The sequence below is a fragment of the Quercus robur genome, chromosome 9 (assembly GCF_932294415.1).
Source record: "Quercus robur chromosome 9, dhQueRobu3.1, whole genome shotgun sequence".
Taxonomy (NCBI): domain Eukaryota; kingdom Viridiplantae; phylum Streptophyta; class Magnoliopsida; order Fagales; family Fagaceae; genus Quercus; species Quercus robur.
In genome coordinates, this window is record NC_065542.1 from 11,192,430 (window position 1) to 11,264,518 (window position 72,089).

The window sequence follows — 72,089 nt, forward strand, 5'->3', positions numbered from 1 at the left end:
AGTCTGAGATATTTTAAACAAGTAATGCTGAAGGACTTTAGTATCCGACTCAACCACATTTCGTACCTCTGGCATGAGTTGTCATAGGATTTATGACAATGGATGCTCAAAAACACATACATAACGGGACACCTGTATATAGGAAAAAGGATCTTGTGTTTCCCGTTGCTTGTAGCGAAAACAAAGGATACCCTCTCTGTAAATAGGATTTGGTGGCCATTCCCTCTATCAAATCAATGTGCCAAAAGCATCAATTTCCTACCTTTAGATGTAAGTTGATCTTAATGCCATACCAAAAGAGTAATACTAAGACTGAACAACTTTGACAACAATTAAGAATACAGGTTTTCATTGTTTCTCATATAAAGTCCACTATTGATGTCATTTTATCATATACCATTCAAAACTTGTTATCTTGACAATTGTGAAATATTTTGTAAAAATTGTTGCAACTCTAGACTCACTGATATCAAAAAATTTGCAGCCTCTAAATGGAAAGAATGGGCACCATGCTGAACAGAGAACTCTCAACAAAGTACAATACAGTTCCTGTGATCCCAAATAATTGAATTTCCTTCAAAATTATACCCAAAATGGGGTAAAAGTTATACAAGATATCTATCACCTTTATTGTCCGTGGGGGTAAAGGTTACAGGGTAAAAGTTACAGGACTTCTCAAAATAATACAAGATATCTAACACCTTTATTGTCCGAGAGCAGAGGCCAGATGGTTGCTTCATTTATGCATCTGGGCGTCTATGAATAGACTTCCAATAACAACTTGTGACAAGGAGAGGGTAATTGAGAGTGGCATAAAGAATCCACCTGTGGACCTGTGCTGCTTCAAATAAACTGTACAGAGCCTCTCCCACAGTCAAGTAAACTACAGACAAGAAAGGGAGCCAAATTCTAAACTAATACAAGGTCCGCTTCTTCTTCTTGTACTTCTTGTTGCTCTGGCAACCGTCCTTCGCGGAAAGGAAGAAGAATACGCTTAATTTCTTCAGCACTGAGTGTCTCATACTCTAAAAGTGCGTTTGCCAGTGCATGTAATGCCTTCTCATGCTGAAAAAAGAGTTTTAAGACAGAAAGTTAGCTAGCACTAGAAATTCCTAATTCTGACCTTGAACATCGGTCATATGGTTATTGAACCTAATGGGTAAAGTTAAATGCACACCCAATGGGCCTTGAACCCACAACCTCACCCTCCACCTAACACTAATAAGGTGCCAATTGAGCTAGAAGCTCATTGGCTGCTGAATTGGTATAGACTATGGAATTCTAATTTCATGGTATTTTTGCAAATTTTCTAAAATATTTAATATAGCAACAACGTGTATAGAAAAGTATATTCCAATAATGCCCCTATTCCACCTAATCATTTTCAAGTTTCATTACAATATTAAAAATATATTTTTTCATTTTCTGTTTTTTTTTTTAATTATTATAAAAATAAAAATAAAAACATATGTTCATGGAATACCCCTATTCAAAAAAACTGTATGTTTCAATAATGCCATCATTTTGCTTAATGACAGCTATAATTTCATATGCCTCTCTCTCTCTCTCTCTCTCTCTCTCTCTCTCTCTCTCTCTCTCTTCTATATTTGTTATTTTTAAGAAAATATTGAGAACCTAAAAGCCACAAAAATAATATATTCTTTTTTTTTTAAGTGAAATATCCTTTAGTTTTGCCAAGTGGAAATAAGACAAAATAAGAGTGACCAACAACCTAGGACAGCAGATTTCTCTCTTTTTTTAATTTAAAAATAAAAATAAAAAAGACTGCAAACAAATGAAATCTAATGGACAAACCTTCTTTAGCAAGGCTTTTACACGATCATATGCTTCTCTTAGGAGTTTCACTACCTGCACAACCAATTAGAGAAATTTAGATTAAGAATACACAAACATCATTGTTAAATCACAAGAACCCCAGATTCCAAAAAACATACTTCAGCATCAACACGTGATTGCATTTCTGAACTTGGCCGGTCTTTGATGTGAACTGGCCCGATTGTATCACTCATCCCACAGCTTGATACCTTGCCAAATGAAAGAAGTACACCGCATTGAGTAACTGAAAAGAATAGTTCTCATGTTTGGGACAAATATAACAATCCAAGTCACAATATTTTGATTTATTCTTATTTCCATATCCCATGGGTATGTCACTGGGAATTGACAAGATAATAAAATGTAGTATAAATACTATTAATATAGAACATGAGCCTACTTTAACAACATTTAAAACAATGATGATAGGTTCCATATAATATTGGAAATGATCCCCAGTTCTTGTCAGATATAGATTTTTCAAGGCATTTAAATTAAAATCATACCATATAGTGGGCTAGCTCTGTAGCTGTTTGAAGATCACTACTCGCTCCTGTAGTGACATGATCCTGACCAAAGATAAGCTCTTCAGCTACTCTTCCTCCCATACAAACGTCAAGACGGGCTAATAACTGCTTCTTGCTAACTGATGTCTCATCACTTGATGGAAGCTGGGTGACCATTCCTAAAGCAGATCCACGTGGCATAATTGTTGCCTTGTGTATTGGATGTGCGCCTTCTGTATTGAAGGCAACAATTGCATGGCCACTCTCGTGATATGCAGTGAGCTGAATGAAGTGTAAGGAATATCAGGAAGTATTACCATGCATTTTGGAATTCTAAATTTACAATTCCTAGGAAACTTAGTTTATTCTCCTGCAGATGCAATTCCCTACGTTTGATGCACCCCCCCCCCCCCCTTTCTTTTTTTCCGTCCCCAGAAAAAGAAACAGAAGAAAAAACTTCTGGTCCCAGCTTAGGAAATCCCAGTCAAAAGTCAGCATCTCAAGGATCCCAACCATCTATCAATTCACTTTGTGCATTATACCGCACTTTTTTCCGCACAGCAATTAGATGTCTAATATCATCTGCACAGCCTAGCTGTGATATAAGATACCAGAGATTTCTATACCTGGCCCCCCCATATTTTAAAGTTGTTGGTATGCTAATTGTGATTCACTTAATTCGTGATCACATAGAGATTTGAGGGAGAAAAAAACCAAGGATATACTCAAGAAGGCTCAACTGGATGACCTAATGCACCAATTAATCATAAACATGGCCTTAAGTCAACAAAAAAACTTCCTTGAAAAACAAATAATAGCCCCCTTTCCTTCTGCGTGACTCTCCATTTTCCTCCCAACTCTTCCTTATTATTATTTGAAAGAGAGGTCAAGTTCAAGTTACATTTGGTGTTATTCTTATTAATGTTACATCACTTGTATTTTTTGACAAATCCACTGTTGGATTACATTGTCTCCCTGTACCTTCTATAATAGTAAACTATCAAAATGGTTAGAGAGTAACTATCTAAGTTCATGGATCATATAGTAAATAACATCTATCTGACATAAAAGTCGTCATACATGTTAAGAGCAAATTGAACATGTAATCCAACACTAGGATTTTCAAGTATCAATCCAATCAAAAGCTACCAAGTGATGCAACATTAAGAAAGAGTTACACTAAGTGCAACTTGAACTTTTTATATATATATATATATATATAACCCAAAAGAGTGAACGTGTGATTCTATGGGTATAAGATCGCACTTCAACCATTGAAGCTACAGGTTCAAACCCAACCCTGGATTGCCTCAAAATGAAATGCATACCTTCTTTGACTCGTCTGATATAAACATTGTTTTCCGCTCTGTACCCATTATTATCCTGTCTTTTGCAAATTCCAGCTGAGTAGCTGTTAGTTTTTCTGCACCTTCAACAGCAGCTTTGATGGCAGCAATATTAACCAAGTTTGCAAGATCTGGTAAAGAAGAAAATCAGGGAAAGTTAATTGGCAGGACACTCATATATTTCATTAGAAAAAGCCAAAAACAGTTGTTTAACAGATATTTCACAAATTTGCAGAAAGAACTCCTATTTAACAGAATGACAAGAAACTCACCTGCCCCATTGAATCCTGGTGTACCTCGAGCAATCGCTTTGACATCTACATCATCAGACAATGGTTTATCCTGTAGATAGAGCTCCAATATCTCTTGACGACCTTTTACATCTGGATTTGGAACAACAATCTAAACAGGGGTATTTGTCAGTGTTCTCTCAAAAAGAAGTAAAAAAAAAATTGTAATGGATGAAGAAAGAAAATTTGGAATAGCACTGTAATGGATGAAATTAAGTGATGACCAGAACTTACATGCCTATCAAATCTACCAGGCCTTGTTAAAGCTGGATCAAGAATATCTGGCAAGTTTGTTGCAGCCATCAATATTATGCCCTGCAGAAAAAATGTCACACATATTCAGAAACGTATAAAGCAACTCATTAATAACACAACATGTTTATATGTACCTCATTCTGTTCAAAGCCATCCATTTCGACAAGCAATTGATGCAATGTTTTCTTTGTATGGCCTTCCCATTGTTTTCTTGTGGACCCAACAGCATCTATTTCATCGATGAAAATGATACAAGGAGCCTATGAAAGATGGAATAGGCATATGACACAATCAGAAACACACACACTGAAGCAACAAGTATATATTTGCCTCTTAATGTAGCAACTTATCAATCTAGTACCTAAAGCATGTAATATTTGACAGCTAGAACAATAACAGATGCTATAAGGAATATACTAATAACAAAATGCTATAGTGAATATAAATGTGCCATATGGCACACAAAGGTTTCTCCACCAATTTAAATTACTTTCAGGTTCCTGTTGTGATTTTAGTTCTTGGTATGTTAAATGTTCCAGTATTATTTACAGAATTCTCAGGATGTAGTTTCCAAATTTCTCTCCACATTTTCATGTTGCACAGTTGTGACCACCTTCAATACGAAAAATTGTGATTGAAAAGCTACATCTTTATCTTCCATTTATATATCATGATTTCTAGTATGTTTATAAAATCATCAACCCCAAACATGCCTGCATGCACACTCTCACATTATTGTCACCAAAGAATGCCTCAAAAACCAACACACCTTTTTCTTAGCAGCTTGGAATAAGGATCTTACACGCCGAGCACCAACACCAACAAACCTGCCATATAGAAAGTACATCAAATTAGCATCCTACCACTCAAGTAATTCCAAGATCCCCAGGCAATACAGTTCACTCCAAAGCATACCCACAGGATCCTATCCTTCAAATCACAAATTTTAATGCAAAGCACAACTAGGGAAAACAGTACATTGTAGTCAAATATACATAATGAATTATCGATACCAAGTATTATCAGTACCACATTTTCAATATCAAAAGAAAGTTGGCAAGGCAACTTAACAGCCAAAAGAGTTTAGTAATATTTAAAGAGTTATAATATACAGATTTAAGGTCATCCCGCTTGAAAGTAAAGTTCTATCATGCCACCCAGCCCAATCATGAAACCACTCAGAGACAGGGCTCCAACCATTTTTCATTTTTTAGGTCTCATGACAAAAATAGGCAGAAAAGAAGATGCACAGTCCTCATATAGTTATATAAGGGACATGTATTACACAGATGGAAGTTTAACACACGTTGCAAATATGAAGAGAAGCAAGTATCCCTTTCAAAGCAGATGAGAAATTTTCTCAGAAGGGCATGAGATTCTATAAAAAAGATAGGAAGGCAAAAAAAGAAGAAGAAATGAGGTGGACAGCAAAGCCTTGTGCATGAAAAAGTGAAATACAGCCCATAAAAGCCCTCCTTTCTCTGGATTACTCATACAAAACAGCATCATGATGCCTCCAAAAGGATAAATTCAATACTTGCCCAGCAGACAAAAAAAGTATAAAAGGAGAAAAATGGGAAATCTATTGCCACATCAAATGGTAACAGGCATTAATTTTCATAAAAACCAATAAAAATAACACCGAACATTATTTCATTATCCTCATAATTTGTGCCAATAGTTCATTAAATACAAATTGACACAGTATAATGTGTTTTATAAGAAAGTTTTTATTTAATATACGACATTTTAAGTTAGCCAAATTTATGTACAGTAAACATTGGCTTACATTTCCTCAAATTCAGATCCAGCTCTATAGAAAAAAGGTACCCCAGCTTCTCCAGCAATAGCCTTCAACAGATAAGGCAAATAGTTATCAGGAAGAATTACAAAATATCACTTAGATTAGATCAAAGGTCTTAATATCAGAAAAATATGGACATATTATTGAAATTTGTTTTTGATTGATAAGTCACACATGCACCTGGTGGGTCCTGAACCCATGACCCCACCATCCACAATGCTTTTACAAGAGGAGGTTCCATTTGAGCTAGAGCTCATTGGCATGAACATCCTATTGAATATCAAAGAAACCAATAGGCAAAAGGAAGATGTGATGGAAGCCCATACACGCACGAAAATAAGTTATAGACATTTACTTCAGTATAAATCCATGTATATAACATAGATGCAGACACCATTACAACAAGGGAAACCAAATTAGAGTACTAGATTTCACACACCATTTGGAGCACCCCACCCCCCACCTCCTCTCTTCTTTTATTTTCATGGAAACAAATTCCAACCAGTATAAACAATTAAACATTTGCTTTTTCTTGTGCGATGTCTGGAAGGCAAAAACTTAAAAAAAAATAAAAAAAACAGAGAACTTTAATTCCACCTGGAGTTTAAATGCACACCAATTTTTCATCAATCATCATTTTAGATAACGCATTTTGTAAATTACTGCCTACTTCCATTCACAGCATCCGAAATTCACTTTTTTTCTAGATAAATTAAATTCACAACTAGTATCTTCATTAAATACATATGCATTGAATCTTACAGTAAAAGCAATAATCTTAAACATCTTAACAAAATGGTAGCTTGCAAACTGTAACACAACACTCAGACAAGATTCTACTGATCATGTGGCCACTCTAACAGACTCTAAGTTCATACACAGATTGGAAAAGGGCTCATCACAAAGAAAATAACCATTTGCAGGATTATAGACACTAAAATCTTACCTTGGCAAGAAGAGTCTTTCCAGTTCCGGGTGCTCCAGTCAAAAGAATTCCCTGCGAATAAGTATGTGTTAGGCTCTGTATTATGAAATTAATCAAGCAAAGATAAACAGAAAAATGCAAGTTACAGATAGATGAAATCAGAAAGATATTACCACTCTTCATGCCAGAGAAGGTGAAGAATGACTACAGAATCAAAGGTTGTAGTTGAAGTAATTAATCTCAAACATTCCACACTCTAGCATATAAAAAATTTCAGGTTTTCTAATAAAACCATAAGCTATTCATATACTTGTGCAATACATGATTCACAAAACTAAACAGAATCAACGTGTTACACTTTATACACAGCAAGGAACACCCGAAGCCTTTTGATGAGCATTCTCAATATCTGTAACATATAGAATATAATAACAAACCTTTGGCAACTTCCCCCCAAGGCGAGTAAATTTAGATGGGTTTTTTAGGTACTCCACTACTTCCTCAAGCTCCTGCTTTGCATCATCACAACCTTTGACATCTTTAAATGTCTTAACATTCTGCAAGAAAACAAATTGGTCAGGGTGATTAAATAATATGCTTCAAATGCAAGCATACAGCAAGTAAAAGATGCAACTCCCAAGTTCCTTCGAAAATAACTCCCATAAAATATTCAAGAAACCATAATTACAAGAACTGAAGAAACACCTTTATCTAAACTATTATTGACAATTTTAGGTGATATCACATCCCTACCTTTCCTTTCAACTTTTTTTTTTTTTGAAAAGTCTTTCAACTAAATAGAGGAACTAGAACTACACATTAAATTCTCCATTTGTTTCTTAACATGATCTAGTAAAAAATTTGAAACAAAATTTTCAGTACTTGACCAAATTTTCTACATTTTCTTCTCCATATTCAATGGCTTCTGTCTCCTGTGTCACCACCCCCCCCCCCCCCCTCCCCCCCCTCCCCCACCCCCCTGTTTTCCTCTCTTTCCTTGGGAAACAGGGGTGGGGACCCAACCTCAAAGAAATACTAAAACAGCCATTCCATGTCAAAGATCACCAATATCAAGAGTACAGATACCAAATATCTACCTTCTCTGGCGTAACTTCTTTATTTAACTCCTTCGGGGAATAGGAAGAACTAGAGCCAACACCTGATGTTCCTATCCCACCCAAGCTCCCAACATATTTTTGAAGTGCAGCAGCACCCAGTATCCTGAAACGAAAATCATGTTTGGAGTGAGTACAACTCAAGTATACAAACAAGCACTAACTACTAGATACTCTGTGTGTGTGTGAAGAGAGAGAGAGAGAGACTTGAGGAACAGAAGGTTCATACCATACTAATCCAAGAGCTATAGTAAATAAGATAGTTGAGATAAGCTCTTGCGTAAAACGTGATTTGTTTGAGACTTTAGGTTCAACCTAGTAGGAAAAACAACTCTTATTAAGTTGAATTTATAATTAAAAGAAGAAAAAAAGTCAGCAAGTATATAATAAATCTCAGACTTTGGCTTTAGTCTCAAATTTGACCTTGAAGTGTCAATTGCATCAGTATCAACCTTATAGTTTCAAATCGTTTCAATCTGGTGAGTCTCATGTTAACTAAAAATAATGGAAGACCACATAAGTTGTACTTGGGACCTATTAGAGCACCACAAAAACACTCCATGTAAATTGAAGTTGGTATTTTGAAGCCGAATGAGCTCACAAATATATCGGTGAGTACAAATGTCAAGAGTTTTTTACCATTCAAATAGGTATTAAGTGCACCTTATCTGAGTTGTCATTACTTTCACTGAGTTTCCAAATTGAAACAATCTTGGAACTATCAAGTAAACATTGATGCAACTGAATTTTAGGATTTAATCTGAACCAAGGTCAAACTCTAGGGTTTTATGATATAATTACCCCCCAAAAAAGAAAAAGAAAAAGAATACACACACACACACATATCAATTTTCAATAGATAATCAAGGTTTATGCTAAAATCAGCCAATGAGGACCATGTCCTGCCAATAAGACTCAAAATTTTTGTATAAAATCTTACCATCACAACATGCAATGGTTGCTTCTCAGATATGCCAGGGTTTAGAAAGGAATCGTCCAAGTTGCCTGACGCCCGCTGCTTCAACTCTTGCAACTACATTTATAAAGTTAATCATTAGTTGAATTTCAATTATGAAAGAGACCGGTTTAAGAGTGGAATGAGGATCTAGATCTGCATTGCAAAACATGGATTAAAACACACAAAAAAAACATAGAACATTCATTTGAGTAGTCTCAAATACAAGATTTGGTATCTCAAAATTCATGTACCATAGTAATTAGCTAATATTGACACTGCAGAATAATCCAAAAATTTCCTTCATTTCTCTTGCATTAACATTATAAAAATTCTTTTTTTTTTTTATAAGTCTATTAACATTATAAAAATTCATAGAACCCATATAATTTTGTAAATGCTAAAAGGTATTTCTTCATGACTGCTCTACGGAACTCATCAACTAAAGAAAAATGTATGGTGGGTTTTTGAAAAGTACTGTGGCAGATTATTATTATTATTATTTTTTTTTTTTTTTGATAAATAAAATTTTCAGCTTTAACATACGACTCTATTGTATTACTGTTATGTTTGTGATGGGCTGGCGAATATATTTTATACAGATACAAATATTTTCAATTATTTATTAATTAACCATTGTAAGCTAAATGTGTGCATTTCATAAACATCAACTATATCCATTTGATATATGAGATCAAGCAAAATAAGTTTTTTTTTTTTTTTTTAATTGGTAAGTTACTTACGCACCCAATGGATTTTGAACCCATGACCTCATCCTCCACCTAGAACTTATAAGGAGAGGAGGTGCTAGTTGAGCCAGAGCTCATTGGCAGTAAGTTTTACATTATCATAGGCTCACACACACATAGTTGGTATTAGACCATTTTATAATTTTCATTATCTTTGTTCTTAGTGATACACTATTTGGTTATATGTTACATCAAATGCATATTACTCCACATATACATAAAATGATTGAATGCTATGTTGCAACTTCTTAATTTATTTTCCATGATGTTGAACATTTCAGTAAGATGAGTTCATTATTTTCAATGCAGAATGCAATATAGGGTGATAAATTATGTGATACCAATCTCCTAACTTCTAAATTATATTAGAAGACACACATATAACTATATAGAATATTTATGCACCCATTTCTTTGCTTGCAACATGCACAATATATTGTTTCCACACACACATGTATATATGTATCCATGCATGTGTATATGAGTGTTTGAATATCCATATGCCAAATGCATTTCTACTATGTATCTCAATGTATTCTTTGATTTCAAGACATACCACATATATGGACCCTTAGAATAATATGAGATAAGATATAAAAAAAGAAAAAATAATTAATAATTAAACTCAATTAAATTTTAAAACCATGACTGGCAAGATTCAAACAAGACAAGATACAACCAATCAAAGACAAACTATCTAGGAACAACCAAATACCAAAACATGACAATTGGAACATTAGCCCAAGGGTAGTCACACACATGCAGCATGAAAGGATATAGAGGGGGGAGGGGGAGAAAAAGAACGGGCTTGATACCAATGTAGGAAGACTAGAAGGCTTTCCAGTCTCCTCATCTGGAAGATATTCGGTGATGGCATTGGTGACGACAAGAGCTCGAAGATATTCTGCAACTCCTCTACTGTCTATTGCATGATCCCTTTGTTCAAAACGCTTAATGACTGATTCTGGACTGATAAATGAGAAGGAATAATAACTTAAAAGAAGAGAGAAAAAAAAAAAAAAAAAAGAAGCCATAATATAGAAAGAAAAAAAAAATGTATTTGTCTTGCTCCTTGGAACTATAATTACACCTCCACTGATCGTGGCAGTACTCAAACAAAGAGGAAATTTACCCTTCTTGTGTGTACACTTGGGGGGGGGGGGGGGGGGGGGGGTAAAAGTTTTTTTTTATGGTAAGCTACACATGCACCCAAAGGGTTTTTAACACATGACCTCACCCTCCACCTAGCATTTGTACGGGGAGGAGGTGTCACTTGAGCTAGAGCTCATTGGCAAAATCTAGAATAAAATAGACATCCCTGGGAAGGATCATATTGGATTACAAAATCTTTAATTTAGCTGATTTACTAATATCATGCACACATCCATGCTGTGTGTATACTCATTTTCTTCTCTCTCTCTCTATCCCCCCCCCCCCCCCCCCCCCCTAATTCTTAGAAATCAAGTGAAAAAGATAAAACATACAAGCATAAAGCTGAATCTAATACAATTAACATTTTGAACCCCACACCTATTATTTTTCCCAACAAACATGGACACACAGATGTATGTCATACTTGAACAAAATCTTTCATTCTCCAAAAACCAAACAACAACAACAAAAACTAAGCCTTAGTCCCAAAATTCTGGGGTTAGCTATGGATCCTCAACAGACTAACCAAGGTTAACCACATGTATTTTATTCCACCTTCCTATTCTATCTGAAATTGTACTCTTTGTTAACTCATAACTGACATGTCATTTCCTACAACCATTATTAATTTCATTTTCTACCACAAAGAAAGAAACCCGTCTTCTTGGCGCATTCACTCCCTAAATGATTTTTCAAGGGAAGACGACAGAACAAAGACCCCTCAAAGTATATATTGTTGCAAAGTCTAGAATAGTATCTCCTGATTCATTCCTTACTCCATATCACTGGCCACCATGAACTCTTTCAAAAACACCATCTATTTTTTCTGACATGACCACTCAAGTCTCCTCCAACAAAAATCTTTTTGAACCAATTCATCCATGTCCTCCCAAAACTTTTACTTAATAGATTCTTCCAACCCTATTTAAGGAGCATATGCACTATGTTGATTGTCTCTTCTCTTAAAAAAAAGTTTATTAATGTAATGTTGTCCCCTATCCTCCTAACCTTAACTACTTCTTTTTTTTTAATTTAAATTTTATCTATGATTTTCCTTTGTTATTAGTAATCCTAGTCTAGGAATGGATTATTTAGAGTCCTAGTCCTTCTAGGAAAGGATTTACCAATAACCTATATAAATACTTTAGTGTAGTCAATAAGATTGATGGTGGGATTTACTTATCAAAAGAAAAAAAAAAAAAATTGATAGTAGGATTGATTTCCTACCAAAGTGTAATTGCTTAGAAAAACCTAAGTGTGACTGACTGACTGTCTAGTGTTTATCTTTCTTTATTTCTTGTTCTATTCATTGTTCAAAACCAAGCAGCCATCAAACATGTTTCAAATTCCATCTTTTCATTACACCCTTAAACATCAAAAAGAACCCTTCAAGACCTCATCCATAACTCTAATTTAGCGCTGAACTCCTAAACATCCTACATCAAAATTGATATCAGAGCCCATTCAAGCTTCAGTCCTACATCAATTCTCTAGTTAATCCTTGCCCATTTTTCACTGCACACCCCAAACCACAATTCCATTCCCTTCCCAACATTTTCCAACAAGTAAACAAATGATGACCCACTAAATAATAACACAAGACTGAATGACCTTACCTGTGCTTATTGAGCTCAGCCAGCAGAGCACTTTGCTTTGCCGGGTCTTTGGGATTTGCATCAGCTTCTGCAATCAACTTCTCCAACCGCTTTTCCTGCTTCCAAAAGGGCCACCAACTTAACCAATCCCACTTCATCATCTTCTCAAAACAATTTCTCGCCTTCACCCACATCCCCATCAACAACACCACCAATGGTATTTTACTCTTTATCAAATTCCCACTCTTCCCCTCCTCACTTTCACTCAAATTCCCACCCTTTCCTTCACTTTCCTCCACTTTCTCGCTCTTTCCCTCGCTACCCACTTCCCCATTCTCCAAACCCACCTCCCCAAACTCACTCTTCATCTCAATTTCATCAACTTCCGAATGCCCAGACTCAGAAACCGAACTATTCCCATTGAAACTCGCGCTCTCGCCATCAAAATCCACGGAATTCGAATCTTTAGCATCGGAAACCGAACTCGCATCCGAAAAATCCAACCTTTCGGAATCGAAACTCGCGCTTTCGGGACGCAATGTGCAAGGAACAACAACACTAATAGTCCGGGGACAAAATCGAGATCTTTGGAAAGTAGGGGAAGTGAAGGTAGAGAGAGAAAGTGGGTTGAAAGAGAGAGAAGAAGAGCAACGCGGAAGATGAAGATGAAAACGCTTGGAAGAAGATAGAGAATGCGAGGGTTTGCAGCAAAGAAAAGCCTGCAGAGTAGTAGCCACCATTGTTGCTAATGCTAGGGTTTATCAGAATCGCTCTGCTTCAGTTTCACTCTCTCTCGAGCCCCAGAGAGAGAGAGAGAGAGAGAGAGAGATTATGAGAGCCACAGAGAGACAGAGAGAGACAGAACCTTATCTTTGGGTATGAAATTGGCGCCGGCTTTGATTGTGAGTTTGAGAATTGACTTGTTTTTTATGTTTTGTGTGGGAACTGAAATAATAAGACTAGATTTTTTAGTAGGTGTGTTTGTTTTGGGTAAAACTTTAATGTTACTTGCTGGTGTTTGTTTTGTTCTTGTTGCCCAAGAATTCTAAAAAAGAAAATCACAATTTTTGTCTCTTCTAACCGCAGCAAATCGTAGTCTAACACATATGATAATTGTGAATGGTAATTAGGAGTTTTTTATTTATTTATTTATTTTTTAAGATATGATATAATTTTATCCTGTAAATTTGTCCATGATGATTACTTTTATCATCAAACAAAGTTATCAATTGGATAAATATGATATAATTTTAGCCTATGACAATATTAATTGATTTTTTTTAATGTAGATAGGATATAATGAATTCACTTATTAAGACAAAAAAAAAAAAAAAAAAAAAAAAGACATGTTTATCTTATGACCTTGTGATATATCCCTAATCTTTTTTTTAGATGTTGGTATATTAAGGCACACTATTGCGTGTCTTATAGTCGAGTTTCAATGCTATTATACTAATCCTTCATTAATTTGGATTCTAATCCCATTTCACTACTTAAAACAAAGAAGAAGAAAAAAGCACCCTATTGTGTGCCTGAATATGTTTCCTTTGTTCCTAATCCTTTCCATAGTACTACATATCTTAAACACGACTCACTAGGGGTTAAGTTTAAATTACACATAGCAAAAAAAAAAAAGTTTTAAATTACATACGCCAAAAGTTTTATGGTTTACTAGCAATACAATTCTCCTTTATAAAGACTAATAATAAATAAAGAGAACATATAAGTACAAATCATTGCTTTTAGAGAGAGAGAGAGAGTTACAAATAATGTTATTCTTCATGGATAAGTTTTTCAAATTCACTGTTGAATTACAATGCCTCATTTTATTCTTGCTTTGTATAAATGTCTCATTTATAAATGATTATATTATATTTTCATATATATTATAAATATATGAACATATGAATTAAAAAGTGAATAATATTCTATTGATATAACGTACAATTTCAAAGAGCAAGAGATGATATAACTTTTGTGGGTAAGCTTTTTTTCCATTAACCATTGGATTACATTTATACATCCAATTTGTATAAATATCTCTGTAAGGACACAAAATCTGTAACGGCCCAGCGACGATGTTGGGCTCACACACGGAAGGTCCCTCACAATAATATTTGTAGAGAGTAGGGTTAAAAAGCCAGCGTTGGATCACAGGATGGCATTTTGGGCCGGACTTTAGATGAACCAACATGAGATAAAGCTTAGGGCTGGATATTCAGGCCCTTCGATCTTGTATTGAGGAGGGACTGGCTCCTCGGATACTGTCCGAGGAGCGGTGGTGTTGTCCCCGATTGCCCGTCGGCGGGTTTTTTAGGTGATGTCCGGCGTATATTCTTCAGACATTCTCTTTCATCAAGTTCTTTTTCAGGAGCTCCCTGGGAGTCCCCTCTTTGGTCACATAACATTCTCTTTTATACTAGCCTACGTTCGTTGTCCCTCGTCCACGTGTAGGGTCGATCTCTCCTGGGCAGATATCTGTCCCATCAGTCTAGTCCAAAAATTGCTGTAGATGATCCATAAAGCCTAAGATCCCGGCTCTATTAGGGGCAGTGTCATGTCAGGGAAGGGTATTAAAGACAACTTCCCCAAGATATTTTCTGATCTTTCTAGCGTACTCGTGTTTCACTCCTACCCCTGAGATTTTGGGCCTGCCGAGGACGAAACCGTCCTCGGCTATGTCTTCGGGCTATTTCTATGTTTCCTAGTTTCGAGCTTGGGCCCTGGCCTCCTTCAGTTTAAAACCTGTGGGCTTCCTATAAGCGTGTGGGCCGGACCCATAAATTATTGGACCCCACATTAGCCCCTCAAAATCCTGCTGTCCGACATCATGGTAGGACAGGTGGATTTTGATGATGTCAAGCCCTTATTGCCGTTCACTTTCTTCGGATCTTGATCAATTCTGGCGACTCTTCCCCTCCACAAGGAACGCACCGGTCTACGAGGCGTTTTTCCTGGATTTACGCACGTTGCCGTTATACTGCGTGATTATCTGCAGCGTGTCTTTAATGCCTTCCCATTTACGAGGCTTCCCAGATGTGACAGTTTTTGATGATGTGGGAGGACGAAGCGGCGCGCTATACTCTGGATTCCCCTGGGGATCTGAGTGCGTCGCGTACCCCCTTCTTCGTTCCCTATATAAAGAGAGAAGAGTGAGGGTGACACTCTCATATCTGAATCCCTCTCGTTCCTCTCAGAATCCACTTCCTCCATCCGGTTACTCCCTATTCCATAATACCTCTCTCATAGTAATCCACCATGAACAGATCCTTCTTTTCCCAGAAATACCATGTCCTGATAAAACTTGAGATGGCTCGGTCGGGGCAAGGATGGCGGAGGCTTAAGATTTGCCTCCCCATTCTTTTAGCCAAAATCCGAAGCAGGGACTCGTCACACCCCATTTCTGGTGTGACTGAGTCGAAAACCTCCCTTGTCATCTCCATCCGCTCTCTCATGAGCATACCTAATATGGCTCCCCTTCTCCCTCTTTTGCTCCTTTTACTTTCTTTTCATTGCTTCCCTCTTCTTCTCCTCCTTCCCGCTCATGTCCTCCATCTTCTTTTTCCCTTGCATTTTTCAGTGACAAGAGCTTGCTGAAGTGCTTCCATGTCTTCTAATTCTTCTTCCTTCTCCTTCATTATTTTTGTATAAGGATCTTCTCCTGATATGAACAGTTCTGAGGCATAGATTTCAGAGAGACTTTGAAGACGAGTTCAGAAGACACTTGATGGTTTACTTATTTGTGTCACGGATGTTGTTACTGTTTTAGCAGCTCAATTTTTTTTGTATAGGCTTGTTTAAGCCCTTCCTTGTATGTTGTAACAGTTTTTCATATTAATAAAAGTGATTGTTACTCTATTTCGTATGTCTTGTCTATATATTTTAACAAATGTGAAAGCGCTGTTCGGCATAGTAGTATAGCATTTGAATCAATAATGACTAAGGCCAAAGTAATCGTTCCTAAAAAGATGTCACGATAACTCTAACAAAAATATTATTCAACATGGCAATCCGAACAGTAAGGAATGAGACTTATCTTAAAATTGGCCGTGATGTGTATTAAATGCTTCGATAAGATGTAAGAAGTAGCTATCCGAGGACGTGCTACCCACCAGATGAATGGCCTCTTTTGGTTGACGATCATTAGGTTGTTCTGCTGTTTTCATGATACGCGAGACTTAACCCTTTCCAGTATTGAAGCCGAGAAATTTCTTCATTCGGGCAGTTGATCTCCCAATGAGCCTGAGTCCGAGGACTTTGTAAAACCTGGGTTTTGTTCTAGACTTATGCGTTTTATCCTATGTACTTGACTTTTTCCCTTTAGGCTTGAGTCCGAGACTTGGGTCTTTATCGGTACTAGGTTTTCCCTTTTTAGCTTGAGTCCGAGGACCATGCAAGCCTTAGGTTCTGTCCGAGACCGATGTCTGAATTAGTACTTGGTTTCCCTTTTAACTTGAGTCCGAGGACCATGCAAACCTTAGGTTCTGTCCAAGACCTATGTCTGTCTTAGTACTTGGTTTTCCCTTTTAGCTTGAGTCTGAGGACCATGCAAGCCTTAGGTTCTGTCCAAGACCAATGTCTGCCTTAGTACTTGGTTTTCCCTTTTAGCTTGAGTCCGAGGACCATGCAAGCCTTAGGTTCTGTCCAAGACCAATGTCTGCATTAGTACTTGGTTTCCCCTTTTAGCTTGAGTCCGAGGACCATGCAAGCCTTAGGTTCTGTCCAAGACCAATATCTGCCTTAGTACTTGGTTTCCCCTTTTAGCTTGAGTCCGAGGACCATGCAAGCCTTAGGTTCTGTCCAAGACCAATGTCTGCATTAGTACTTGGTTTCCCCTTTTAGCTTGAGTCCGAGGACCATGCAAGCCTTAGGTTCTGTCCAAGACTTCGAGTTCGGATTTTCCCTTTCATTGAGTATTTCCCGAGGTGCCAAACAGGGTGTCCGTGGGCCTTCACGCAAAGCGGGCCTGGGTCGCGAATCCAATGAGCCCGCGTATTAAGAGATATTTCTGCAACCTCTGGCCATGCAGTACTTTTCTGACGCCCCAAAGATCGAGGCGCGCCTTTACGAGGCTCCCTCAGTCTTTTGGCTGCAGTTGACGTTGGAAGTTGTGCCAAGACCACTTTGTCTGTAGCGCTCCTTGGGACGCCGCGTGAGTTGACTGCCACTATCTTGTCTTTTCAAATAAATAGGAGGGAGAAAGGGTTGCTTTATGTATACGCCCAGTCTTTTAGTTTTCTCCCACATCACGCTTCCATATCCGGAGTTCTTCCTTTTTTGCATAACATGTTGAAAGTGAGGGTTGGGAAGAAGGAAGTGTCTTCGCCGCAGAAGCGCCGTGCCTTCATGAAGCTTATAACAGTAAGGTATGGGCGCAGGAAGCACAAGTTCAGGAGAGTATTCCATCTCCACCGAGGGAGAACGGCGTCTCTCCCTCTTTTAGCCAAAATCCGAAGCAGGCTCTGTTCATGCCAGCACTTTGGTATGGCAGAAGAAGGGTTTTCCTCCATCAGCGCCTCTGCTTTGCGGCAGGTGTATATTTAGAGAAAGCCCCATCACCTCCAACTCCCTGCACCTTTTCTTCAACGGTGTCAGGTTCAAGTTGGGTCTTTTTGGCTGCCTGAGTTATGGGCATGTAAGGGTGCGGGGGAAGAATAAGGTCTCGGAGCTGTAGCCAACCTTTCCTCCGACATACCTCTTCGGCTTTCTCCAGCTTTCTTGTATTTTTCTTTTTTTTTTTTTTTTTTTTTTTTTTTTTTTTTGTGTAGTAATCTCTGACGTAGGCCGACTCCAGCTTTTCGTTTGTACACTGTACTATTTCTTCATCGTAATAAAAATGGAAATTGATTTACATGTTTTAAGCGTTGATCTAGTGGGCCACACAACTTTGTGAACGAATGTGCTCTATGTATGTGTTGCTTTGAGAATATTTGTAATAAAGCTACTTTGAAGCATAATCTAATCGAATCTCATCTGTCAGCACTATCAAGCATCATACCGATAATTTGTAATAAATCAAACTTAAGAAACTCACCGGGATATCAGTTGGACATTCTGTGATAAGCGTGTGAATGTCGTCCAAGTCTGATGGTTTAATAATAATCCATCCGAGCAGTCGACTGGGAGTTAGGGAGTTCCAATGGCGCTTTTGTGTAGTTGGTTTCCCCCTATGATTCTTTTTAAGTAGTTGGTTTCCCCAGAGGCTTGGGTCCGAGGACCATGCAAGGCCTTGGTTCTGTCCATTACTTGTAAGATATCTTTTTTGTACTTGGTTTCCCCACAGGCTTGGGTCCGAGGACCATGCAGGGCCTTGGTTCTGTCCATTACTTGTAAGATATCTTTTTTGTACTTGGTTTCCCCACAGGCTTGGGTCCGAGGACCATGCAAGGCCTTGGTTCTGTCCATTACTTGTAAGATATCTTTTTTGTACTTGGTTTCCCCACAGGCTTGGGTCCGAGGACCATGCAAGGCCTTGGTTCTGTCCATTACTTGTAAGATATCTTTTTTGTACTTGGTTTCCCCACAGGCTTGGGTCCGAGGACCATGCAAGGCCTTGGTTCTGTCCATTACTTGTAAGATATCTTTTTTGTACTTGGTTTCCCCACAGGCTTGGGTCCGAGGACCATGCAAGGCCTTGGTTCTGTCCATTACTTGTAAGATATCTTTTTTGTACTTGGTTTCCCCACAGGCTTGGGTCCGAGGACCATGCAAGGCCTTGGTTCTGTCCATTACTTGTAAGATATCTTTTTTGTACTTGGTTTCCCCACAGGCTTGGGTCCGAGGACCATGCAAGGCCTTGGTTCTGTCCATTACTTGTAAGATCTCTTTTTTGTACTTGGTTTCCCCACAGGCTTGGGTCCGAGGACCATGCAAGGCCTTGGTTCTGTCCATTACTTGTAAGATATCTTTTTTGTACTTGGTTTCCCCACAGGCTTGGGTCCGAGGACCATGCAAGGCCTTGGTTCTGTCCATTACTTGTAAGATATCTTTTTTGTACTTGGTTTCCCCACAGGCTTGGGTCCGAGGACCATGCAAGGCCTTGGTTCTGTCCATTACTTGTAAGATATCTTTTTTGTACTTGGTTTCCCCACAGGCTTGGGTCCGAGGACCATGCAAGGCCTTGGTTCTGTCCATTACTTGTAAGATCTCTTTTTTGTACTTGGTTTCCCCACAGGCTTGGGTCCGAGGACCATGCAAGGCCTTGGTTCTGTCCATTACTTGTAAGATATCTTTTTTGTACTTGGTTTCCCCACAGGCTTGGGTCCGAGGACCATGCAAGGCCTTGGTTCTGTCCATTACTTGTAAGATATCTTTTTTGTACTTGGTTTCCCCACAGGCTTGGGTCCGAGGACCATGCAAGGCCTTGGTTCTGTCCATTACTTGTAAGATCTCAGCCCCTAGACCATGGCGGGGGGGATTTGGCCTGAAGCCGGGAGCCCCTAGAGCTTTCCGCGCTGTTGACACTGCAGGGCGTAGCCCCTAGCAGAAATTCGGGTCGGAGCATCGACGGCATGTCGCCGGAGACGGAGGGAATTCCACAAACCTCAGCTGGCTAGAGAGTTGACTCAAACACCTCCTACGCCAACGCGCAAGCTTTCCCCACAGACGGCGCCAATTGTAAGGACACAAAATCTGTAACGGCCCAGCGACGATGTTGGGCTCGCACACGGAAGGTCCCTCACAATAATATTTGTAGAGAGTGGGGTTAAAAAGCCAGCGTTGGATCACAGGATGGCATTTTGGGCCGGACTTTAGATGAACCAACATGAGATAAAGCTTAGGGCTGGATATTCAGGCCCTTCGATCTTGTATTGAGGAGGGACTGGCTCCTCGGATACTGTCCGAGGAGCGGTGGTGTTGTCCCCGATTGCCCGTCGGCGGGTTTTTTAGGTGATGTCCGGCGTATATTCTTCAGACATTCTCTTTCATCAAGTTCTTTTTCAGGAGCTCCCTGGGAGTCCCCTCTTTGGTCACATAACATTCTCTTTTATACTAGCCTACGTTCGTTGTCCCTCGTCCACGTGTAGGGTCGATCTCTCCTGGGCAGATATCTGTCCCATCAGTCTAGTCCAAAAATTGCTGTAGATGATCCATAAAGCCTAAGATCCCGGCTCTGTTAAGGGCAGTGTCATGTCAGGGAAGGGTATTAAAGACAACTTCCCCAGGATATTTTCTGATCTTTCTAGCGTACTCGTGTTTCACTCCTACCCCTGAGATTTTGGGCCTGCCGAGGACGAAACCGTCCTCGGCTATGTCTTCGGGCTATTTCTATGTTTCCTAGTTTCGAGCTTGGGCCCTGGCCTCCTTCAGTTTAAAACCTGTGGGCTTCCTATAAGCGTGTGGGCCGGACCCATAAATTATTGGACCCCACAATCTCATTTATAAATGTTTATTTATTTATTTTTTTTGGTATTTTAAAATTATACACACATCATGTGCTTATGTATCTCCCTACACCCTCACTTTGTATAAATATACTTTCTCATCTATAAATGTTATAATGCTCTGTTTGTTTTAGTAATGATGTTTTCTAAAAAATAAGTCGTTTCCAAAAAATATTTTCTATAAAACTATATCATTTTCTTATTTTCTAAAAATAAGCTATACTTTTTTAGTTGACTAAAGATAGTTTTCCTTTGACTCATTTTTTCTGATGCTACTAAACTCTGGAAAATATAGAAAACTATATTTACACAATGTTTTTTTTTTTTTTTTGAAGTTTATATTTACACAATGTTTTCCATTAAAACAAACAAAACATAAATATATGAAATTTGTATGCATTCTAAGAATGGCTATAATATATAATTTAACAATATGATTTTCAAAAAATTAATTGATTGAAAAATTATTAAGGGGTGTATCATTAAGTTACATGAGTTCCAATTGCACCAAATCAAGCCAATGGAATGCTAAATTCATGATTCACCCGATTATACAGGATAGAGATATCAAATCTTAGAACCTTTATCCCTGGAAGATTGAGAGAATCAGCATCATAACCACCAAATTTTAAATATGATTGATTCACAAATGCACGTGACTGTTCTGGTGCACAGTAAGCTCATATAGCGGCAAGTCAACCACACATAAGTAGTAAACTAGCATATGACTCGGTATTGAAAACAAATTGGGAATCATCATAGATGCGAAACAAAAGAGGCTAAAACATGACTGTCTATATTAGTTTAAACACAAAAAGAATCTAGCTTTGGTGTGTATTTTGAGCTCTGCCTTGGTTTGAGAGAAAATTACAACCAAAGAAAGGGAGACAATAAAAGCAAACCAAAAGCCAAAAGATGGAACAATCAAGGCAGCTCCTTCACACCAACCTGCCTCCTCCATCTATAGCTATTGCATCTGCCCAGATCCATAACGGGGCAACATTGATGATTGAGGCATGCCACTCTGCATAGGAGACTGCATCATTCCTGGGGCAGCTTGAGGTGGCATTGTCCCAGGTGGCATGTAAGGATTATTATGCATTTGCATCGGCATGGACTGAGGCATTGGTGGAACACCCGGGCCCCACCCAGCTGAAGGTTGTTGAGGCATCCCGGGCTGCTCCTGACTTGGAGTAAAAGGAGCCCCACTGTATTGAACAGCAGAGCCCATCACTGAAGTCGGCTGTTGCCCCAGAATTGAGGGCTGGGAGTTCACCATGGGGGTGGTGTTAGGGATTGTATAGTCTCTGCTCCGATCATTGTTGACCTGTAATCAACATGCCATGCTCCAAATGTAAGGACCATTTGTTTTTTTTTTTTTTTTTTTTTTTTTTTTATACATCGATACTTGGGGGAGGGGGGAATGTGTAAGGGCCATTTCTTTCAAATTTCAATCAATGAAAGGTGTGAAAAGGACTGTCATCACTGTTCAATAACATTTTTTTCTTCTTCTTTTTAGTACTATCTCTCAGCTTTGTAAAGCAAAATACTATAGACCTACCTCAAAGTCTCAAACCCACCAAGGCCCACCCCATTTACCACCCTAAGCCCGAAACATGAGCATCACCGTTCCAGCAATACTATTCTCAACAAAAAATAAAATAAAAAGGTACTCAGTAGTCACTCCCCTTCCCCCCACCCCCAAAGAAAAAGAAGAGAAATGTCAACAGATAAGGATAATGACAGCTGAATGCCCAGGGTTGCAGATTTTTAAGGGGGAAAAAATCTCAGTACCAGTTTTAATCGTGTTCAAGCAGCAAATGTAGGTTCCTACCAGAAAAAAGCAAACAATGGGAAGTCTAATAGGACTGATTCCTAGAATTGCATTTCTATTTCACCAATAGCAGCCTTCGGGGTTATCTATCACAGTGAACCATATCTAAGGCAAGACTTTAAGAAGATAAGCAGAATGAAAATCAAATTACCATCTACAATTCAGTAATTAATCCAATCCCAAAATGCAAATAATTTCAACTTTTTCCCCTAATTGCAAAAAGTTTCAAAATCTATGACTAAGATTTCATCTAAGCCCAAGCCTAGTTGCAAGATTGCCGCAAAACCAACAATAAAACAAAGACTATGAATTGAAATAAACTGAACAATGAAATATCTATCGAACTCAAATATGTTTCATAAATCCAAAACCCTAAATCACATCTTAACAATGAAGCCACAAACAAAGATGCTGGTTTTGCACAAAATAAAAAAAGGTGAACAAGATTTTTATTTATTTATTTATTTTGGATAAGTAAAATTATATAAAAAAGAAGACCTTTTTTGTTGGTTGATGTAAGGAAGTGGCATCCTTGCCTTTAGTTCCCTTCCCATGAGACACCCCACAAATCCCATGGACAGATAGTGTGTGGATAGAACCTAAGACCTCTGGGTTTATGTCACTCCCCATACCTATTAACCCACCACCCAAGTACCCCCGTGGGGGGAAAAAAAGGCAAAAAAGATAATAGCAGTAAAAAGTTATTGAGGGCCACAGTGAAAACATTTGTGTGTAGCAAATAAAGCTTTCCTGCCTTCTCCTTAACAATAATTGAGCTTAACCAAATGGTCCAGATCATAAAAGATTGGTTGTATCCACTATCCACCTTTCTCTTTCTAGTAATCATTGTAAGCAAATAGACAACATAAGACAAACTTCTTTTCAAAGGATATAGTTTGATTACCTTAATGCTGAGATCAGTATGGCGTGAATATGAGATGTGAAGCTTGCAAAACCCTCCATCATAGATGCAGTGTCCTTCCAAGGCTTCCTTAGCAACAACAGCAGTTTGAACATCTGCAATCATGGCATGATCAGTACCAATTATAAATACTAGTCCTAAGTGTTATAATATAAAGAAGGCTGCAAATCTTTTCTCACTAGCAATGTCTGCAGAACCCATATGGCACTAATACAAAAGAGTTATACAGTCACTGCACAGTAATAAAAGCATGTCTAACACAGGTAAAATGTATCTGAAACTAGCAAAATGCTCAGGGTCAACGTTTGGGTAGATGAATATGATATTTATCTTCCTCAAGTCAACCAGTCAAGTATGTTTAATATGCCTATATGAATAGGGACAATTACATAAGAGGATGACTTGTTGCCCGTTATAAATGCTCTGAAATTGTAATGCCCAGGCTCAATAGATTAGGAGATTAGAACGCACACCCACAACAAACAGCTACCACCATTCGGTTGTCATCGAGCAGAAAATAATGATTTATTTTGATGCAACCAGGCAACAGAAAACCATGATAATATATTTTTAATTGGCATTCACTTTGGGCAATTAAATAAGTGCATAGGCATAGCAGCCTAACACGCAGGCTACAGATAACAGATAGGTTAACATCCTTTCCTATCTCTCCCCCAGTTCTCCGCCCCCCACCCCCCCAACCCCACCCCACCCCACCCCACACACACAATACCCCTCTCCTCTTCTCCTGCTTGTTAAGCATGATATTATAAATAAATAAAACATGAACAGTCAGGTTTAGAGACTACCAGGGTACTGAATCAAAGCCTGCACACCCCCATTCTTATCAAACATGGCAATCTTTTGTACAGGCCCAAAAGCAGAAAACACCTAGCATGAAGACAAACAAACTAAATATCAGTATTGAGTATGACCAAAAAAAAAAAAATAGCAGAGTTAACCAAGAATTTTAATATTTGCTGTGTGATTCTAAGTACCATGTGTAAAACGTCCAAGGTGACAGCGTATTGCATATTCTCAATAGATGCAAGAAGAACGTTACTCTCTGGTTCTAGCTTTTTCCCATCCAAACCCACAATTACCTGCAATTACGACAAAATAATTCTATTTAATCAAACCAAAAATATCATACATTCGAAGCGTCTCTATATAACTATATTCACCAAGAAAAATTAGAACTTTCTGGGGACAACACTTTCTGGAAGTGGTTATGGCAGATGAAAACACCAAGCAATATTAAAACTTTTGCCTGTCATGTGATCATGACTGCAAGGAAATATGGCCAACAAAGTCCAAGCTGGTAAAGAAGAAAATCATGGTTGACAACATGCATGAGCGAAGTGGACAAGCAGTGAAAACTACTTTACATGCATTCTGAGGGTGTGATGTAGCAAGGAATGTATGGGACTACAGAACTGCTCGACCCCAAGGCCTGCCAATGCAACAACCATCTTTTCTATTGCTGGCATGGGATGTAGCAGAACAAAGCAACAAAAATGACTCAGAACTAAATATGTCATGCATTCCAAGGTTTAGCAATAGCCACCCTTTGCTATGCTATTGTGCAGAAGAAATCTTCCCGAACATCTAAAGGAATTAACAAGGACTAAAAAGTAACATTTGATTTAGGAGACCTCTTTGGAAAAAAAAAATCAAGCAACCACTAAAGATGCCAATGGAATGTCTGAGTAACACAAACTATAAATCTATATAATTAAAGAAATTGTCAATTCCCAAAACATTACCTGCCCACTTCCATCTATGGCTGATGGAGCAACAGGAAGGTAAGGATTAGTGTAGTCCCTGAATCAACATAGAATGTAGTTATAATAATGCAAGGCAAATGATGATAAAAGGGGTGTGCAGGAAAGGATGAAGGGTGAAAAAGTGGAAACAGACTAGTAATAAGTGCATCCATATCACACGTACAACTGAAACAAGAAAGAAACATCTTATGCACAGAACAATGTAGGAGTGCAGATATTTGGAATTCTTAATGCCAAGATAAACAAGAATACCTGCTACGGTGGCTCTGGAATTTCACACTCAAATCTGTGTGTGCAGAATACGTGATCCTAAGGGTACATGGCCCCAAATGCTCAGGAAGAAGATAACTGAAACCAAGGACAAAAAATGTCAGCAAAGCACAATGCTGGACAGTTCATAACTGATAAGGTACATAAAGTGCATAGCTTTGTCAGTGGAGCACATGGTTGTGCTAGGATATACCAATCAAGGTCCTACTTAGCACATTTTCTACACAAAGAATGGTCTCATTGGCACAACACAGCAATACAATATTTTCTACATGTTCAATGGAAAAAGATATTGAAATGAGTAGGGCAAGGGAAGTTTGAAAGTCCATCTGAAGTCTGACAGATCACTTATACCACAAATGTTGTCTAACAGCCAATGATGACCAGTCCCAACGCATGTGCACCACGTAACAGCCATATGGTCCACAGAAGTTGGACTAAATACCATGTCAAACAATTAATACAACTGTCACCTAGGAATGCTTCTTCCATCTAGGGCATTCTTTGCAGAAGAGGCAGTCTCTGTATCTGAAAATTGTACCAGCGCCTGAAAAAGGATTGTGTACAACATGAGCTTGTATTCAATGGCCGGAAGAAAAGAGTGAAAAGAAAGAAAGAAGAAAAAAAATACAAACCTGGAATCCAGCTGTCTTCTCAAAGGTAGTAATCTTATGCACAAATCCAAAAGCAGAAAAAACCTGCATCACTAAATAACTTTCAGAATGACATACAAAAATAAATATTCTATGAAATAAAGAGCTAATAACAATTATAACCCCTTCAAAGAATTTATTGCAGAAAACTGGAATCACAGATAATTTCAAATTTTTCTAGATATTGGACAAGCAAAGGCCACCAATAGATTTCATCAATTACGCATGCTGTTAAACTTTTTTTTTTTTTTTTTTTATAGGTAAGAAAAATTATATTAAGAAACTACAGTATGCATGAAAAGCACAAAGTAGTAGATACATACACAGAGGAAAGAAAAAACAGGAAACAGGAAACAGGAAACTAATTACAGAAAAGAAGAGCCAGATTCATCAATTACACCTGCTGTTAAACTTAGGAACCAGATTTTCTATTTTTTTTAAATAACATAGGCAACCCGTCTAGAGAATAGCCCTTTGGATTCCCTTTGGACTCACCTCTAGCCAGTAAGACATAGGAACCAAGATTTTGATATACATAAAATAATAATCAAGAATTGCTAGAGAAAATATATATCACTATGCATCCACAATATTGCAAACAAAATGCTAACAAAAACTACAAGTTGACCTTCAGATGATTCGTTTATGTGAAATAGATATCTCCCTGAAATAAAGACCAAGAATTAAAAAAAAAAAGGGGGGGGGGGGGGGGGGGGGAATGCTAACAGCATCCTGCTGTTGGGCACATCATTTGAATCAAGCTTCGTAAAATTATAAGCTTATTCAGCTCCTGACTAGATTCTAAGGCTATAAACCCTCAAAGGAATGAAGATCAAAATCATAAGCTTGCATTCACTTTTCTACACAGACCTCAGTTTTTTTTTTTTTCAAACCTACAACTACAATTATAATGGATTTGCATAAATTTAATAACTGAATAACACAAAGTTCCATAAGAATTATACTGGATGTAGCTACGCTACTAAGCACAGAGCATGCAGAAAATAGAGGAAGAGGGATGCACAAGAGAAAAGAAAATATAAAATCCTAAACTATTAGAATGGTAGGTATAGGGAGTTGATGAGGAAGAGTAGGGAAGAAAGAGGCAGTGTTAAGGAGAGGAGAAAGGAGACAAACACACATGCGCTCTTTCTCCCGATGCACTAAGCTGCCATCGAAGATATTGCCTTGATATGGCCCTGCTGATCCATTTACATATATGTCAAACAAAAGCTTTCCAAAACATGACAAACCACAACCTAATTACAATAACTCAGTGGATGCATCCTTATAGTACAAGTTTACTGTTTACCTCTTCAACTTTCATGAAAAAGCATGCAATTTGCTTACCAGGTGTAAAACATCAATGCTAACAAGGCGTGCATCTGCACCCTCTATTGTTACCAAAAGTACATTTCCAGCAACATCTGCAGTAGTTTTGTTGTTCACTATTTCTTGCCTATTTGAATACTGTAGGTAGACAGTTTTTCCACGCACTTGAGCAGGCTCTGAGGATGAGGCATAATATGATATCATAGCAATAGCTTGATTTAAATCAGCCTGAAGAAATTAAGATATAAAAAAGTAACAATTAGTTGCGTTGTATAAACAGCAGGACAACAATGAAAAGATTGAAAAAAATAAAACTAAAATAAAATTGTGCTAAAAAATTCAATAATTGCAATGTATAAACAGCAGGACAACAATAAAAAGATTGATAAAAATAAAACTAAAATAAAATTGTGCTCACAAATTCAATAAAAGCCTGATTTCGGTTTGCTCCAACATTGCACTTTGTGTTCACAACTTTACCAAATGGCTTCCCAAGTTCAATCAGTTCCTCCTCTGTGCACTCCCATGGCAAGTTTCGCAAATGGAGCACCTTTGATGGAGGTTGGGTGTAACGAAATTGTGGCTGACTGGATACCGATGCCATTCGAACAATAACCCCACTCCTTATTAGCCACAAAAAAATGTGTAGTCCCTAAGACCACTAGAAAAATAACCCATTTCATAGTCAGGTTCCGCATTGGAGAAGCACAAACTTAAATTTCCTCATCTTTGCTACATATTATCAAAACTAAAAATTCACAACCTTAAGGTTATCTCCTGTCTTGCTTCGATATTAACACAAATCACTTTCATGACATGCACGCATCGTGTATTATACATACTACATATAACAGGGTGTAAATGTGCAGATAGATGAGTTTCTTATCCAACACAACAAAATGTTTTTGGGTCCGTTTGGTTAAGCGTTTTGGGAGCCTAAAAGCATGTTTTTTAAAACCCAAAACTCCGTTTTGCAACACCAATTCCTCATAAACTTTTTTTAAAAACGCTTATTTTAAACTCAAAACACCGTTTTGCAACAGCTGCTTCTACAAACACACCCTTTGTATAAAAAAATGCACTCTTAGTCTTAGTATTACATAAATTCAATTTAAAACTTATTATTCTCTCTCTATTTTAAGCAAAAAAAATTAAGACAAACAATGTGGAAGACACAACTTCACAGAATTTTCAATATATACACAAGCATAAGCAGAAAATTACAAATTTGAAAGTGACAGCAAATCTACCCAAGTACAAGCAACTAGCAACCCAAGCAAATACATTTATCAGCTATAATCAAAGGAAGTTTTAGATACCAAAATCAAAAAGAAAACAGAAATATAGAATTGCCCATCAACATTAATCAAATGCACAATTAAAATAAAAAAATTATATATATAAAAATAAATTAAAAAAAAAAACCCAATAGCAATTTATATACATAGCTACAAATTGTTAAACATTCAAGCTCATATACAAACAAAAAGAGTTCGCTAAACCAATACATAAACAAACCTGCAAGATATAAATTTCACCCAAAAAACAAAAAAATTCTATAACCGATTCGCAGTATCAATTTCAATATTACAATAGAGAAATTAGGGCAGAAATCAAAATCGAAAATTGAACCATGAAAAATGAAATGAAAAAGTACCTGAAGAAATTAACGGAAAGTAGAGCTTCCGATTTTGGGTGAAATTTTCTATGTTTGATTTTGATTTTGATTTTGATTTTTTTTTTTTTTTTTTTTAGGGTTTTGAAAGTTTCAGAGATGCCGTAACGGAAAAACAGGTTTTTATAGAGCTACACAGAGACGTATCTGCGTTTTATCGACTGGCGTTTTTTTTTTGGTTGGCGCTGTGCGGTGTTGAAGAGGATCAGGATTCTACTAAAACACGCTATTTTACCACAAAGACCTAAATAAATACCATTAGATAGTAATAAAAAAGTTACCTTGCTATTTAAAATATTTAAAAAAATTATTATACTCTTTTCGTTCCAAAAATGTTTATAAAAAAAAAAAAAATCAACTTTTTATAGGATTAGGTCTGGTAAGAGATTTATAATAATATTATTTAAATATTGTAAAAATACATGTGAGTGAAAAAAGTGTTATAGAAATACTTGTTGTAATGTTTAAAAAGGTAACTTTTTAGAGAATTATTATTTATAGGTTTAAAATGTACAATTTTTCAAAACTTTTTTTTTTTTTTAAATTAAAACTGCTGTCCCTTTTTCTTTTCTTTTTTCGGTTTTGGAAAGTGCCAGGATAACCCATTTTAAAAAACGCCAGTAAGTTTTTGTTTTTTTTAGGGTAACTTTTCAAAATACCCACCTAGAATAAGTTTTGCCACTTGATCTATGCCTACAATGGATTTAATTGGGTTTGGTTGGATTCAATTGGGTTTTAGACTTTGAGAATCACAATTATCTAATTTTTTTTTTTAAAAAAAATTGTTCATTTAGACAGTTGATGGGTCAGTATGGATTCAAATTAGCCTAAGGGTTTTTTCAAAAAAATTTACTTTCCCTATGGGTCCATTTATTCTTTTCCTAAGCATTAATTTATTAAAATTACATCCATCAATTAATTAGTAACATGTAATAATCTAATATAATATCAAATATCCCCATTGAGTATTGTCATTATCAATTATATTATTTACAATATGATATATATAAGTTTATATTTTATACATAATTTTAAACTACAAAAACTTCAATTTAAACAATTTATTGATACATAGCTACTGATCTTTAATTTTCTAGAAATTTTGCAAGCGTGAAGGACATAAGAAAAAGATATAATCTAATGATGGATTGGTCAAAATTCACCTCCAATAAAAAGATATTGAATAAAGTTGTAATCTAATACTACAACCAATCTTATAACTAAACTTTATCATTTTTTTTTAATAAAGTCCTTAATTTATTTTATGTGGGATTATAAGGTTAAACCTTTTAATGAAAAACTATCCCCCCCCCACCCCCCCCCCCCCCCCCAAAAAAAAAAAAAAAAAAAAACCTTTTGATACCATTTTATGACCATCAAATGATTATCCAAAGGATAAAACATTTTGATGCTATTTTCCGCAAATATTTGTGACTCAAACATTTTGTTTCACATATAATAGTAATAATAATTATAATAATCTCTATAGTATATAATCGCAATAAAACTATTTGGTGTTCACCTTTTTCACTGTTTGAGTCTGTTTCCAATATTTTTATCCTACTCTTCCCAAAATTCCAAAACACAAATCAAGGACAAAATTTATTTTACCGAATGGTAAACAAATTTTGGACTGCAAAAAAAGATAAGAGGTGAAAAAGTAAAACTAAAAAAAATCCTTAAGATTTTCAACCAAAAAAAAAAAAAAAAATTCTTAAGTAAATCTAAGTAGTTTTATTTATAGTTGAGTAATACTACACTTACAAACTATTTTACAATATTTTTACAAATTATTGTTGTAACCGACTTTTTATTGGTTCTCATCTGGGTTCATCAATAACATCATTTTTTTATTTATCAATAATCAGTCGCCACATCAGCAATTTGTAAAACATTTTATAAAAATATTTGTATTTCTAGCAATGTCCTTTATAGTTATAAATGTTTAAAAAATTTAATAAAACTATAACTACTAAAATTTTAATAACATTTTTCAAATTCAGAATTTACTTATTTTAAATACAAGTGTATTACTTGAAATTTTACTAATAATGATGGTGATGATAAGAGGTTGCTATGTAAGGACTAAGGAGTATATTTTTTTGCAACTATACTTAAGGTCAACTTTCCACCTTTCCTTTTTTGGGCTAATGGTTTAGGTGGTGTTTGGACAGGGCTATTTTCATCACTCATATCTTAGTTTTGTTAACTCATCACTCAAAATAAGTGGACCCCACTTATACAAATGTTGTTTGGCAATATTTCCTCTCCCGATTTCCTTAACTCATTTCCCACTTTTTTGAGTTAAGAGTTACAGAACTGAGAAACCACAAAAACTTGTTTTCAAAATACCAAAATTGAGTTAAGATGGAAAAGTTGTAAATACCCTCATACGTTTGGGTCCCACGACAGTGATTGGTCACATCACCTCATCAAAATTTACTCCCCCCAATGGTCACATGCACTCCCATCTCAACCAACCCTCTTAACTCTCTCATTAGACCACCTAAAGCAAGTCTCAAGCTTCTCTTCTCCTCTCCCAAACCCACGGCAACACCACATAGTGAAACAAGCTCCAACCTTCGATATTGCACACCCTTCCCGACCCTTGAATCTCCAGCTCCGGCCTCTGAACATCTTCAGCTCCGCCGCTCCAATCCGCTACAAGGCACTGTCGCTCCCATTAAACACTGATCAATCTCTCAAGACAAACCCTTTTCAGTTGAATAGGTACCCACCCTCCTTCTTCCTTCATCTGTGGTGCTAGGTTTCATTTTATTTTATTTATTTTGTTTTCCATTTTCTCCGTTTTGTGTTGTGAATGTTTGATCAGATTCGTGGGTCATAGTTATTGCTGGAATGGGTTTTACAACTCCCTCATTTCTTTAATACAAATAAGATGCACATGTTTAATACAAAATTTTCCCTTACTACTTAGATTCGTGGGTCCTAGTTATTGGAGATTTTTTGCATTTTACCATGTTTTTTGTTTTGTGGTTTTGTATATAGTGTTTGTATGTTGGAGGAAAGGGTATGATGTAAGCATCTGGGATAATGGTTGTGTGATTTTGGGATAATTGTTTGTGGTTTTTGGTGAGAGTTGAAATGGGTTCCTTGTGGGTCTTTTTTTTTTTTTTTTTTTTTTTTTTTTTTTTTTTTTCACTTATTGGGATTTGGGGGAACACAAGGCATGATTTGCATACAGTCCTACGTGGATCCCATATACTTGTCACCTAAATTGGCATTACATACATAACCTTGGATTTTGTTGTTTAAAAGTGTTACTTACATGGTCTTGGATTGGTGTAAGATGGCTGGGGGTTTGAGAACGTGGGATGATGATTGTGTTGATGAACTATGTGATATTGTGTTCGGGGAATTCTTGCTTGGTAATTTTGTGCAAGGTGTTCCTTGTGACCTCGTGTGGGATGTGATCACCCAAACTCTCAATGCTCGAAATAGGAAGGATTTCTACATGAGACAAGTTGTGAATCGGTTCTGTCGTCTTCAAAGGTGGTATTGCGGAGTAAGGGGAGTTCATAGGTATGCAAGGTTTGGGCGTGGGTATTTGGTAGGCCCTGCTGATTTAGGGGATGATCTGTCTTAGTAAGAGACGAACTTAAATTATTGAAGCATTGTAATGCATGTGCCTTTTGTTTATGCTAGCTTATTTTGTTCCCTCTATGGTCTGTACACCGGTATGGTGTTGTTAGCATCTATTTTCACATGTACTAACTAATGGGTAAGTAAGGTGGTAAATCAATGCTTCAATCTTTTGGCTTTTTGTGTGTTACATGGTCACAATGTATATGTTTAACCATCTGTTAATGACATATTTGTTACTATGGTGTATGAACATTATGTACTACTTGTTCATTTACAATTACGTAACCTGGCAGCAGAAACTAAACAGTGTATCATATTCATTTATTTACCTATCATTTGCATATAGTGTTCTGCTTACCATGTGAGATATTTGAATTAGATGGCACATAAATCACAAGATGCGGATGACAAACAGTGGCCTTCCCATTTAGAACATATATTTATTGAGATTATGTTGGAGGAGCAAATAAAGGGTAATATGGAGAATGGTGTGCTTAAGGGCCTTATGCGGCAAACAGTGACACAAGAACTTAATAACCGAACAGGTAAAAATTCCATGTCTAAGAAAGTTTTCCAAAAGCACGATAGGCTTCGGCAAAAACAACGTAAGTTGAGTCATTTGTTGAAACACACGGGATTAGATTGGGACGAGACCACCCAAATAGTTACTGGTTCGGACGAGGTTTGGGCACATGTGGTGGCGGTATGTTACTTAATGCATTTCATGTTCGATGTTAATTGTGAATGAATTGCCATTCTTGTGATTACTAAGGGCAAGGGAGGGGTACATTTATTTGTGAAAACTGTTAACAAAATAGATATATATATATATATATATATATATATATATATATATCTATTAATTTTTGTGGAGTCATGTCTTTTTCCAATATTTATTCTTTATTACATTACAATATTTATACCAGAAGATTTAATTAATGAATTAGAACGAATCAATCGATTCATTTTTTTTTTATACTATGTTTCTAATGGATATGTTTCTTTTAGATCATGATTATATTTTCTTTTTTAGACTATGATTCCATATTCATAAAATTTATAAGATTTATTTCCAGTTTTAGATCTTTCAATAATAACTCCTTACTCCCATGGGTCTATTTCAAATTCATTAATCATCCCAGGAATTTTTCTATTTGATTGTATAGTTTATACCCACTATGTAATGCACACAACACAAAACAGATGGTTATTCTATTTTCATTATGAAATGATTATTTGAGTCATATGCCTAATTATTGTTCCCATACTTATGTTGTTGTAGGGAGATCGGAGCGCAGCAAACTTGTGGAAGAAATGATGCCCAGACTATGACAAGCTCAAGCAGTTGTTTGCTCCAAGTACTGCAACTGAGCACCTTCAGATATCTTCAAACACACTTGCCTTGACTGGCGACGAAGAGTGTGCCTTGGAGGAAGAGCTTGCCAATAATGGTACTACCACCCATTTTGATGATGATTGTTACACTCCCAACTTGGAGAGTATACCTCAGACTGCAGAGGAAGCAAAAGTTGATGGCCAAACCCAAGTTGCTGGCAAAAGTCCCATGCAAGTGCCAAGGGTAAAAAGGTGTCGAAGAAAGCAGACAGAGTAAGTGAAATGACTATGGCTCAAAAGGAGGAAACTGCAATGATAAGGGAGAGGTTTAGCAGTAAGAAGGGCAAGTTAAGTGGTACCTCTGAACAATTCGCTCAATCAGCAGCTGAAGGTGATCCTTGTTCTCTAGGGAAAGCTATTGAGGTGCTTAATCAATATGAGGACCTAATGAACAAGGCATATGTGAAAATCTCAAAGGCTCTCCAACAAAAGGATAATAGGGTGGTGTTTGTTAGCATGCCGGAGCATAGGAAGAAGGCATGGATGGATGATATTGTTAACCTGAAGGATTGAGTCATGTTTCATATTTTATTATGTTGTAGTCATAGTATATGTATTTCTCTTTTTAGGTGCAAACATTATTGCAATGTGGCAGTGTAGTGTGTGATTTTCTTTTTCTAAACTATGGATATTTGTGGGTTTGCTGTTTTTTTTTAGCTTGAATGGGATGTTATGCTGAACAACTTGCGGTTTTTTATTTTTAGATATAATGGGATGCTATGTTGAACAATTTGTGGTTTTTTTTACTATTTTTTTAATGGATTTTTGATATAATGGGATGCTATGTTGAATGGGTTGCCTTTTTTTTTTAATAGGATGCTATGTTGAACAATTTGATGTTATTATTGGGAAGCGTTATAAGGATTTCTCATATGCATGGTTAAATAATATAGACAGCACACAAGTTGATGTGAACTTTGTTGAGTTGAGTTATTTTCGTTTTGCTTAATGTGTACATCACATAGCTGAAGAGTGTGTGTGGGGCCCGGCCCAAAAATGATGGGCTATTCCAAGCTCAGGCCCGTCCGAGGAGCGTCCTGTCCAACGAAAAGCCTCATATGAAGCGCTATTCAACCCCAATAGCGTCAAGGAAACCTGTTTGAGGAGTAACTCCTCCTCGGACATTGCGAAGCCCAGACGAGAAACTTGCCCCAGCCATTTCAGCTCGTCTTCCCAACATATAAAACGAATTAAATTCAAAATATCTCACGGAAGGCTACCACCACATTAATTGCGCCCCAACCACCCTCTTGGCCGCATTAATGAGGAAAAGACTCCTGAATAGTACCGCCTTGGCCTCTGCAACTCACAAAGGGTCTGATGAGGGCGTCTGATGGGACAGGTGCTCGAGTGGATGTTTGGATGATTAACAGGTGTAAGGCTGGGATGAAAAGAAGAAAAATATATAATGTAGTGGAGTCCCTCAAAGAAGGGGGGAGAACTGTATCTGAAACAAAGAAAAGAAATAAAATCAGATTTGAGGGGTCCTTCTTTACGTTCTTATTTTATTTCTGCAAACAGTACACTACATGCATTAGACCTGCTAGTTTCACTGAGGCCAAGTTCTTTAACCCATTCTCTACAAATAATTATTGTGGGTTGCGCTTTGGGCCAGGGCCTAATTAACACGATTTGGGCCAGGAAAATCGTGTAACCACAGTGTGTTATTGCAGTGTGTAGGTGACAATGGCATCAAGGGTTGAATGATTAGAGGCATTCCTACGTTACGACTTTGACGATTCATACTTCAATGACGTTAATGTTAATGCTACCTGTGAAGATACTGACGAGGATAACTCAGATTCAGAGTGTGATAGCGAAGATGAAGTAGAATTTGATTTTGTGAATCCTTTGGTTGGGGAGATGTTTGCCTATATGCAACGACATTATGATAAACAGCCCATGCGTACAAGTATCTTGACGAGGGATAGATACATGGAAGAACTCAAAGACGGTAATCCTAAGAAGTGCTTTGAGATGTTTCGCATGACATGCTCGTTGCTACTTTATATAGTGGATGAACTGCGCGGCTACGGGTGATGTAGATAGCACGCAGGTGGTAGCCCTGTTTTTGTACATACTTGGTCACAACACTTGAATGAGATGTGTTGCAGACAGATTTCAACACTCAGTTGAAATGATCTCGTGCCATTTCCGCAAGGTGTTGCGAGCTATTCACTCATATGTGAAACACCTGATTAAACCTAATCCAAATGTAGTTGGCCTCCCCGAACATCTTCAAGTGAACAAGTACTGGCCATGGTTTGAGGTAATATTATTCACATACTTAGTATTGAGTTATGTCCAAACTTAATTAACTATGTAGCTCCATCTATTGATGTGTCTTATTTTATTATGTTTTACAATTTCTCATGTGTAGTGTTAGGACATATGTGATTCATTTGTTAGGAACATATATCACTATTTTATGTAATTGGCTAATCTTTTGACAAAACACATTTTACTTGTATTTGGGTAAAATTAGGATGTGTTTAATACTTCAAAAAACTTTGTTTCAAGATTAAGTGTTGAAGTCATACAAGTCTATCCAAGATTCAAGCTGAAAAGTGCAAGTTCATTAAAGCTCGACAGCTAGTATTTATCGAGCTTGAAGAGTTGTTCCAGTCCCGTGGCTTGACAGCTGCTCGACAAATGGCTATCTGTCAAGATTTATGAAAAACAGAATTTTACATCTATTTTGACTCCAATCCATGATTATGTATTTGAGTTTTCTTTTTTCACAACCCTAAACATATAAAATGATTATTTTAAGGGTCGTCAAAGTAAACACAAGTTGCACAAGTGTTGAGCAAAGTTTGTTCAAGCAAATTGTGACCGGAGACAAATTTGCCCTAGTTAATTATTCTTGTGTAGAAGTTGCTATGTTTGTGCATCGTAGAGTTTTGTGACCAAGCATCTTCTGGATCTTCATCGTGTGATGAACTGAAAAATTTTGCAACCAACAACATTCTCTAGTTGGTGATTGAAGTTGCGTACTGGGATCCGCACAGTTAGTTAGTCACGTACTGGGAGCCGTGCATTACAAGGAGAGATTGTCACTACAGAACAAGTCCAATTAGATATTAGGGTAAGGGTTCAACTGTAGGTTGGTAGAAGGTACGAGAATTCCTTTACTTATAACCGCTTGTTTTGATAATAGTGGATTCTCGGAAGTTGTGATCTTAAAATCAACCGGTGGGATTTTTGCTATGTTGGTTTTCCCCATTCATAAACAAATCACCGTGTCAATTTAGTTTCTGCTGTACTTAGTTTAATTGGTGATTTGTTTGTGCTACCGTGTGCTTTGCATGTTAATTTGATTAATTAATAAACTTGGTTAATTAATTAATTAATCACAAATGGTCAATTCGTTTTTGGCCTATCATGTAGAAATGTGTTGGGGCAATTGATGGCACCCATGTTAGTGCTCGACCCCCTTCAAATGAGACTCAAGCGTACAGAAGCCGCAAGTCTACCATAACCACGAATGTGTTGTGTGTGTGTGTAATATGAACATGCATTTCACTTATATTCATGTTGGGTGGGAGGGTAGTGCTAATGACTCACGGGTGTTGAATGAAGCAATTAATGACTCGAAGCATGGATTTTTCCATGGCCACCAACGAGTATTATAATTATATTTTTTTTATCCATTATTTGTACTTGTTATAATTATTGTTACGAATACCACAATATTTATTGCTGTTCGCATGTTGGGTCATACTACTAGGTGGATTCGGACTTCTCTATTGGCATTAGTTTTCTTTCATCGCATAAGTCAATTAGGTACCATGCTCAAGAATTCTATTCAAGCAATAGACAACTAACAACAAAGAAAGAGTCATACAACTATAGACACTCATTGTTGCGAATGGTTATTGAGCGATCGTTTAGAGTGCTAAAGGCTTGTTTTCCCATTCTCAATTTAATGCCAAACTTCAAGCGTAGTAGGCAGTGTTATGTGATTGTTACGTGCTGTGCTCTTCACAATTTCATACGCATTAATAACCGGAGTGATAACTATTCCACACTTGGGCACCCTCAGGGGTTGAAGGAACTTCCACCCAAAGCCAAGCTAGCAGTAACACCGGAGCATCCAGTAGTACTGCAGCCCAAAGGCATGTACTAGAAATGTCAAATGTAATAAAAAGACTCATGACTCAATTAGGGATGATATCACTGACCTTATGTTGGCTAATTATGTGGTCTGTCGGCATTGATTCACCACATTATTATATTGTATGGAATTTATCTTAGGTAATATTGTAGTGTTATTTCAAATATTTTGGAACTTAAATATATATGAGGATTATGTTGTATGGAATTTATATTAGGTAATGTTATAACATTATTTCAAATAGTTTGGAATAACAGATATATAAGAGGATTTATAAGATGATTATTTTGTATGGAATTTATCTTAAGTAATGTTATAACGTTATTTTAAATAGTTTGGAATAACATATATATAGGGGGATTATGTTGTATGGAATTTATCTTAGGTAATGTTGTAGTGTTATTTCAAATAGTTTGGAATCAAATATATAGGAGGATTATGTTATATAGAATTTATCTTAGATATTGCTGTGGCGTTATTTCATAAATTTTGGAACGAAATATATATAAGGTGCATATGTATGAATTATGCAACCAAGCTGTTGGATAAAGCATTTAAACATTATGAATAGTTCCTATGAACAAATTTTTTTCCCTTACTTCACTTTGGTACAACGAATTATAAAACGATGCAAGCAATAAACACAAGTTCTATCCTTACAAAACAACGATATTCTGAGTTAATCAATATGTACCAACCAACACAAAACAACAGAATAAAGTATTGTCAATTGTAGCTACATAAAACATGTCCAGTAGCAAATAAAAGGGCTACATATGTTTTCGGATATAAATATACAAACTCATGGTAGAAATAATTGCCTCTATCCATTGCCCCTAAACATGGGCGTAACAACCCAATAATAAGCCAGGACGTAATCAAAGCAATCCTATACTTGTGCACTTTCTCCTCAGCAGTTCGGACTGCGACTTTAGACTTTTCAGCTTTGCGCTTGGCTATCCGTTTCTACTCTAGTGCTTCTATTTCCATTCGTCGCGCATTGTCCCTCTCAATTTTTACGGCTTCTGCCTCAACTGCCAGTCTCATAAACCTTTCCCACACAATTAGGGCTGTTGCACGGCCATGAGGATATGGGTCCTTATCTAGCCATCTAAAGAACTTACACGCCTGATTGGAGTCCCGCAACAAAATTCGTACCATATAAACGATGGTGAAATTAGATAGATTCAGAAGTTCACATACAAAATTGTTACAAGGGCAAATAAATTTGATACAGATCGACGACCAATGTTGACATTCATAAAACCTAATTTTGAAATTATAGGGAGATAAAGACGTCCTAAGCACACAACAGTCCATGTCGCACATATACTGAGTAGAAGTGGAGTTGTAACTATTTACAGAAGACATTGTTTGGATTGCCCAACACTATATGAAAACCACCTTCACAATTACATTAACAAAACCTAGGGAAATGAACGGCAAGCTGATAAAAATAGCTTAGTACTCTATAGTGTCATTACAATAGAACATTATATATGTATGTATACTTTATCTCTGTTCCCTATGTAATAAGGAGAAGAACTTATATTAGTGATTAAATAATCTAATATAAGAATGTTGATGTAGAATATGGTGAATTAAAATGGCTTGATAATCAATCATTCAGCCCTTGTGTTTCATTTATAAACTGACCCATCCCTTCGTGTAAGGTCACGGTAGATGTGATTTATAAGGTCATAACCTTGTGAGGAGTTGTATCCTTTCTAACAATTGCAAATATTGATAAGGTCACACTTATCTAGCCAGACAATACACCTTCATAGATCAAGCGAGAAGTAAAATAGAGTGTTTTACACCTTCATAGATCAGACAATACATCTACATTACATTATGGTACTTCTAGTGCCAAATATACATTATATATATAGTGTTTTACAAGCAGAGTTTTGAGTACACATACAATGAGCAAAACAGTTTCTTATGGATGCCTATAAAAAATGAAAAATTTCTACCAAACAATAAGCTATATAAAAGCAGCAATTGGTCATCTAAGCAAGACAATGCGTAATTTTAACAAACCCAACATGCCATTTCTATGTACCAGCCAAGGGAAACAAGCCTAATTTACAATTCAAGATCAAGCAAGAAGTAAGACATAAGAAAGAAGAAACACATTACAACTTCTAGCACCAACATTTGCAAAACTCAAAGCATGACTAAATTAACTTTACTCCAAATTGAAATTACTTTCTTTCCCCTTTCTATGTATTTCACTGCAACAAGCTCTTTTGTCTTGTTATCTATCGCCAACCTTGCCAACCCAAATTGTCTTGTTATCTATCACTAACCTTGCCACCCCAAAATTCCCTACACCAAGGTCCTGCAATGGCTCATATCGCTCCTCCATCTCAACTTATCCCCAATGAACAATCACACACACACAAAATCATAATACCAATTTACCAAAATTCACAAAGCAAGATAAACCAAACAACCCCAGTAAAATTTTATAGACACCAAGCACTAACAAATCCTAAAGTCCCATAGATAACAATAAAAAGCACAACAAGAGAAGGGGAGTGCTACTAGAAAATGAAGACAGAATCATTTTGCACATAACCCATGTACTAAAAATAAATTTTCTATTATCCATTCATCCACATGGAAATAAATTTTCTATTATCCATTCATCCACCTGGAAATAATTAAATTTGAAACAATACCACATGTGTTCTCAAATGTGCAAGCTTTGTTATTATCCATTCCTCTGTTCTCCAATTAACAGAGACACATAAACAATCTTGCAAAAATAAATCCGTAATAAATGTATTCAACACCATGGTAGATTTTTGCAAATTTATTCTCATATTTCCTAAAATTGCAGATGAAATGGGGAAAAAAATTGACATATAGTGGTCTTGCTTGTCTTCAGAGATGAAGTGGATTTGTCATGCCCTTACCCATCGCTGATCAGCCTTTAGGAGCAGAGGAGGGATTGTGGAAGTTTGGGCTCGATTTTAAGGACGAGGCTTGGTTTCAGGGGCGGAGGTGTTGCGAAGAACGAAGGTGTAGCGGTGCTCGTTGGGTTCGGTGTCAGGGACAAGGAAGGGGAAGCTGATGTATGTGGGCCCCATGGCGGCTGCGCAATTAGGCAAGGATGGAGGAGTTGAGGTCAAGGGTGGTCGTTGGGTTTGGGTTTTGAGAGTTGAAGTGTGAAAGGGAAACAAGGTTAGGGAAATGTGTTTGAGAGATGAAAGTGCAAAGAAAAAAATGAAGGGCTCTCCGCGGGTAATCGTTTTGTGCGCATCGCACAGTGGTTAGCCTGTGGGTCCCACGAAAGGTGAGTTTTTTTTTTTGAGTTTTTAGGCAAAAAATTGAATTGGGTTTAGTTGCCAAATAAGGGTGGGAGTGTTTTAGGGATTTTTAAGTTATGAGAAATCAGTGATAGGGTGATGAGTGATGAGTTACCTATCACTCAGCAACCAAACAAGGCCTTAGACTTTAGAATATTTCACACACTAAGGAGAGCTTACAACTTCCTGTACTCTTAAGGGCATTTACTATTATAGGGCATTTATTGTAACAAAGTAATACCTTTTGGACTAAAGAACACCAGCGCTACTTATCAATGAGTCAAGCAAAAGATCTTTGATAATATACTCCATAAACACGTGGAGTGTTATGTTGATGACCTAGTGATTAAAACAAAAAGGAGGGAAGGCCATTTGGCAGACTATTCTTTCAGATGTTGATTAGTAGTTTTTAAACAAAAATCTCTTGAATCTTGTGAGCCTTTGAAACCACTAGACCCAACCCATTAGGAACCACAAGTGACCTTCCTTATTAGTGTAAAAATACTGTGGTTCAATTCCTCAAAGTCTTCACATAGATAAAAACACAAAACCAAAAAATGTTGGATAGTGACAACTCTCGAATATAGTGCTATATATAGTGTGCTTAAGCTTCTTCCCAGGCCAGGCTGAATTTGTTGCTGCTTGTATTTGTTTGCTTTGTTAATGGTTTTTAATGAAGCTTCATCCTTATTTAGGGGGAAAAAATCTCACACGAAAACCAAATGAAAAAAGAACTATTGTCAATTTAATATAAGTTATGAATTTCACACTACATGTGGATTTTACATAAGCTTATAAATGCACACAACTTATTTAACTTTTTTTTTTTTTTTTTTTTTTTTTTTTTTTTTTTTTTCTGAAAATATGTTAAAATATAAATGTACTTTGAAAATGTGAAGTTTTGAAAGAAGCTAATTTATAATCTAGTCCATCCATTTATAAAACAGTAATAGGAATGGCAAAATTGGCCCAAAAGGAAAAAAAGAAAAAGAAAAAAAAGGAACAATTTGTAAAACGGTAAAAGCCCAAATTGAACACACATTCAGACCAGCGGAGTGAGAGCCCTGCTCAGCTAGCTTGACTAGCCACCAATACCAGTGCAGAACAAATAATGTTGAACTATGCTCAAAGAATGGGACCCTGTGCTACACTGCTACTTTTAAATCGTGCAATAGGACAAATTTCTAACTTTTGCAGCACCATATGATCGAGAGCTAGCTAGTAATGTCAATGACAATTGAGTAAGAGGCAAAAATCTACTTTACTGGTAACTAGAACCCAAATTAAAGGCTTGAGACTAATGTAACTTAGACATTCAGTTTAGGCTCTTGAGAGAGAAGTAGAAAATGAAATCACTTGTGTCTCTTTCGCAACACATCAAACTGAGTTGTAACACATCAAAATGAGTTGTATTGAACCACATAAAGTACAGGCAAGTCAAGAAAATGTAAGGTAAATCAAAGAACCAAGGCTGTTGTTACTAAAACAATATTATTTAGGACTGACCAACGAGGACATCCTTATATGGACTTGAAGCTGCAGGTGCAGGTAACACTTATACTTCCTCAACTTGCCTTATTTTTCTTCTCTGATGATCTTCTAGGATGAGGGGTACTCGGCCTTCCCTTTCATGGATAAGTCGGTCATGTGCCCCTCCCCGCAATTTCTCATGCCTTAGTCCATCAATTTGTTGCATCTTGAACACCTTAATTACATTCGCTAATCCACCAATAAAGAACAATAGGCTTCCAAAAATGCCTAGCCAAATCCAAGTCCTACCCTGCATAGAGACACTTCCAATAATTAAAATAATAATATTACTCAAGCTGTGTGGAGCATTACTTGGGTGATCTACTAGGCCTAAATAGGAAGCTCATTAACATGCACCGCTCATGTAACTCAATTTTCAAGACATTTTTGTTTTCGGGTCATTGCGATTATTAATTTTGGAGACAAAATGAAGTAAATCCCTTCCCATTAACAAAAACTCAAAGATGGGATTATTAGGAAACTTACCAGTAGCTCTAGTCCATGATGGGCTAATCCAGCTTGCTCATGGCTGTTGAGAATTGCACCCATCATGAACAACAAACTTCCCATTAAAAATGGAATGTGGACTCTATGCTGCAAGATTTGGACATGCCCTCCAGCTCTCTCATATATTTGGCATGAGTTGTGGATCGATCCAAGCACCCATAGGACTGGGCCAGCAATTAGCATGTTCAAACCATGCTTTTGCAATTTGAAGTAATCATATCCTTTCTCTTCCTGCACTTACTTTGTGGTCACAACAAATTAGAAATTGAAACTCATAGGAAATTCTATTGTGCTACTATGTACAAACTCATTTAAACTAGCTAGCCAAAACGGGTAGACAAAATTAATAGATACTCTAATTAATGGAGAGTTAAAAGCACATTCCATTCGAGTCTTTCGAGAGCTCGTATAAGGTTGCATAAATCCACAAATTTAAGTCTATACTACAAGAAACACAGCAAAACTAATTGAACCTTATTTTTTTAATAGGTACAATAAATTTTAAACTTATAATGTCTTCTTAACATTGCTGGTTTGTTTTTTGAACACACGTCCCAATATTCGATGATAAGAGATTCATTGAAATTGGAGGAAAAAAACTCATTGAATTGAAGAGTTGGGGCACACTAAAAATCAAAATAGACGACAATCAAACTAACCACCCCAACATGCTTCTATAGACAAAATAGTTTATAAATTCACCATCTTATTCTTACACAGCATAAAAATAATTAACCAAAAAAAAAAAAAAAAGATGGGGCCAAATAAGTAATTGAAGCTAGAATTCTAAAACTGATACAAAAATTAATTCTAGAATGACTCCATTCTGTTTATTTTAAAGTAAAATATTGTTCAGCATTTTTCATTTTCAAGAATTTGCTTGCAAGTAAAATATAATTAAACTAAAAAATTTCCGTTGATAGTAGGCTCAGTGACTTTTCCTCCCTCATCTAGTCATGATTGGGCACGGGTCTGGTAGTCAGAGACATCACTCCAAGCAACCAGTGTTGGCGGTCCGGTGATGGATTTATTTGTTGGGATTTACACTTATAAAACACTGCATAGAATACCCAAAAAAAAAAAAAAAAAATCACTAAAGTGGGCCATTAAACAATGATCGTGCCTGAATAAAAAGGAAAAGAATCCCCAAGAAAAAAAAGAATGGATCCGAGCGTCTGAACCACAGGAACCGCGAACTCGACGAGTGCGAGCTGTAGGTCGAGCTCCATCAACTGTAACCGGCAATCGATCCCAGAAACATGAGCCACAAGGTCATGCACATTGACCAATATGATAAGCGCCAAAGCTATGAGCAAAATAACAAGACCAGATTTGGGCTTGCTTGAGAGTTGAGCCTCAAACCCACCAAGAAGAACAAGGGTGGCAAACAAGTATAGCCCCGCGTTTATGTACTCCAATCTGTTTCGAGCTAGTCGAGGTCCGTACATTCGACTCTCTCTTGCAGATGCTAGTTTCACCATATTTGTAGTATACTATATATGTGTGAATATGATGATGTTTATGCTTTTGGAAAAAGAAAAAAAAAATGGGACTTTAAGGTTATGATGCAAAGTTTGAGACTTTGCAGTGATATGGTTTTATAAGCTGTCCTAGTTTCTTTCTTGTTCTTGGTTTGGTCAGAATTTGGAGAAGCAAAGGGTGAGTGAGAGAGAGAGAGAGAGAGAGAGAGAGATGGTTGAAGTTTGGATAGAGACATGGGGGTACGTGGCTTCGTGCATGGAGTTTTTATGTTTTTGCAGAGTTTGAAACACAGATTTATGACGCGTGGCCGTTTAAAGACAAAATTTAAGGAATTGTTTGTGAAAAGCAGAAACTTGCAGATTGGGATTGAATTTTTTTAAATAATTTTTTAAAGTTCTTGAAAAATTAGATTGGGATTGAAAATTGTGTCAATATCCTTCGATAGAAAAATGTTGAACTAATAATTTGTAAAAATTATTAAGAAATAAGTTGTATCCTTACTATTACTGTAGTGGACCAATAGATAGAATAATTAAAGTTTTAAGCTATTAGTAAGTTAGAAGATAATGATTTCAATCTACCCACTGACAATCACTAATTATAAATTAATGTTCTCATTATGACATTAACTAATTGTGTTTATGCCTATTAGCCATTGAACAATATGTAGTGTATTGTGACTTGTGACTCATCTGAGTGTGACACTTTTAATTTGATTATCTCATTGCTAAGCATGTCACTAACTATGTCCATCAACTTTGGTATAAACAAATGCACATCAACTAAGTCCGAGTAAAACAGTATAAAAATAATAAATCTAAACCAAACCACATTATATTGGTTTGGATCAGATTGGGTTATTTATTTTGGGCTTATTTTGTTAAACGCATTGGACAATTTACTACCAATAATATTTACATGCTTTTGAACCAGTATTTGAGTTCATACATCCAAAAGGCTCACATTGTTACTACATACAATTGTGTATGCATGGTTGGTGCATGCAATTGTGTATGCACACCTAGAGGCAAAGAACCCTAAGACCGCTTTTCTTATATAAAACTTGCCGAGCCCACAATTTTCAAGGGCATTTTAGGGATTTTGTGATATGCACAACAACCCCCCCTCTCCCCCCACCCCCCCCCCCCCCCCCCCCATACCTATATAAAAAACCTCAAGGCCATGAGGATCTATTACATACATTCTTCCTCTTTCTTTCATAGTTTTAGGGGGAAAAATGTATTTTTTTTTTTAAATCTCCCAGAAAGGTTGTTGATCTTGCTTTTATAATCTTTGTTAAGCTTTTGAGTTTTTTGTTAATATGGTTTATCCTAAAGAGTTTTCAAAACCATTCTAATATTGGTCAAAGTTTTGTACTTAGTGACCCTAAAAGCTAGGTAAGTGTCCTCAGGGATAGATTCCTAATCCAGTGTATCTAGGATTTGATACCAATTGATAATATATGATTTAGACCCCAAACTTCTAAGCAAGGGATTAATTGATTAACTATGACTACTTTAATTTTCTAATTAACTACAAAGTTAATATAATTTGTTAGATTACACAATCACAATAAATATCACCAAAATCTAAAAGTAGTAATTAAATAGCTAACACCGATTTTGTGATGAAGTGGAAAACCTTTGAAGAACTCTTTGAAGGAAAAATCATTTTGAGGGTACCCAACCCTATAGGAAATTACTATAGAAGAAATTATTACAGTAGTCAGAACTTATAATTACCTTTGTAACCTAAACTCTCTATGAAAGCTTTAACAAATGTCTCGTTCGCCTCCCACCGCAGTGGCCCCAAAACTCAAAAATTCTTCTATAGAAACTGTGTATATCCACAAATGAACTAGTCCAAAACCGCCAAAACTTTGGTACTCCAAAGAACTCTTTAGAGATATCAATAACGAACTCACCGATCACATATTTAATTTGGCTCACAGGGTTGTAGAAACAAAATGAGTTTTTATTTATTTATTTATATTTTTTTTTAATTTTTTATAATTTATTTTAAATTTTATTTTGTTGCTCCATCCCAAGAGAAGGAAACCATAGATCTACCTTGGTTTAATTTATTGAATATGATAAATATATAATTAAGTCCAAAGTTAGCAATTTGTTAGATTGCATAACAACAATACTTATTGTTAGGTTCATATTTTTATGTAATTGGTATGTTCTATGACAAAACGTACTTTACTTGTATTTGGATAAATTTAAGTAAGTTTAAGATGATCATTACAAGTGGTTATATTAAAGATATGAAGATTACTTAAGAACTGCTCAAGAAAAGTTGAATCTGCAGATCTTAATACCTCCTCGATACCTGTCGATCTATCGAAATTTATTGAAGCTCGATACTTGTTTCGATTCCTTTCAATCTATCAAGCTTACGGGATTTTTGATATAGTCTGCAACATTTTAATTCTAAAAGGCTATTTTTGATATAATTAAGATTTTCTTTTTGAAACCTTAGCCTCCTTCTACAAAAGAAGAGTTCTTACTACATTTCTTGTACGCTTTTGGGTTTTGTAACCAAACAAATTCTCTAGCACCAACATTGAAGATCTTATTGGTGTTTCTATGTGAAGTTGTTACAAATCAACTACAACAATCAAAAGGTTGCTATGAAGTTAGTCACATACAAGGATCTGTACAAAGGAGTTAGTCACAAATTGGAGGTTTGTGCATTAAAAAAAAGAAGACAACTACAAGGTCAAGTCCAATTGGGTATTGGAGCGAAAGTTCAACTGTAAGTTAGTATTTCGGGATAGGTCAAGGTAGTTGGAAAAATTCTTTATACTTATAACCGCTTGAATGTTGATTAGTGGATTTTTGAGAGTGGTGACCTTAAAATCACCCGATGAAGTTTTTGCTTTGCGAGATTTTCCTCATTTGTCAACAAATTACCGTGTCAAATTTATTTTCAACTGCATTTAGTATTTTTGGTGATTTGTTGGTGCCTCCATGATTTTCATGCAGTTAAACCTAATTAATCAACTTAGGTAATTGAATTAATTAACCAGAGTCAAACTCTCTTCACCCAACACTTATCACTAAAACCTAAAAGCAATAAATAGCATATCACATATCTATATATAAAAAGCGCCAATGCGCTAAAGCAACGGTGTTTTCTACAGTAATTTGGTTTATTCAATACTTAGCACTGTTTCGTTGTGTCTTTGTTTTTTTTTTTTTTCTTCCTTCGGGTAATATCGTCTGGTCTACTTTTTTTATTATTTTTTATATATAAGTTAACACAATAAATTGTCACAATATTTTTGTAATTGTTGAGGTGTTAATTCCTTATAAGTCCAAATAAAATAGCATGCTAGAACTAACCACAACTAAAAATAAAGGTATTATGAAAAAAGAAGTGCTACATTCACAATACTTTCATAATAAAAGTGTGAATGCATAAATCTATAATAGTAGCTACAATTTTTTTTTTTTTTTTGGTTCAATTTGCATTGTTCAATGGCCATTTTTTTTTGGGTAATATCGCCCAGTCAACTCTTTATATATATATATATATATATATAGAGTAAGACTTAGGTGTATTACTTAGGTGTTGTTTCTTGAGTTTCTCTTTTAAGATTCTGCCATGCAGATTTTTTCTCATGGGAAGGAAGTGTATTTTTTAGTTAAGTAACTACATACTTGAATCTTATGAGAGGGACCTAAGGAACAACACATAAGTTACTGTACCTAAGTTTTGTTTATATATATATATATAGCTGTTAGTTAACACATTAAATTGTCACAATATTTTTACAATTGTTGAGATGTTAATTCCTTATAAGTCAAAATAAAATATTATATTGGAACTAATCACAACTAAAAATAAAGGTATTGTTATACTGACATAAAAAATTTCACAATATTTTTACAATTATTGAGGTGTCAATTTCTTATAAGTCGAAATAAAATAATAAAATATAAGATTGTGACCAGCCACAACTGAAAATAAATATTTTGTAAAAATGTTGTATCACTTGTTGTGTGAATGTGTAAAAGCTATAGTAGTTTTTGATTTATTCAATAGGTACTGTTCATCACTTCATTAGCCATTTCTCTTCTTTTTGTTTTTTTCCAGTCATCGGGTGCGCTGTTAAAAAAAAAATTTATATGAGCTGGCATATATATTGTTATACTGACATAACTAATTTCACAATACACAATGACTAAGGTGTCAATTTTTTAAAGGTTGAAATAAAATAATAAAATATGAGACTGTAATCAACTACAACTGAAAATAAATTTTTTGTGAAAATATTGTAACTTGTAACACTTGTTGTTATCACAATATTTTCACAATTGTTAAGATCTTAGTTTCTTATAGATCAAATAAAAATTTGCTAAGTCCACAACATTTTCATATTAATTTCACAACAAATCATAGGTGATAAGCTATTATTGATGGATAAAAAAGTGATATCAGTCGTGGGTCCATTTTAAAATCATAACAACTTGCCATTTAGAATTTGCTATGGAAATATTATGGAGATAGCATTTCTATAAAATGAATAATAATATATCAAACCAAAACTTACCACGGCTGAAAATAAAGGTATTGTAAAAATATTGTGACATTTTGTTGTGTTCCTAGACTTCTTTTTTTTGTTTAGTCAAATTTGGTATGTAAAAATTCACTGTTTCATACACAATTTTCTTCTGTTGGTTTTTTTAATGCATAGTTTAAAGTGGTTGTCCCAATTAAAAATCAATAACAATTTACCATTTAGGATTAATTTACTGTGAAAATGTTGTGGATATAGCATTACTTTAAAATAAAATTATAAAATATCATACTAGGGCCCACTATAGTTAAAATAAAGGTATTGAAAAAATATTATGACATTTATTGTGTTCCTGATTTTTTTTTTTATAGCCATTTTGTTGAGTCAAAATTCATAATTTTATGGGCAGTTTTCTTGGGTTTTTTTAAACACATTGTTTAAAGTAAAAAACATATAGTTGTACCCAAAAAAAAAAAAAAATTTATAGAAAAAAGTTGTACTTTTTTAAACCCCTTAAAACACAAACAGATTAACTTAATTATTTAGCCAAGTGATTACTTAGGTAAATTATTCAAATCTAGGTTAACACAAGTAAATCATATCATGTAAATAATGCGGAAAATAAAGAACACAATGATATGATAACCCAGGAAAACCAAACAGGTAAAAAACCCGGAGAGGATTTAACATAACTATTCTCAAGGTAAAACAGATCTACTATGAAAGAATTGAAATTTTACAAAAGAGGCTTAGATCAATAACATCCTATTACTACCTCGAGTAGAAAACTTACTACCACGACCACGTGACAGCTCCAAATCCACGGACTACTTCTTTCTTGATCCACAACAACCATAAGTTCACCCACTTGTGTTTTTCTTTAAACTCTTTATGCAGCAACTAAAGCGATCATCAAGCTCTCGACATCAATCTTGATCTTGATAACCTTAAGTGTGTATGAAGGCAAACACCTCTAGATCTCACAAAAGATTCACACACACAGCATAAACAACAACATAAAAACGTGGCTAGGGTTTTTTCCTTTTATACTTAAGGCAAAACATGAAACCCTACACGTCATATGGGCTTGGACTTGAGTCGGAAAATTCTGCAGAAAGTGAATAGTAATTTTCTGCAATTACTCGATTCCAAATTCACAATAAACATATTTTGAGCAGCCTAAATCTAGACTCTAAGTTTTGATCATGGTTTGCCAATGGTACACATTGAAGTTCTAAAACATTTAGATCCTAAATCCTTAGAACCTAACAAAAGTACTTTCCCCCTTTATGTTTGGAATAGTTTCTTCCCCAACTTTAAAGTTGAATAATTTCCTCCTTTATATTTTGTACACAAGCATATAGTCCTTGTTGTTACTCTCTTAGTTAAATCTTAACAAAATCTTATGATTCCTAGAATATTTCATTGTGTAATGTCTAAAATACCTCACTAAATTTTAATGTTCTAAAATTTTTCTTTATATATCAGAGTTTTATGTGTTAGTCATACTTAAAAAGTAAAATGGTGATCTATGGTATTCTATTTGTTACCTAGAGAACACTAATTTATTAGAGGTTTAAATCTTCTAGATTTATAATTTTGATCTAATAGAAACTTTAATGACATATGTCTTTTGTTATTTTTTTTTTCTTTTCTTTCTAAAAAAGTGCTCATTAAAAATTAAGTAAGCTAACCATTGTAGTTAGACTCATAAAATAAAATGATAAAGACGGAAGTACGAATAATAAAATATTCATTGCAAATGGTTGTAGATATTTAATTTTGGTTGTAGGTATTTAATTTGATGAAGAGTTTCAATTGTAACATATGTTATCATTTATTACGAAAATTTAAATATTGTGATAATGTTTTATCAAAACTTAGTTGTTTATTGTTGGAAGATGACCACATTTGTTATCATTCTTGGTAAAAAAAATTTGTCAGTAGATATTATCTTTAGTAAATAGGTTCTAAAAAATTACTATACTAAATAGATAATCATATGTTAAATAATTATTATAAATTTAAATACATGATTTGATACTACTTAAAAAAAAAAAAAAAATTCTATCTAAAATTTTTCACTCAAGGGGCAGCACGTGCCTTAGCTTGCACGTGCAACCCCTACTAGTTTGTTGATAAAGTTGAAAACATTTAAATAACTCCTCAATAGAAAACAGAAAATAAAAAATAAAAAGCCACTTTGTGGGTACCCAATCTCGTAGGAAATTCACTAAAGAAGAAATGAATACCTCAATTAGAACCTACAAAAACTTTGTGGCTTATCTGTGCAAGCCTAACAAATGAGCCATTAATTCGCCTCCCACTATAATGGCCAGGTACTCCAGAATTCTTTTATAGAAACCTCCTCCATGAAAGAACTTTTTGGCAACTACCAAAACTCTAATACTCCAAAGAACTATCTAGGAGAGATCACCAAATGAACTCACTAGATATACTTATGTGGTTTTAAGGAAAACAACTTAGCTCACATATTGGCTCCTGAGGTTGGAAAAACACAAGGTTTTTTCGACTTTTACTCCCAAGGGAAGGCACTTTATAATCTACTTTGGTTTGCAACTTTCTTTTGTTTTGAAAGTTAAAAGAAAGTTGTGCATCAAGAAGTATATGATAATATAAAGGTAGAGTAATAATTCTAGGATCTGGACCACGTTTTTCATAATTGTCTTATGAGACACATCGTGATTGGTTGCTTGTCAATTTCAAATGAACTAACTATTTTTTTCTTTATTACTCACAATTGAAATATTAGAATTATGATATTACCGCGGTCACTCCACAAGTATAAATGCTTGTGGGGTGTGGGGGGAAAGGGTCGAGATTCAAGTATTTAGGAGGAAATTTCATACACATATTAGAATTATGACAAAGTTATGGGCATAAAATTGTGTGGTCCTAATTTTTTTTCATAAAAGTAGGTTACAGTTTGCCTCCAATTAGACTTCGTGTAGAATTAGGATTTCTTGTTCTATAATCTTGCTTAAGTGAGGGTTGCGTAAGAGTCTCATAAAGTTTTCGTCTGACTTAAATGATTGCTTGACCGAGTTCTGATTTTGATCCGCTTGATCAAATATCTTCTTTCAACTCCTTACAAATAACTTTTTCTAAGTTTGTAACATTTAAAAAAAACCCTTTTAACACATGATTTTTTCACCTGAAATTTGACTAAGACTAATTAAAATTCTGACAAGGTATATATGGTTGTGTTAGAACTGATTCTTTTCAATTGGTTGTGAATGGGTTCAACTCACGTCGCAAGTTCTTAAACAACGGTCCATATACATAGTGACATAATATATATTCCAAATTCAGTTCTTGATTTGTTTTAGAGTTTGAGTTTTCTATTTCCTTTTAATTGCGTGGTAGTGGGTCATCGGGCATATTGGATGATGACGGGTTATTTGCATTTGTAGATGCTGAATGGGTTCTCAGGACATATTCTTCTTCAAAATTATGTTCAATATATGCAAAGCCAAAGAGGATATATCTTTTATTCTTCTCATGTCTAGTTATGATTGTAATAAAAATTATTCAAATTGGCGGTTGGTTTTGTGATTTGACAAACAAACGCCAAATATTAAGGGTTCGTTTGGATACAACTTATTTTTGCTAAAATTGAAAATTGAAACTTGAAAACTGTAGTAAAATAATTTTTTAATGTGTGAATAGTACCGTGAGACCTGTGAACTGTGCGTGAACTATGTGCATTTTGTCTCCTGCATATAGTAAACTCATGTGATGTTACTGTTCATGCACTGGGAACAAAAAAAAAAAAAAGCCAGAAAACGTAAACTTTAAACGCAAACGTGTATCCAAACCCTCACTAAATATATCTCTGCCAAGTCATTCCTATCTTTCATGGCCTTAATTGGAGTCTAATTGTCGAAATATATATAAGAGCAAGCATAAATTTTTACAAAGATATCTAGAATGCACTTGTAATTGCAATGACTAGGCAAAGAGGATTGCATTTGGACATTTTACGGGCATATGAATTCATAATTCATTTACGGGTTATATTTTTCAAATGGATACATTGTTTTTTATTTATTTATTTATTTATAACACCGAATTCAGTTTATTTTGTTCTAAGCATAGCTAAATCTCAGAATTTATGTTATGTCATTGTTCTTGGTTTTACACATAATTTGACGAAATGGTTTTCTTAGAACAGAAAGAATGAACAAAATCACTCTCTATGACTATCAGCGCAAGATGCTTCTTCTTTTTCTCTCTCTCATTCCTTTTTTCGTTGTTTGTGAGATGCTGTCTTTGGCAGCACATTGCGCTGCGCGTGAAAAAACTTATTTTCCTTTTATGACATTCCTCACTTAATATGCTTCACATCATGCACCTTTAGCGTAATAATCACTCTACAAGTATAAAATTCTTGTGAGTAAAAGGTAAAAACCGTGGTTCAAGTCTTCGAGAGAAAATTTCACCATACATATAACGAAAGAAAAGAAGATGATATATATGATAGAAAGTAATTGCTACCTCCTTTGCAGCTTTATTGAAATGTATTGCTTAAAAACATAAAGTTCCTTACACAGCACAAACCTCTGGGAACAGCACAAACCACCATATAAGATAAAAGACAGCGCGCGTAATGTCCTGAATTACAATTCATAGGGACCCATTATATATAATTTGGGACACCGCTAGTAGATAAAACGAAACCTAATCATATCTTAGTTAATTTCTTCAACTTATGCCATTAGTACTGTCATTAATCACAGGCTGCAGCTGCTTTGATTTCTCACCATCCTTTTCCAAATCCCATTTTTTTGGTTCTTCTACAACTCCCCACTTCCTGTACTTAAAGTAGATCACAAGTTGAAGGAAGCCTAAGGGACTACCAAGCAGATTTGGAGCCTGCCCAAGTTTAGAAATTCAAGTTAGAAAATCCTATGTCTAATGTAAGTTTTATGAGCTCTAGAAGTTGTTGTTTCAACAATAAAGAAACCAGATGAGTTTAGTTATGAGACAAACCGCAAGAAATAGCTCATGGCTCACTAGTCCATAAGCCAGCCAAAATGAACTTGCTAGGAATGAGAACAAGGATAAGTAGAATGGCATGAATTCCACGCTCTTCGTAACTATCACTTGCTTCTGCAATAGAATAAAGTTATATGCTGATAGTAACAACATATTTTTTCTAGTAATGAAAAAATTAATTAACACAAGATATATATGAACTTAGAATAAAGTAGCATGCGTATATGTGACATCATTTGCGGATTTGAAATATTAATAAAAAAATGTTAACTTGCTAATTTTACTAACATGAGAATAAATATAATCAGTGTCACATTAGTAATATAAGAAAAAAAATTTCTTAATTATTTTTTTGTTTTGCGTTTTAAAAAAGATGATACATCGATTTGTAAAGTTCATATAATAAAATCTGTAACATCATTCAAAAAGTTCCATGTTGTACACTTAGCTAGGTTGCTCCAAAGAACACTTTCATCAGATCAGATTAAGAGATACGATGCCTCACCATAACCACTAGTGGAGAACCATACATTGCTGCAGAAGCCAGCAGCCCTACACTCCCGATAAATATCTTTCGATGATGGTGATCATGGAAAACAAAAGCTGAGATAACGATGCTGATGCAGATGACCACAATACCAGGTGTCAATATCATAGCTGCCTTCTTCTGCACCACATGGTTTTCATACATCAAGATCAATATTAATCTTCACCTAAATATATAAATCTATATGCACGTATGCACTATTTTAATGTAGCAACATGGAAAACCTATATATGTTTGTCACAAAATATATACAACTTGCATGAAATTATAAATAGGGCACCCTGTTCAACATGCATACATGCTCAACTCAGTACAAATGAAGAACTTGGCTAATACCTCTCAGCATATGCATGTGTAAGAATAATGACAATAATAATGGAGTATACAACAGTACTGTATATGTACATAACAAATTTTATAACTTGTTGGAGGTTGCATGTTTTGATTAGATAATAATTAGTGACAACGCGTACATCAATCTCAACTTGATATCTTAGCAACTGAGCAAAATATTGTAAAATTTGTTGAGTTATTAAAAATTATGAATAATATAACAAGTATACAGACAGAAATTTGCTATTAGAGATGAAATGTGGAACTTGCCTTATTTTTAGCAGAAGCGTACCAGAAATAGATGGCAATATAGGAGAACTCAAGAAGAATCCCTATACCATTGGTGGAAACTACAGCGAAATTTTCCCACCTGTAGCTTACGACTGGCAATCCATACCAAGTATAAAGGAGACAGTTAAATAGTGAAATGATGTACGGAATACATGAAAACTCCTCTGTGCTTTTCATCTTTATGACTCTTACAAAAGTTAATCTGGAAACATAGAAAAACCCAAAATAGAAATATATATGTAAGTTACATGTTCGATCAAGTGGTTCAAATCTATCAAGTATTGCTAATTGGAATTGAATAAGAAGAATAGCATGTTGACAATATTACATGGGCACAGCATAAAGTAACAAAGAAGTAGCATTTCCTGCAAGCAAACAGAAGTCAAGAATAATTAGTAGGTGGACTTTTTGGACAAAAATAATACTGATTGGAAGCTGAGAAAGCAAGAAAAGAAGGAAGTACCCATGACTCCCATTGCCAGGTGCAACTTATCTCCCATGTTTTTTTTGCCTTGGAAAGACAATTCTAAGATGAAGAAATGGTCCCAACAACCAGAGTCTATAAGCAAGTACCTAAGAATGCTGTTTTAATTTTTGAATCCGGGAGGGGATATATATAATGGGGAGACAGGTGAAAAGGGAACAGTAGAATATGTTTAAGGGGTATAAACCATACAAATCACAAAAAAGTCAAAATATCTATTTATTAAATTGTTAAAGGGGCACTAATCACGTCAGTTTATAAATATTTTGTAATAAAATTAATTGTATTTTCAGCATTTTTCAAGAGAAAGAGAAAAGTTTATACACACAAAAAATTTGATGAAAATTTTCACACCAAGTTGATATAGCAAATTGTTAGTAGTAGGTAAAAAAAATAGTTATAAAAATAAGAACTAATAAAAATAAAAGGTGGCTAATTCAACTGTTATAATTTTTATTTTATTTATTTATTTATTTATTTTTGTCTATAACATTACTCTCGTAAAAATTGGAAGGAAAAAGAAATGTTGTCTACGTCATTGTAAACTCGTGGACGTAAACAACTTATTCTTAATGTGGGGGCTTCTGTTTAAATTTGTTTCAATTGAAAGCAACCTGTAAACTCTGGTTAGTTTTTGGCATAGAATTAGAGAAACCGCACATTGGCAATTGCTACTTGTTTTGGTTCTCTAGTGCAGGGGTCAAGAAATGTTGTCTAGCTACGTCATTGTAAACTCGTAAACGTAGACAACTTGTTCTTAATGTGGGGCTTTTGTTGAAATTTGTTTCAATTGAAAGCAACCTGTAAACTCTAGTTAGTTTTTGGCATAGAATTAGAGAAACCGCACATTGGCAATTGCTACTTGTTTTGGTTCTCTAGTGCCGGTGTCAAGATTTCCACTAAATGACAATTATAATATTTATGGTGTTATTTGGTAATACATAATATGTGATACGTTTGGCATTTCGAAGTGCTTTTTGCTTTTTCGTTTCAAAAGCATAAGAATATTTGACTATAATTTTTTAAAATGCATTACAAAGAGAAGTATTGATGCAGCTTTCATTAGAGAGTAAGAGTTATTAGCAACCCGTAGAGTCGGTGTACGGTGGTTTTATAGTTTTCAAACCTTTGTTTTGAGAAAAGAAACAAAGAATGTTTCTTAACATGTTAGCAAAATAAGAGTTTTATATTTATTGCTACAAATAAATGAAAGGTCATGCACAGTACAAACTAGCTTGTTACTTTTCTTCATTACAAATTAAGTAAATGGTTTATCTCATCAAATTTGAAGGGCTCAACCAATATAAGTTTCCATTGGACACATCATTATATACCATTTAAAAGAAATTCCAAGAGGTGCACAATTGATATGTGAACTATTTTTGGTATTACCCCAGGATGTCACTCATTCGAATATACCATTCGCCCTCCAATTGGGCCAAAACATATTTATTAAAAAAATAATAAAAATAATTTAGAAGTACAATACTTTCTTGAAAATAATTTTAAGATCGATCGACATGCTCTTATTGGAATATAGAAAGTTGTTAATCCCAAGCACATATCAAACACTTTCTTAGAATTACAAGAGAAGAATATTTGAATCGAATCAACATATCTGACTTTACGGTTTTTAGTGGTTTGCGTTTTTGACAAGACAAGGAAATAAAATATATTCCAATTCAGCACCTAAAGTTTGTTGTATTGCTCATGATTTTGGAGGAATTAAATCCAATGAAAGCACATCTTTGCTAAGTCTATCTTCGGGAAATATGTTTATATCCAAAAGTGGAGGTCTTTTTTACCCAGGGCCGGCCGAATGGTAGAGCAAGAGATGCGGTTGCCTAAATAAAACATTTTTTTTCTTAATTTAATGAAGAAAACCATCAACTATGATCCTACTTTAAGCTGTCTTCCAATTTTTTTAGCCAGTTTTAAAATTCTATATCCTCCACCCAGCATTTGGTTTCTGATTCTTTATTGTCTTATGGTTTTAGTACATGAATGTTCTTTTAGCTAGACTTTGCGAATCGATTTTTATAATTTTAACAAGTTTTCTCTATCATTTGTCATCTGTCGGTCGTGCTACTTGGATCACACCTTTTCCAATTATCATGCATCTCTTTCATCTTGAGGTGGTGATTTTTAGACCACTTTTCTTATCACAACCTCCACATGTATGATATGCATTGTACTCAGATATTTGCACAAACCTCAAATATTTGTGCAAATTTAATCTTCATTGTAACCTATCTTCTGAGCTTCATTTAATCTAGTCCAAACTGGTTCACTCTACCTTCTATTTAGTTACGTACGTTTCAATCAAAATCTCACATTCTATTCAAACTCAAGTTATCCTCAAGTTTCTACTTTGAGCTTAAGGAAGAATGTAAATTAAATATAAAAATGTCCAATCATAGGCAATGCCTTAATTTGCTATATAAGTCTAATTTCAAGTTCATTGTATTTAATTGTATATATTTGAAGTGCATATCAATTCAGATTGCTCTCAGTTAACAATGGTGTTTCTGGTATCAATTTGTTGTGAGAAAAGACCTCTAAAGAGAACAAATTTGTTGTGAGAAAAGACCTCTCCCACACAAGATTGATTGTGAAATTAAATATTATTGTCTTTAATTAGAAACATCTCACAAATAAATAATATAAATAAAGAAAACCTTATAGAAATATAGGCACAAAAACACAAAAGAAAATACCAAAATTTTACGTGATTTAATTTGGCAATAACCTACGTCTATGAGTAGCATGAGATGAATTCACTAAATCAATGAGAGATTACAAACTCTTACATACTCAAGGGAGGACTTACAAATAACAAAGTTTCTCTAAGGCTCTCTTAAACTAATTCTATGTTCTCTCTCTATGTGGGAGAACCTTTGGGCACAAGCCACCAAATCTTTTGACTTTAATACCTACCCTTTTTTGGACAAGGAGTACATCTTCTTAGTGCACAAAAAATACATTCATTCTTAAACAAGGATAACCATTCTTGTTTAACAAGAAATAAACTTACCTTTCACCTTAAAAAAAAAAAAAAGTTAAACCAAGTCAAATTAAAATTTTAAACCAATTTTTGACAGCATGGTAATATCCTCACTTTTTTTTAGAAGGATAATTACCTTACTTAGAACATTTAAAAGAAGGTTAGGTTATCACCTGGTTAAATTTGGATGGTGGAGTCAATAACGGCCCAGTTATTGGTCTGAACAATTCATCACACGTTAATTGCTCAGATTGTGGACTATTTATCAGGTGGGCAAGAATTATGTACAATATTTAGGTTTTGTTTGTTAGGTTTCTCTTTTAAGATTCTGTTATGTGGATTTTTCCTCATAGGATAAAAGTGTATTTTTTAGTTAAGGAACCATATGACAAAATCTTAAGAGGGGAACCTAAGGAATAACACTTAAAATATTGTACCTAAATTTTGTCCTTATCAGGTGGTGGTCCAAATTTATGCAAATCCTGTAACCTAGAAAACTGATTGGTTATAGAAGTAATATTCTCGATGTTTATAAGCAAATGACATGTGAGTTTGAAGAATATATTCCCAGCTAAAGAAAATACCGAGTGGAGTTTGTTGGTGATATGAAGCATAGAATTACTTTTTTCTGGATGTTTGAACTTTGCAATTGATAAAACGCATGTGTTTCCATGAACTTAACTAGAAACTTGAAATTCAAAGAATTGTTGAACAATTAACATAGCCTTCAACATGGTTATATGAATATCAGAAAATTCTCGACATTTTGACGATTGGTCACAATCAACCCTAAAACAAGACAACCTGCAAACATGATCCACCTTGTCTTTTTGGATGAGTTGTGTTTCTCATATTATTTCCAATAATTCAAAATTTTTGACAAAAGGGAAAATTCTAGGGGTGTAAATTAATTCTATATATATCAGAGGTGTCCTTGTGGTAGCCGACAAGAAAAAGTGGACTTCAATGAGCCCAAATTTTTTTTGACATTATACTATAGTTTCTGTTAATCTTGATGAAATAAGCATACTAAAGAAGATTATCCTATATACCACTTTTATTCATTGTGATGGCATACGTATGCATTGCTTATGGCTAGTGTTCTTCCCCCCCCCCCCCCCCCCCCCCCCCAAAAAAAAAAATTTCCATTACGAGAAAAGATCTATAAAAGTATGTTCATGAATATTATATAATAAAAAATTTTAAAGACTGTTTAGAATATTAAGTCTATAGTGTTAGGTTAACAAACCATGGGCAAATGTATCCTTAAATTAGTGACTTGCGTAGTATATTTTGAACACTAAGGCATATTTCAAGTTCTATTAAGAAAGATTTGTAAGTATAGGATTCTCGACACACATTCTCCACACATGATTGAGACTTATTACTCATGTTCATCAATCAAGATTTGGGTTGACAGAATCCTAATGCAGCTCAATTGGCCATCATGCATCTAGTGTTTCATGGATTTCAAGCCAAGGTATAAATAAAGGAGATTTAGTGTGCGTTTGGATTAAAATGAAAAATTAAAATTATTTCACTATTTAGTTTATTTTTGCTACTATTCATGAGCCCTACTATACTATTTCAACTAATTTTTATCTTTATCTACAGTACTTCAACAAATTTTTTTCAAATTTAGCAAAATAAATGGTATCTAAACACACCCTTCAAGCACGTTTTTTGAGACTTTTAAAGAGCCATGTACTATACACCTAGGATTAGATTTAACCAAGCTCTCTTAAAGCATCAACAGGAGTTCAAAGTGAAGATTTTTGAAGATACAACGATCCAGTTAAAGTTGCTGTATCCAACATACATTGAAGCTTGTAGCGTGAATTTTAAAGAGAGTTTTTGAAGTTGTGAACTGGTGTTCACATTTGACAGAGTCCACATATAAAAGAGTCCAATATATGAATTTTGTAAAACTTCTATTCTATTATTATGGACCTCTTTTTCCTTTAGGGTTAGTGGTTAAGACCTCAAAGAGTTTTTCCCCATTTGGTTTACCTCTTCATCCACTACAAAAAACGCGTTTTTAAGTCGCATTTTACAAAAACGTGGCTACAGGTGAAACTTTGAGCCGCATTTATGAAAAACATAGCTCCACCCCTGGACCTATAGCCGTGTTTACTAAACGTGGCTATAGACTAGCTCTAAAGCCATGTTTTGTGATGGTGAGGCTGTGTTTAGCTGGGTAGGAAGGAAAACACGGCTACAAACGCATCCTTTTTTTTTTTTCCCCAATATGTCTGGAGCTGCGTTTAATAAACGTAGCTTAAAAGATGCTTAGAGTTGCATTTGATTAAACGCAGCTTAAACATGTCTGGAGCTGTGTTTGGTTAAATGCGGCTTAAACATTTAGTATAAATAATAAATAAAAAAAATCCCTCAACTCCACACAATTGAAAAAAACCCTAAGCTCTTGATCTCAAAAAACTCTCAGACCACCCTCAACTCTCAAGCTACTCTCGATCCAACACACTCCCCTCCTTCCCTCACTTCCACCCTCTTCGAATCCCCTTCCTCCCTCCGCTCTTCCCTCCTCTCCATTCCCTTCTCATCGATCGATTCTCTTCCAAAATTGAGAACTTCGGGTCTTGTTCTTACAAAAAGTCTGACCCTTTCAAGGTCGGAATCTATAATTGGTAAAACACACACACACACACACACACACACACACACACACACACACACACACACTTTTTGCACTGTCTCTATATGCAATAATAGACAATGGGTTTGATTCACTAATTTTGAGTTGGGTTTGCAGGCTTTTGTCGATAGAGAAGAATTGATGTCGACAAAGCCTAGTCCTCCATCATCGGCGTTGCCTAGGGTCTCTCCCTTTCTCTCTCAAACTCTCAATCTCACTCAAGACACTCTCACAAGGCCGACTAACAGTAAGTTTTTTAAATTGTTTGTTTTGATTTGTGTTTTAGGGTTCCCATTTTTGGTTTAGGGTTTCGATTTTCGATTTAGGGTTTCGATTTTGGGTTTAAATGGACTTTTTGAGAGACAAGCTTCATGAGATTTTGATATTTTGTTTTTTTCTTGCAAGAACAAAACAACCTCTCTCTCAATCTCCCCAACGGTAAGTTTTTAAAAATTAGGAAGTTTTTCAAATTTCATCTTTGAAATAAAATAACTTAACTGGCTCGATTAATTGTTGTTTGGGATTGTTGGTGTAGGTTGTTGGGGTTGATAACACATTTAGAAGGAATTTTGATCGAGAAGAGTATTTGGAACGAGCTCGAGAGTGTGAAAGACATGTAATTTATTTTAATTATTACGTTTTCAAAGTTTTTGTTTTTCAATTTTTATTATTTTTTATATTTATATTGTGATGAAAGTAAAACACTTTCATTAGATCAGCTGCATAACTCAAAGCCATGCATATAGCTGCATAACTCAGGCCTGAAAATGTTAATTTGTCTAAAACAGGAAAACTATAAGTTATCTTGTGTGTTGAAAATTCATTCCTTTAAGCTTTGGTATTCATTTGATTGGGACAACAGTGGTGATTAATGCCTTAATTTCCAAGTCTAAGAAAATGTTTTAAATGGTCTGTGTTGTCTTTTCTAGTTATATTTAATAATCTGTGTTCTCTAGTTGTTGTTTGATACTTTGATTGCTCACGGATGACACTTCATATGTTGATTTAAGACACATGATCTAATCACACATTTATATGGATGAGACCATCAAATCCATAGGTGAAAATAATGTCCGATTTTGCTTCTATCATGCATGATTTGGCCTTAACTTTACCATGTGCAATTCATCATTAGAGGTGAAGTCATGATTAAGCTTATAATGATTATATTTATAAGGAACTCTCTTTACCTAAGTATAACATTTCCAAACACATCAATATATATATATATATATATATATATATATTTATATATAAAAGCAGAGACCTCATGTGAGAGTGTATGAGGTCCTGCCACGTGGCACTCTAATATTGCATTTAACCATTTTTACCTTTTTTTCATTAAGTTTTTTTATTTTTTATTTTACTGTTACCCAATAAATCATAGTAACTTATTTTTACTATTATATAAAATTAGCATTTTTTACCTCTTTTTATTAAGTTTTTTTTTTTTTTTTTTTTTACTGTTACCCAATAGATCATAGTAACTTATTGCATTTAACATTTTTTTTACCTTTTTTCATTAAGTTTTTTTTTTTTTATTTTTTTATTTTTATTGTTATCCAATAAATCATAGTAACTTATTTTTACTATTATATAAATTTAGCATTTTCTATTAAAAAAAAAAAGCATTTTTTACCTCTTTTTAGTAATTTTTTTAACTGTTACCCAATAGATCATAGTAATTTATTTTTACTATTATATTGATATGAGGTCCTACCACGTGGCACTCTAATATTGCATTTAACCATTTTTACCTTTTTTCATTAAGTTTTTTTTTTTTTTTACTGTTATATAAATCATAGTAACTTATTTTTACTATTATATAAAATTAGCATTTTTTTACCTCTTTTTATTAAGTTTTTTTTTTTTTTTTTTTTTTTTTTTTTTTTTTTACTGTTACCCAATAGATCATAGTAACTTATTGAATTTAACATTTTTTACCTTTTTTTCATTAAGTTTTTATTTTTTATTTTATTTATTTATTTATTTATTTATTTATTGTTACCCAATAAATCATAGTAATTTATTTTTACTATTATATAAATTTAGCATTTTTTACCTCTTTTTATTAAATTTTTTTAACTGTTACCCAATAGATCATAGTAACTTATTTTTACTATTATATTGATATGAACTGTTCTTGACAATTAGACCAATTAGACCAAAAATTATTCACTATAAAATGGATTACCTTTTAAAAGTAGACCAAACCTTATGAAAAACTCAGGCCCAGTTCTTACTTTACATATTATGACCCAAGTTTGACTATTTTCACGTGTAAATCAAAGCAAAAACTCTTACCCTCTTACAAACTCTCTTCTTCCTCCCCCACGTATAGATGATACTTCTAGAAAATCTCATTCTCATGAAATATCTCTTCATTTTCCCCCAATTTCAATTCAATATGCTTTTGTCTATTAATAATATTCTATGCAATTTATGCAGACAAATTCTCTGTTATCGACTAGTGCAACAAAAATATATATAAATCTTGAGATCCCTCAGGTTGTTGAAATAATTGAAAGTGCATATTTCGAAAATTTATAATAACAAAAAAGTCTAATAAATAGCTTATACTATCTCACAAAATGCCATTAACTTAATATTTTCTTTAAAAAAAATTCAATGATAGGAATGGTCAAAAACATGATCCTATACAAGAAATACCAAAAATACATGCAAAACAATTTTCATAGGAGGATTTATCTTTAAATAATATGAAGACAATAGTAAAGATAAAATGTATTGAATGAGATCCTATGAAACAGGTTCATTAATAATTTCAAATTATACTCATCATTTATGTAAAATAATAATAATACATCATATTATTTACATTAAAAAAATAATACATATTAATTTCAAAGTTAATTGCAAGATGTGAATTGCTAGGGTATTGCAATAATAAGTAACATTGATACAACAATGGGTTGGTATTACATTTTGTGCGTACTTTGTGAAAGGAATGTCAAATTACAAGCAGGATAATTTTGGTGTGCAAAATGTAAAACAAAAATAAATCTTTCTATCTCAAAGTTAGAGGAACTCACATTAACTACATACTCTCCAAATATTTATAATATATTTATCTCACTATAACTACTATATATATACAATTGCAAACTACTTCAAATACAAGATTCAAATTGAAGTTTTTAATGCAACTAACAAAACAAAGTTTGTGATATTTGATTGAGATGCCGAGAAAATCTTAAATAAATCTACAAGATCGAGATCTTGCTGAAAAATAAACTAAGGTACAACTTATTTAAATTATTGTAAAAATATTGATATTGGAGAAGGAATCCCACATGATTTGAAAAAAAAAATTAGGAAAAAAATGGATTTCTCTACTTCATTTGAATGAATTCAATCTAAAAGATGGTTTTGAAAATTATATAGTTGCTAAGATTTTTGATGCGCCTTCAAATGATAAAAAGATATGGACGAAAAAAAAAAAAAAAACACAATTCAACATGCTATATTAATTCTTTTTGCTGCACTATTCCAAAATTAACAAAAATAAAAAATTTATAAAAAATTTTCTCATCATTGAAATTTAATATAAATGCAAATACCTACGAAAAATCTTAGCGACAAAGTCCAAACTTTGTAAGATCTAATCAAGAATCTCTCGGTGCCAATTCATTAGTAATTAATACAAATGATGCAACAAAAGGAAAAAATGATGAAAGCTCAAAAATTGAACAAATATGGACGGACTAAATTTCAAATGATGAAGATGGAGAAACTGATGATAACAACAAGCATCACCATACCGCAATAACAAAGCATTGAAGAAGAAAAAATTCGTAATGAAGCTTTATATTACATCACATAATAAAAATCAATAATATAGAATGAATTAATATGCTTTTATCAACTTTTATTATACAATATTACTCCAAGTTGTTTTCATTATTGCTCATTACTTGAACAAAATAATTATAATAGATATATGTGTGCAATTTATAATTGTTACTTTTTATGATGAACTCATTACTACAAAAGTTTTATAATAAATATGCTATAATATATGTATAATATTTTCCAAAAAAAAATTTACATAAAACATTATAACATTATCCGTGCATCGCATGGGAAACTTACTAGTATATAGAAAGGGTGAACAACTTGTCTATGTGCCTAAGTTTTGCATCATCATTGAACGGATCATGACTCAGCAGCAAGTATTGCATCATCTTGATATGTTCAACTAATGGATCATGACTCAGCAGCCAAAGAACAAATGCATACTAATTAAGGCATGTTTTTGTGTACAATTACATGTATTGTATTTGTAACCAATTTCTTTGAGTGCAGGCCTGTGTTCGTTTGGGAAACTTACTAGTATATAGAAAGGGTGAACAACTTGTCTATGTGCCTAAGTTTTGCATCATCATTGAACGGATCATGACTCAGCAGCAAGTATTGCATCATCTTGATATGTTCAACTAATGGATCATGACTCAGCAGCCAAAGAACAAATGCATACTAATTAAGGCATGTTTTTTTGTACAATTACATGTATTGTATTTGTAACCAATTTCTTTGAGTGCAGGCCTGTGTTCGTTTGGGAAACTTACTAGTATATAGAAAGGGTGAACAACTTGTCTATGTGCCTAAGTTTTGCATCATCATTGAACGGATCATGACTCAGCAGCAAGTATTGCATCATCTTGATATGTTCAACTAATGGATCATGACTCAGCAGCCAAAGAACAAATGCATACTAATTAAGGCATGTTTTTGTGTACAATTACATGTATTGTATTTGTAACCAATTTCTTTGAGTGCAGGCCTGTGTTCGTTTTTTTCAATTTTCATTAGCAAAAGAACTTTTGTAAACTTAAAAATACTCATTTTGATCGAATATTTTCTTTTGGCTAAATTTGGGGCCAGGAAAAAGAGAATTAGAGATACAGCAAAAATTTACAAGATCTTCTTTTGTAATACCCGGAAAAAAAAATATTAAAAGGAAGGGTATTTAAGTAAATTTTTTGTGGGGTTAATTTTATAATTTATAATTATAAGGGAGTTTTTAGAAAAATAGGGTTGAAACCCTAGCTATATAAGTTTATTAAGTCAACGTATATAGAGGGATATTTTGAGGGAGGAAACTACCCAAAAGATTAAAGTAGAGAAGGATTGACTACAGTCTAGAAAAGAGCCTAAAAATGAGAAAAATCTCATTCTTGGTCAGATTTAGGTTTTATATGGATTTAGAATTTTTTTTTTTTATGGGAGTATTTCGGCCGACAGTGAGACTTTCTTTAGGCATGACCCGCATGGGTCTGTTTTGCATAATTTTTCTTAAAGGAATAGTACCGGATTGATGGAGTTAGAAAAAAAGAAAAGAAACGCTTGACGAAAAGAAGGAACAGCAACTTCTTTTTGACTTATTATTATTTGTTTATTGTTTGACTTATTATTATTTGTTTATTGTTTGGGTAGAGGAAGAGTAGTGTTTCCATAAAAGCTTGTGTCAGAGCTTGATTTGTGTGATTTGTCCTCATGCTGAAAGAAAGGTAGAGACGGCAGTGGCAAATATATATATATATATATATATATATATAAATCCATAGAATAATCCCCTTGATAAAGCAACGCACCAACGTGAGCTTCATTCTAATAATAATATTGTTATTATTATTATATTATTATTATTATTAGTTCATTGGTTTGGTAATTGGGGTGTTTGGGGAAGTCAGCAAGTGATCATGGAACATGATCTAGGCGATGCTTTTGACCCTATATGACAATATGTATCCTAGGTTTTATTAGAGGCAGTAGAGGATATATACAAGGAATTTTTACTTTGAGATAGTAAAAAAAGGAAATTATTGGATATTATTAGTAGTTACTCTGTTGGTCGGATACTGTTATAAGTCATTTTTAAATTATTTGATTATTGAATAAATGATACTTGCAAAATTGTTTTAGGTGATATCTAAGGATTTTAAAAGAAGTGTTAGGGAGAAGATCCTTTTGGTATGGCTTTTGGAGGTAAGTAACCTTATCCTAATTGAGTTTTATTTTGCTTATATTAATGTATTTTTAACTACTAAACATTGTTTATAATTGTGAGAATTTTTATTTATATTGTATTACTGATTTCAAGTAAAGGATTATTACAAATATATTTTAATACTGAGTATATGATTTCTATATACATGCTTGAATAAGATATATTTTTGTTAGAAAATATGATTTCATAGATATAATTATGAACTATTTGATTATGAATTTATTCTAATACTCAGCCAATGAAGGTTATTCATTAGTACTCTGATACCCAAACCAATGTGGGTTATTCATTGGTGCTCTGATACCCAATCAATGAAGATTATTCATTGGTATTCTGATACCCAAACCAATAGGGATTATTCATTGATATTTTAATACTCAAACCAATGGGGGTTATTCATTGGTACTCTGATACCCAGCCAATGGGGGTTATTCATTAGTATTCTGATACCTAGTTACGGAGATATAGCGTGACCATAGTCATAAGATTGTTAAGAATATGAATTACGTTTGAATATTTGAACTATTTTGAGTCATTAAAACTGCTTATGTATTTTTGGGACCTATTATAAGTTATAGCTTTGATATATGAAAAACTAACTACTTTCTAAACCATCTATGATATATTTGTAAGATTAAAGTATGTGACCTATTTGTAACTTATTATTTTAAGACTATGAAACTTCTTTGGTTATTTTTGAAAACTCATAGTATATCATAACTTTTGAAGACTCATATTATGGGTACGTTTGGATTGAACTTATTTTTGCTGTAACTGAAAACTGAAAACACTGTAGCAAAATAATTTTTAAATGTGTGAATAGTGTTGTGGGACCCATGAATAGTGCATGAATAGTACATGAACAGTGCGTGAATAGTGTTTTTTGTCCCTTGCACAGTAAAATCATGTGATATTACTGTTCACGCGTAGGGAAAAAAAAAAGTCTGAAAACGCAAAACGTAAACGCCACTTTCAATTGAATCCAAACGGGTACTATATCTTATTACTTTACAGATATATTGCTATGTCCAGTCACGGGGATATAGCATGACCATAGTTATAAGATTATTAAGAATATGAATTACGTTTGAATATTTGAACTATTTTGAGTCCTTAAAACTACATATGTGATTTTAGAAATGTTTGAGTATTTGAATTATTTTAAGTCACTAAAATTGTTTATGTGTTTTTGAAACCTATTGTAAGTTATAGCTTTTGATATATATATGGAAAACTGACCATTTTCTAAATCATCCATGATATATTTGTAAAATTAAAGTATGTGATCTATGTGCAACTTATTATTTTAAGATTACGAAACTTCTTCAGTATTTTGAAAACACATAGTATATTATGACTTTGAAAACACATATTACATCTTATACTTTACAGATCTAGTACTTGATAGAACTTATTAGGATTTTGGTTACTTATTGAGTTGTCAGCTCACCCATTTTTCCCTTCTAGTTTCAGATTGTGAAGAATAGCAAGTTTTGAGAATTTTGATGTTGTGTTGTGAGCAGGAAAAGAAGCTTAGTGATTTTGGGGATTATATGGTCTTCTAATAGTTTTATATTTATTGGCCAATTGACATTATGTACATGAGGTTTGAATTTTGTTCCTATTAAATTATTGGAAATCTATTCATAAAGAAATTGTTGAGGTATTTTGAATTTATTTGATTTAATTTTTCAGGATAAATTTTAGTTGCTAAGAAGGCCTTGCACACTTATAAGATGTTTACTTTATAAGCGTGCGGTAGTTGTCACGTGCCTATCTTTATACTTGGGTTCGGGGTGTGACATCTTTAAAGAGTTAGCCCTATTTTATTTTTCTAGTTATTAAAACACACAGTGCATGGTTGTTCCCAGCAAAGATAGTTTTTCTAGATCCTATTAGCTCAAGAAACGAAATGATAGTGTCCTTCCACCAAATAAACATACTGAGTTACACTTGTAAAATCTATATTTTCGAATGACTTTGCCAAAAAGAAAAAGGAATATGAGAAACATAAAGAGGCCACCAAGATCACTGGGCCACCCTTGATGCCATGGAGCAGATCTAATTCAGAGGGAAAATAAAAACCAAAATAATTACAGCACAGTTTTCAAAATTCATCGCTCTTTTATTTTTTATTTTTACTTTTGATAATCCATCATTAGAAGGTTGACAAATTTTGGAAGAGGCAGAAAATTTTTTATTTATTTTTCAATAAATGAAGAAACCAAGAAATGGATAAGATCCATTAAGGTAAAAGGTTGAGTCATTATGTAGCGTATATTGAACTTCATATATTTTACTCGTATTGTTTAAAGTTGAACTTTCATCACAAATAATATTAAAACTAAAGCAAGAAGAAATTGTTTCAATTGTTGGGATTGAAAAGTTTTCTACAACCCTCATGGATTTGTTTACAATTTGAATCAAATAGTGAGTTGCTTATTGATGTTTGAGGCCATATATGTAAAAATATTTTTTGGACTGTATAGAAATTAAATATTGAGTCCTTTATGATGCATTCCTTTTTCTTTTTTCTTTTTTTCCTTTTTATTTATTTATATATTTCAATAGTTATGGGTATGGGAATTTAAATCATGGACATTAAAAATACTAAAAGTATCAGTTGAATTAGAACACTATTTTGTTGTTTTCTTGCGGGAACAAAACAACCTCTCTCTCAATCTCACTCGGACCTCTCTCAATCTCCCCAACGGTAAGTTTTTAAAAATATTAAAAATTTTCAAATTTCATCTTTGAAATAAAATAACTTAACTGGCTCAATTAATTTTTGTTTGGGATTGTTGGTGTAGGTTGTTGGGGTTGATAAAACATTTAGAAGGAATTTTGATCAGGAAGAGTATTTGGAACGAGCTCGAGAGCGTAAAACATAGGTAATTTGCTGCAGACCTGAGAAGTAATCTCGTTAAGAATTTTGTTTGTGTTTGGTGCTTTTAGGTAGGTCGATCTGGTTCATGCTCTAGTAAAATGGGAACTAACGAAGTAATTTAGTACCAGTTCAATTCCAACCAGAACTGAATTGAGTTGCACCTTTTTGACACCAGTGGTACTGTGGTAGCTAGAGATTAGAAAGTTCAAATTCTAGGATCTAATGGATCACTTAGAATCAGTATTAACTCTTAAATAACTCAGCTTTGTGGTCATTGGTCAAAAATCAAATGAGTGGAGTGTGTTATTTCCATTGAATTCATGGTGTGATTAGTGTCTTAATTTCTGGTGGTTGGGAAAAATAAAAACCAGGTGTTTTCTGGCTAACGAAATACTCCTAGCTACTTGGTTTATAAAGCAACTATCATCATTGGATTTAAATAAAAGTGGAACCTTTTGTCCTCTCTTCCCATGCGCTCCTAACTCCATGACTGCTTTTAATTCATTAAGTTCTTGCAGGAGGTTTTCATTTACTAATTTGGTTAATCCTTTAATTATTATTTCTTCTTTATGGACACCAAACACAGCTTAGTACCATTGCTCTATTGCAATGGAGCCGACACAATATAGACCCATGTCCATATCGTGTCGACTCTAGTGCATTAGAGTTAAGTCTTACCCACCATTTAACGTTTTTATTTTAATCATATCATGTTGGCTCTAGTGCACTGGAGCTAAGCCTGAACCCCCATTTAATGTATTTATTTTGACTAATATCACTCTTAACATCAATGACTAGTTGCCATAAACACCTATAGCCTTCTACAAACTACCTTGTTTTGAGAGCATTTTCGAATTATTTGTCTTTAACATTTCCCATTATTTAAAAGTATAGTAAGTTTGTTATCTTTGCCGAGGTTAGCCGCTTTATTTCAATTATTGTCTGTCTTAGTTTCCCAAAAGTGATTTTA

General features: G+C 34.6%; 4 protein-coding genes across 6 annotated transcripts; all 4 read right to left on the reverse strand.

Moving 5' to 3' along the window:
• Positions 1-552: 552 nt before the first annotated feature.
• On the reverse strand, positions 553-13,450 carry LOC126700315 (ATP-dependent zinc metalloprotease FTSH 11, chloroplastic/mitochondrial). Its single transcript, XM_050398397.1, has 17 exons — positions 12,550-13,450; positions 10,597-10,750; positions 9,018-9,110; positions 8,307-8,392; positions 8,060-8,183; positions 7,400-7,519; positions 6,984-7,034; positions 6,023-6,084; positions 5,003-5,060; positions 4,368-4,493; positions 4,213-4,293; positions 3,961-4,090; positions 3,671-3,819; positions 2,343-2,624; positions 1,956-2,045; positions 1,816-1,869; positions 553-1,065 (listed from the first exon to the last, which is right to left on the reverse strand). Exons 1-17 carry the CDS (start codon positions 13,266-13,268, stop codon positions 910-912), a joined length of 2,535 nt encoding a protein of 844 aa, XP_050254354.1. The 5' UTR covers positions 13,269-13,450; the 3' UTR covers positions 553-909.
• An 8,197-nt stretch (positions 13,451-21,647) lies between these two features.
• Positions 21,648-29,596, reverse strand: LOC126700216 (polypyrimidine tract-binding protein homolog 2). Of its 3 annotated transcripts, XM_050398247.1 has the most exons (11): positions 29,368-29,596; positions 28,129-28,371; positions 27,729-27,938; positions 26,361-26,423; positions 26,199-26,272; positions 25,708-25,803; positions 25,435-25,492; positions 24,667-24,771; positions 24,478-24,559; positions 23,651-23,763; positions 21,648-22,239 (listed from the first exon to the last, which is right to left on the reverse strand). In XM_050398247.1, the coding sequence occupies exons 2-11, from the start codon at positions 28,312-28,314 to the stop codon at positions 21,880-21,882; spliced, it is 1,347 nt and encodes a 448-aa protein (XP_050254204.1). In that variant the 5' UTR covers positions 28,315-28,371; positions 29,368-29,596; the 3' UTR covers positions 21,648-21,879. The 3 variants fall into 3 exon arrangements, with proteins under 3 accessions (XP_050254204.1, XP_050254206.1, XP_050254205.1); XM_050398249.1 differs by lacking the exons at positions 28,129-28,371; positions 29,368-29,596 and adding an exon at positions 27,520-27,577 and having other exon boundaries at positions 27,729-27,932; XM_050398248.1 differs by lacking the exons at positions 28,129-28,371; positions 29,368-29,596 and adding an exon at positions 27,520-27,580 and having other exon boundaries at positions 27,729-27,932.
• A 13,560-nt stretch (positions 29,597-43,156) lies between these two features.
• LOC126700217 (uncharacterized) lies at positions 43,157-45,585 on the reverse strand. Its single transcript, XM_050398250.1, has 3 exons — positions 44,981-45,585; positions 43,837-44,093; positions 43,157-43,600 (listed from the first exon to the last, which is right to left on the reverse strand). The coding sequence occupies exons 1-3, from the start codon at positions 45,336-45,338 to the stop codon at positions 43,376-43,378; spliced, it is 840 nt and encodes a 279-aa protein (XP_050254207.1). The 5' UTR covers positions 45,339-45,585; the 3' UTR covers positions 43,157-43,375.
• An 8,778-nt stretch (positions 45,586-54,363) lies between these two features.
• LOC126699709 (bidirectional sugar transporter SWEET3) lies at positions 54,364-56,659 on the reverse strand. The gene is made up of 6 exons (XM_050397660.1): positions 56,521-56,659; positions 56,386-56,422; positions 56,037-56,259; positions 55,392-55,553; positions 54,881-55,000; positions 54,364-54,763 (listed from the first exon to the last, which is right to left on the reverse strand). The coding sequence occupies exons 1-6, from the start codon at positions 56,555-56,557 to the stop codon at positions 54,593-54,595; spliced, it is 750 nt and encodes a 249-aa protein (XP_050253617.1). The 5' UTR covers positions 56,558-56,659; the 3' UTR covers positions 54,364-54,592.
• Between the last annotated feature and the right edge of the window lie 15,430 nt (positions 56,660-72,089).

Bases quoted from the DNA above. Each gene is read 5' to 3' on its own strand.
- LOC126700315 (XM_050398397.1), bottom strand. From the start codon at position 13,268: ATGGTGGCTACTACTCTGCAGGCTTTTCTTTGCTGCAAACCCTCGCAT. The intron at 10,751-12,549 runs GTAAGGTCATTC...CTCATTTATCAG, and splicing joins GCTGAGCTCAATAAGCACAG to TCCAGAATCAGTCATTAAGC. The intron at 2,046-2,342 runs GTATGATTTTAA...TCATTTGGCAAG, and splicing joins CAGAGCTAGCCCACTATATG to GTATCAAGCTGTGGGATGAG.
- LOC126700216 (XM_050398247.1), bottom strand. From the start codon at position 28,314: ATGGCATCGGTATCCAGTCAGCCACAATTTCGTTACACCCAACCTCCA. The intron at 26,424-27,728 runs GTAAGCAAATTG...TTAGTGATGCAG, and splicing joins GCATTGATGTTTTACACCTG to GTTTTTTCTGCTTTTGGATT. The intron at 25,493-25,707 runs GTATTCTTGTTT...ATGTTGATTCAG, and splicing joins TTCCAGAGCCACCGTAGCAG to GGACTACACTAATCCTTACC.
- LOC126700217 (XM_050398250.1), bottom strand. From the start codon at position 45,338: ATGGTGAAACTAGCATCTGCAAGAGAGAGTCGAATGTACGGACCTCGA. The intron at 44,094-44,980 runs GCACGATCATTG...CCACAAAGTAAG, and splicing joins TTCTTTTCCTTTTTATTCAG to TGCAGGAAGAGAAAGGATAT. The intron at 43,601-43,836 runs GTAAGTTTCCTA...GTCTCTATGCAG, and splicing joins ATCATGGACTAGAGCTACTG to GGTAGGACTTGGATTTGGCT.
- LOC126699709 (XM_050397660.1), bottom strand. From the start codon at position 56,557: ATGGGAGATAAGTTGCACCTGGCAATGGGAGTCATGG. The intron at 56,423-56,520 runs GTACTTCCTTCT...GTTTGCTTGCAG, and splicing joins CCTGGCAATGGGAGTCATGG to GAAATGCTACTTCTTTGTTA. The intron at 55,001-55,391 runs GTGAGGCATCGT...ATTCTATTGCAG, and splicing joins GTTCTCCACTAGTGGTTATG to AAGCAAGTGATAGTTACGAA.